Consider the following 57,272-nt stretch of genomic DNA (forward strand, 5'->3'; position numbering starts at 1 on the left):
AAATAAAATACCAATATGGGTATTTAGCCGTAATTAAATAGTAAGTTAGGGTGTTGTTTTGACATTGCGACTAAGTTCTTCCGCTATTTTCAAACAGCACCTTCTAGAATATCAATATTGCTATATTGGGTTAGTTTTGGTAGTGGTCTCTTTGATCTCTCATTTATACAAATTAGTCCTCTTTGCTAAATTGAAGGGTCCTCTAGAGAAGAAATTATAAAAATTACAAACCGTATAGGCAGACGATATAGATTCCACCCACAAAAGCCATAATTTGGTTGTGCATCGACTATGTCCACCGTACCTGAACGGTCAGATAATTATAATCGATAATAACATCACCGTTCATATCGCTATTTTAAAACCGTACGTGAAACGTCATGAGACACTGGCTTCATATGGCACCTCGATGGCCAAAAATAAATGCAAGGACTTGGTCGATATTATTAAATATCTAAATATTGTTGAAGCTTTTAAAAAGTCTAACAGGGAAAGGTGGATCTAATAAAAATATTAATTAGATAATTTAACCGATTATTTTGAGTGCCAAATGTAATGATTATTTTGAGTGCCAAATGTAATGAAAGGAGTCTTTCCAAGAGACTAGCGTGCACCCCGTGCAAAGCGTGACCCTTTTTTTTAGTACTGTATTTTTAGCTTGTCTCTCTCTAACTTTTAATACATTTTATTTAATTATTACATGCTTAAATTTAGAAATCATATCTACTCCTTTGTACTTAAAGAATGATCAAAATTTTAATACATTTAATTTAAAAATCATATCTACTATTCTATAATTAAAGAATGATCCAAGTTTTAATACATTTGATTTGTTTTACCATTTATGTTATAGTAAATTACTATAGAATGAATAGTATTTTTTATTTACTGTTCATGCTACAACATTTACTGTGGTATCTACTACAACATGAACAGTAATCCTTCAGATTCTCCTTTCAAGTATACTAGTTTGCACCATGTGCAAAGCACTGTACCCTTTTTTTTAGCATCGTATTTTGAACTTGTCTTTCTCTAAGTTTCAACATATTTAATTTAATTATTGCACGCTTAAAATAGAAATCATATCTACTCCTATGTACTTAAAGAATGATCTAAGTTTTAACAATACATTTGATTTAGAAATCATATATACTCCTCTATACTTGAAAGAGAATCCACGTTTTAATACATTTAATTTGCTTTATTGTTTATAACACAGTAAATTATTGTAGAATGAATAGTAGCCTCAAGAGTGAAGGCTCAGGTCTGATTTACTATTTATATTGTAGTATGAACAGTTACTTGGATTGCAGGGGCAGAGCTGATTTGCTATTTATATACTACAGTGTTTTATTGTAGTATTTACTGTAGTATGAACAGTATTTCTTTGATCCTCCTAAGTATAGAAGAGTATATAGGAGTAGATGTGCAGAGCAATCCGCTAGAAAGCTAAGGCCCGTTTGGATCAGATATTTTGAAGGGGAAAGGAGGGAGAAAGCTGCCAATTTGTTAACTTTTTGACAGCTTTCCCCCTCCTTTCCCCTTAAAAATACCCGATCCAAACAGCCCCTAAAACAAAGAAACCCAAAAATCTACGATGCAACCAGCATGAGTTATTTTCCTTTATTTATTTATTTATTTATTTAAGTTAACAATGAGAGTTTTAAAAACCCATTAACAATGAGAGTTTAAAAAAAACAAACCTCGTAAGCACGTCAGTATTCGCTTGTAGGCATTTCCTATTGCGTGTGTAAGCCGATTAACCTCACCAATGTCAGCTGATAGTATCCAATGAACTATGCCGATTAACCTCACCAATGTCAGCTGATAGTATCCAATGAACTATAAGCTACATCTGTTAGATAATTTTTTTTTATCAAGTGGGCCCCACCGTGGTGGGGCCCACAACAAAAGTTTTCCTCATGGTTGGCACCGTCCTGCAGCCAAAGTTGAAGAAAAAATGAAAACGCGAAAATAATTTGGGTGTGGGGCCCACATGAATAGTAACTAATAATATTTTATTAGTACATAGTATTTTTCCAAACGATATAAATAGACCTCAAATCCTTAAGGAAAATTAATTCCAAAAACAACAATCAATATATACAGATATATATTGTAGAATAGCTAGTGCTAGTAGGAACAGTGCCCAGACCGAGAATGTCTTATAGATCGAGGAGATCTTTGCCTGAGGAGATCGAGGAGATCTTTGCATGAGGAGATCGAGGAGATCTTTGCCTGATAGATCGAGGAGATCTTTGCTTGATAGATCGAGGAGATCTTTGCCTTATAGATCGAGGAGATCTTGACAGTACTGGGTTGGTGCACACCAGAGTACTGGACTGCTGTTCCTGGAAGCAATTTGGCCTTGGGATCCTTGCACCGGAGTAGGCCAAATAATGCTTTAAGCACAGCGTTTTACAAACGCACAGCAGCTGAGTTGGAAAATTTTAAATTACTGTACTTTAATTTTCTGTTCAATTTTTACTATTTTATATCTGTATTATGCCAGAATTAACCACAGGCGCCAACAATCTTAAAGCATTATTTTGATCTACCATGGATCCTGTGAGGACTCTTGGAGTGGACTGTCTTAAGTTAGAGAATTTTGACGGTTCCAACTTCAACGCATGGCATCGGAAAGTAATCTTCGGGATGCAACTCCTGAAAATCTACTATGTGGTTTCTGAGGAAAAACCCGACTCTGAAGAAGACTCTAAAGCTGAAGCCTCTTGGGCTAAAGATGATCACTTCTGCAGGAGTTATCTCCTTAATTGCCTGGCTGATCATCTAGCAGATGCTTACACCAACAAGCCCTCTGCAAAGGAAATCTGGAATGCTCTGGAGGACCAATACAAGGATGAGGAGAAGCTGTCCAAATCTCACCTTATTGACAAGTTTCTAGACTTGAAGTTTGAAGATGACACTGAGGTCTTGCCTCAAGTTAAAGAGCTTGAAAAGCTTGTTATGAAGCTGAAGGATGAAAAGATCAATCTTTGTCAAACATTCGTCTCTGGTGCAATTGTCAACAAGCTTCCTCCATCTTGGATGTCATTCTCCACTGACATTCGGAGAAGGAAAAGACAGGTGACTCTGTCTGATTTGAAGAGGTTCATTCGGATCGAGGACAAGACTCGGACTCGCACGAAGACTGAGCTCCTTACTAAGCAGAAGGCGTCTAACATGGTGGCGGCTAACTCTGAAAAGGGTAATTATTCATCTTTCAAGAAGAAGAAGTCTTTTAATAGAAGGAAGAACCAAAATCCGAAGAACCTGAACGTTCAAAAGAAGGAGTTCAAGAAGAGCGGCAAATGCTTCAACTGTGGGAAGCAAGGACATTTTGCCAAAGACTGCAAAGGACCAAAGAAGAAAATAACACACAATGTCAATCAAGTTGATGATTGTGTGGCTATGCTCTTCCAGGTAACAACTCCAAGCAACATCTCTAGTTGGTGGTTAGATACGGGTGCTACTTGTCATGTATGCTCCAATAGAGATATGTTCTCTTCTTATGTTGCTACTACAGAGAACGTATCAATGGCTGATCGTTCTGTGGTTCCTGTTCTTGGAACTGGGACTATGGTACTGACTCTTTCTTCGGGAAAGACTCTCACATTGAAGGATATGAAACATGTTCCCTCAATTGCTAAAAACTTAGTCTCTGGAAGCATGTTGTGTGATGCAGGCATGAGGCTGGATTTCCAAGGAGGAAAGGCTGTATTATCCATCAAGAAAATGTATTTTGGTAATGCATATCGTACTGATGGCATGTATAAAATCAGTACGAGTGCACTCAACCCCATTGTAAATGAAGTATCCTCCTCTGCTTACTCTTCTGTGTTATGGCACAATAGGCTGGGACATGTAAATTATAGAAAACTGTCCAGCATGGAGAAGTTAGGATTACTTCCAAAATGTGGGGGTAACAAACCTGAGAAGTGTGAAGTTTGCGCGCAAGCAAAGCTGACAAGGAAGCCATTTTCAAGTGTCATGAGGAGCACCAACCTGTTGGATCTGATTCATTCAGATACTTGTGATTTCAAAAACTTCGTCACTCGTGGCGGCAAGAAGTACTTCATCACCTTCATCGACGACCATTCTCGCTTCTGCCACGTTTACCTGCTAAAATCTAAAGATGAAGCCTTCAACAAATTTGTCGAGTTTCGGACTCGAGTGGAGAAGCAACTTGGACTGCAGGTGAAAAGACTCAGGAGCGACAGAGGAGGAGAGTACCGATCTAAGGAGTCGGAAGTATACTTCAAGGAGCATGGAATCATTGCTGAAACTACTGCTCCGTATTCTCCACAATCTAATGGGATTGCAGAAAGAAAGAATCGTACATTGACCGAGATGGTGAATTCGATGCTGATCACATCTGGTCTACCTACCTGCTATTGGGGAGAGGCTTTACTAATGGCAAACTGGATTCTGAACAGAGTACCCTACTCCAAAACTGATAATACTCCTCATCAGTTATGGTTGGGATATCCAGATTCTTTGGATAATCTCAAAGTGTGGGGGTGTCTCGCATACGTTCGAATACCAGATATCAGAAGGCCTAAGCTCGGACCAAAGGCAAACAAATGTGTATTTCTTGGCTTTGCTGGAGATAGCAATGCGTGCAGGTTCCTGGACCTTGGAACCAACTCCATCATTGAAGCTCGGGATGCAAAATTCTTTGAGGATAAGTATATCAAACATACAGGCTTATTGCTCAAAGATGTAGCAGAGAATGCTAGTACATCAGATGCACAAGAGGAGCCAGTCAATAATGAAGGAGTTGTCGAACCATCTTCCAAGCGCGTCAGAAGACAGAAAGATTTTGGAGATGACTTTATCACCTATAATGTGGAAGGAGATCCACAGACTTTTTAAGAAGCAATGCAGTCAACAGACGTTCTTCTGTGGAAAGAAGCTATAGATGATGAGATGGATTCATTGATCCAAAATCACACTTGGGAGCTGGTGGACGTACCTGAAGGTGCAAGGCCTATCAGTTGCAAATGGATCTTCAAGAAGAAGCTCCGTCCTGATGGTACTATTGAAAAGTACAAAGCAAGACTGGTGGCAAAAGGATTCTCTCAGAAAGAAGGTATATACTTCTTTGATATTTATGCACCAGTTTGCAGGATCGCTACCATCAGAGTACTTATCGCATGAGCGGCGATTAAAAGATTAGTCATACATCAGATGGATGTGAAGACTGCCTTTCTCAATGGAGATCTCACAGAAGAGATCTACATGGAGAAACCAGAAGGACTTGATGCTCCAGCTGGTAAGGTTTGTAAACTTGTTAAGTCATTATATGGACTTAAGCAGACACCAAAACTCTGGCATGAGAAATTTGATGGGGTTGTTCGCAACAATGGGTATCAAGTCAGTGAATCTGACAAGTGCCTATACATCAAAGTCGCTGAAGGAAAGGTGGTGGTCATCTGCCTCTATGTGGATGATATGCTCATCATCGGGAGTGATTTGGAGATAGTAACATCTACCAAGAAATTTCTCTCGGCACAGTTCAGCATGAAGGACCTTGGAACTGCGGACGTGATTCTCGGAATCAAAATCATATACTCTAAAAAGGGTATTGGATTGTCCCAATCTCATTATGTCGAGAGCATGCTAAGGAAGTATGGCTACTACGACCTGCCAGAACTGTCAGTGCCGTATGATTACAACAAGAAGCTTCGATCGAACACTGGAAGACCAGTAGAGCAGCTAAGGTACTCAAAGATCATTGGGAGTCTTATGTACGCGATGAGCTGCACAAGGCCAGATATAGCATTCGCTGTAGGAATGCTTAGTAGGTTCACAAGTAATCCTGGAAAGCTTCATTGGGATGCTGTCCAGAGATTGATGAGATACCTGAAAGGAACTACAAGTCTGGGCCTATTCTACACTGGATATCCAGGTGTAATCGAAGGCTATTCAGATGCAAGCTGGTGCTCAGAACTAGATGAGTGCAGATCTACTGGAGGATTTGTCTTCACCGTGAGTGGAGCTGTCGTTTCATGGAAGTCTAAGAAGCAGACCATGATTGCACAGTCATCGATGGAATCTGAATTCTTCGCACTCTGTGTTGCAGGAGATGAAGCTGAGTGGCTCAGTTGTATTCTCTGAGACCTTCCATTGAAGGAATTGCAAGGCGCAATTACTATCTATTGTGATAATCAAGCGACGAGTGCTGTGGCAGCGAACTCGTTGATCAATGGAAAGAAGCGGACCATTCGTCTGAAGCATGGCTATTTGAGAGAGCTCATTTGTTAAGGAGTCATCTCGGTGATTGACGTCCGATCTTCACAGAATGTGGCTAATCCTTTGACTAAGGGTCTGAAAAAGGACATAGTCAAAAGGACGTCTGCTGGAATGAGCCTCAAAGTTTTGTAAGTCTTACAAATACTTACCATGTTTATTAAGTTATTAGTTCAAAGCTTATGCTACTAATAATAAAATAATTGGTTCAAAAGTCAAGTAAGATTTGCAAAGTTTGGTGAGTCTTACAAATACTTACCATTTACATCTAGTTATTAGTTCAAAGCTTATGCTACTAATGACAAGATAAATGGTTCAAAAGTCAAGTAAGATTTACAAGTGAAAGGGCTTGAGTTTTCTTAGATTAGTCGGTGTCTAAGGCAAGGTTTAGGGGTTGCGTAACGCGCTCCACAAGGAACGAGGTACTTAATTGATCTTTGATCAACCTCTAATACTATCCTTACCTGGCTGAACTACCCGAGTAAAACTTTGATCTTTTCACTAGAATCCTATCATGTAAAAGGGATGGCTGTTAAGCCTTAATGAGTCCAAAGTATTTCGGATGTGGGGTGTTAGATAGGAAACACACCTAAAGGACTCAACTAGAATCCTATCATGAGAGAGGGTGGCTCTTAAGCCTTAATGAGTTCAAAGCATTTCGGATACGGGATATTTGATAGGAAACATGCCTAAAGAACTCACCTATGCATGGGTAGAGATTTGGCCGTCTCCTATGGTGTCTTGTGGAAAGATACCTAGAGCCCTAGCAAAAACCAGGACATGCATAGGGCCATAAATGTGCAAAGATAAAGGCAAGGCCAAGGCAAAGGCAAAGGCAAGTGTGGTTCAAAGTGAAAACTACCACAGATGAGTTTGATCTTATGTGATCGCTGGATTTTTAGACATGTGCTGGTTCAAGTCTCTGCGACACCATGCACCTATCTTTTATTCAGTTGGTCTAAGGGGGATTCAAGTCATTGCGACATCTACCTTATGCATAACGATTGAAACGACGGCACCAATACACGACACTAGTTTTAAAAAAAATTATGGGGGATTGTTAGATTTTTTTTTTATCAAGTGGACCCCACCGTGGTGGGGCCCACAACAAAAGTTTTCCTCATGGTTGGCACCGTCCTGCAGCCAAAGTTGAAGAAAAAATGAAAACGTGAAAATAATTTGGGTGTGGGGCCCACATGATAGTAACTAATAATATTTTATTAGTGCATAGTGTTTTTCCAAACGCTATAAATAGACCTCAAATCCTTAAGGAAAATTGATTCCAAAAACAACAATCAATATATACAGATATATATTGTAGAATAGCTAGTGCTAGTAGGAACAGTGCCCAGACCGAGAAGGTCTTATAGATCGAGGAGATCTTTGCCTGATAGATCGAGGAGATCTTTGCCTTATAGATCGAGGAGATCTTTACCTTATAGATCGAGGAGATCTTGACAGTACTAGGTTGGTACACACCAGAGTACTGGACTGCTGTTCCTGAAAGCAATTTGGCCTTGGAATCCTTGCACCGGAGTAGGCCAAATAATGCTTTAAGCACAGCGTTTTATAAACGCACAGCAGCTGAGTTGAAAATTTTTAAATTACTGTACTTTAATTTTCTGTTCAATTTTTATTATTTTATATCTGTATTATGCCAGAATTAACCACAGGCGCCAACAACATCGTCCATCAGATTTTTAAAAACCTTTCTTTTTTTCTTTTTTTTTCTTTTTTTTTTTTTGCAAATAATGTGGTCGGCTAACACCACCAGAGTAATTGATGTCCGTGTTATCAAAACAGGAATTACAATACACATAATATTCTAATGAGAGAAAGTAAAGAATAATTGCAGGTAATCAATTTCTCCCTCCAGTATTTTCTTGTGCTGGATCACCGAGCAGTTAGTATCCATAAGCTCCTTTCCCTGGCTTGGTCAGGTGTTCAGTCTACAAATTGATGCGTCATACTTCTGAATGAAGGCAAGCACTATTTAAAATTTCTGCAGTCCTGAAAAAATACATACTAGTTTTAAATAGTCGAAAGACTCGAAACCGAATTTGAACGAGAAACAATTGCTAGTAAATGGAATAAACGACCTTTGTGTTTCAAAAGAGAAATATATTAGTTTTGCTTTGACTCTTAGCGTCTTCCTTGAACATGGAGAAACCGACGGGGAGAATTTTCAGACACTCCCACTAATGAATGTGAAGTTTTGTTCAAACAATGAATTAACGAGGAGTTACATCACATGCAAAATACACCATACATTTTGAGTTCTTGACCTTTAAATGAAAAGTATGAGCGGAAGTTCATATTTTGGAAAATGAATGTATAAAGAAAAAAAATTCCGGAATTTGAAAATAAATTTGTCATTATCACAGAAGAAATACTGAAATCATCAACTTTTTTCCTTTCGATCCTTTAAAATATTACAAGGGGAAGGTCTTGAAAATGGATAACTTCTTTAAGTTCATAAAATAAAAAAAGGAACTGGAGATACAACCGTTGCCAAGTTATGTTGCCACTTTCAAGCAAGTAACCTCTGACACTAAGAACCTTACTAATTCATCGAGCTTAAACAAGCGGCAAAGATGTTGTCAGGGGCCAAAATTGTAATGTATTTCCATAATAAAATATGTTTATTAACCAAAAAAAAACAAATGTAGATGATTAGCTATTATCCTATGTGTAAGATAAGGAAAAGCAATTTTCTTTCTTTCTTTAGGAAAAAAAACAATTTTGTTTTTCTTTAGAAACTATCTTACTTCTATCATCTGCATCGTTAACTACGTCCTAACAACTAGCGATTAGAAACAACTAATTTATGAAGTTTGAGATATGCACATCCAGAACCATAAACACAGAAACAGCAATTAATACTTTGTACCCACATATAATGCAGGCAGCATAAAGTTCACAATGACTGTGTTTTCATGACAAGGCAGCAGAAGTATTTTCAGAGTGCTTACTTACAATTCGAAGGTCAGCTTCTCAGTCTCCATCCTTACATTGGTCGATGGTTTGTTTCATGCCATCCAGCTGCTCAATGATGTACTCTAACTTCATGCAACAAATCTCATTAGAAATTCTGGCACTATAATCACACTTCTCGAATGGACGATATTCACAAGCACTTTTGATTTCCTCTCGCAGTGTCATTTGTATCTCCTGTTTCCATCACAATCTTATATCATTCTCTTATTCAGAAAAGGGAAGAGATAATTACTAATACAGCAAGACATATCCTTTCGAATTACTAATTATCATATATTACTATATGGTCCTTTTGGACGACTGCCCTCCGGAAGAAATTCCAGTCTCCACCATAAGCTACTGGCACTCTGAATCAGTTGTTTATTTAAAGTGTATAGCACTAAAAGCCCTTTTTCAGTTAACAGCATTGAGATTTGACAGCGTAGATAGATCACTAATTTGAAGCATAGTTGCGCAATTCGCTGGACCCACCCTCAAGCCGTCATGCAGTCCTTGCAAACTGATTCCCGATACATTTGAGAACCGATTCCCTTTGAGACATGAATTGTTTCTGGTGTATTACTTACAAGTATGTGGGCCGCAAAGACCCTTTTAAGTGCACATGCGCAAGACGCAATTCTATGTCGCAATCAAGTGAAGGGAGGCACGCATTAGAATATATGAGCCAATGACATTATTGTAACTAAATACTTACGTTAATAAAACGTGAAATGAAACCAGATCCCAATACAAACTATGTGTTAAGAACAGAACAAAGAAACGAACTCCATAAAAGGAAGCATTCAAGTATTTTGTATGAAAAAAATATTGAAATGCATAATTAGCTTTCTAGTTTCTAGTTTGCTATTATATACTTTGGAAAACTTTAAGCGCACCCAAAAAAAAAAGTTACAACGTACTACTAACCGAATTTGCATACTGAAGCAAGTCACCCCATGTCGAATCTAAATTTTCCAAGTGGCAAATTGCATACCACCCGCTATGTACCATGTACCGTGTAACTATGATTTGAAGCATTATGCAAGTCATGAGAAAGGGTCGTCTTCAGCTAGATTAACGTTGAAGGAATGATACTGGCATTAAAAGAATATGCAAAATAACTGCTTGAACGCTGTCAAACTTATGCTCTATATAAGCCTATTCAATGATGGTCTTACACGATCATTTTAAACTCAACTAGGCTGTTAGTTGAAGAAGTTTTAAATGGGCATATCATGGGACCTAGATGCATTAGCAGCTGTTGTGATATACTACGAAATCTTCGCCTTCTCTTAAAATTTTGCATCTGCATACTCATCCAGTGTCCTTATTCCAATCGTCAGCTAGACAAACAAAGGCAAAAGAAAACTTAGGACATGACCAAGTTGAGCCATGTTCACTTGTTTAGCACTATTATCTATGAAATCCTCACACATTTAAGACTTTAACAGTATATGTTTTGATATATGAGTTCATAGAAGAGGGTATTTCTTCATAATATCAACAATTGTTAGGAAAAGATGTAAAATGGGTGATTGATATTATATTTAAGCATGTAGAAATAATTATTGTTGAGTATTAGTCCGTGGTGCAAGTTTTTTTTAATTCTCAACACCTATTCTCTTTATCTATTTATTAGCCTACAATGAGGATATATAGTTCCAAAAATTTAGTGGAATTCATTCACATATCAACTATACATCTGTGAAGCCTAGTCGATTATCTTTTCATTATAGTTCATTGGTGGATGCTTCTCATGTCAGAAGCTAATGGTAAATAAGAACTTGCAATTCCCAAAACACATGGTTTTAGTTTTGGAGATGTTTGATGCTTATGTTTACATCAAGCCTATATACAAACACTAAAGCAACATCATCCCAAACTTATGGTTTCCACCAAAACAAAGTTTTTGGCAAATTTAGTTAGCAATATTTCACTTCCATTCTTCTAATCAAGTTAGAGGTTCATTACAAATGAATATATTAAATCAAACTTTTTCTTGCCTGCAATTTCCCGATTTTTATATGCCTTAACCGTGAATATGACCTGAGTCCAACTGTTGTTCCCCTCCAGAATATTCAACAAATTTTGGATCAGAATAATGTTAATTGCACATTCTATGTGTCCAAAATCAAAGAAGGAAACAACAGTCGTTGAGATCTAAATAATTTATCAGGAATTTCTATAGCGATCAAAGTTTTGGTCTCAAGAGGTCAAATTATGGAAAGTTTCAAGTGGGTTCACAATGGAAACTTCAATGCATTCTCCCATTTGCAAAGATTCAACGATTGTTGTAAAAAGCCTGCTAAAACCCTCAACTTGCTGCATTAGTTTTGCAATTTCTTTAACTTTAAAACAAATTTCTTAATTCCTTTTTGTTATATTCCCAAAAAAAAACCAACTTTTTCTGCTGAAGAAAATTCAAACCCTAATTTACTCATTTTTTTTAAAGGAAAGCAATTGAATACCTTGATGGATTGCATGAACTCTCTGCAGTGATTAGCGACGGCCTCGTTCCTTGGGCCCGTGGAGTTGGCGAGCTCGTCCATCACGGATCCTGCCAGCTCCACAACTCTCACTATTCTCTGGAGTTAAAATAAAACAGAGAAAAAATAAGACAGAAATTTCTCCATTAATTTGAGAGGGGGGATGTGGGCTATTATCGATTGATTACCTTTTCAACGTGTTGAAGGCGCTGCAAGGAAATGGGTTGATTTTGGGTACCCATATCTTTCTTCTTGATTTTTTGACTCGATGTGAGATTTTTTATTTAATTTTGATTTAGGCGTCTGAGCTCTCTGGGTTTTGAGGCGGAAGGAGAGGATGAGATGCGAGATTTTGGCAAATTTTAGAATACCCCCTTAACTTGGGCGATTATTAGGGAACCACCATAAATCTCAAATATCCGAACCCCCCCCCCCCCCCCCCCCCCCTCCTCCTCCTCCCTCCTCCTCCTCCTCTCTCGTTTAGTTGTTATGAGGAATACCCCCTTCAACTTTCAAGGTTTTGTCAAAATATCCCTAACGACGTAAGGTGTAATTTCGCACATTGGGCGGGTAAAATTATACAGGGGTATGTTTTATATTACATTTAGGCATGAACCGTTATTTTACTGGAAAAATATAGCGTGTGTAATTGATCGTCCAATGAAAAATTGCAGCTAAAATCGTTAGAGGGTTTTACGAAAAAAAAATCATAAAGTTGGTTTTTTTTTTTTTTTTTTGGGGGGGGGGGGGGTTGAGGGGGTGGTGGGGGTTGTTGGGTTTTTGGGGTTTACAAACTTTATTTTCAATCATGTGGACACTTGAGATTAGGGGTGCTAAACCGTATTTATATCCGAGGAAATATCTGTAATTGTATCCATTAGGATACAAATATAGTTACTCAAATTTATAAACGATAGGATATGGTTATAGATATGATTTTATAGTGAAATATAGGGCTGGGCGTATTCGGTTCGGTTCGGTTTTAAGCCCAATCCGCATCCAATCCGAATTTTTCGAATTCTCAAAACTCTCATCCAGATCCAGATTTTTTCCCCTTCATCCGAATATTCGGCCCAACCGAAATTCGGTTCGGTTTCGGTTTTGAACCAAATTAACTTCGGTTCGGTTCGGTTCGGTTTCGGTTTTGAACCGAATTAACTCCATTTCACAAAAATCTGGGTAAGTTTTAGTTATATCCAAAACTGAAAAGAAGCAATCAAAACTGAAAAGAAACAATCAAAACTGTACTAAGCCACTTAATCAAATTGTATGATCTGAATATAACTAGCTTAATACACTAGGAGGACCATGTAATTATGTAGCCTTTTTTAGAGAAAGAACAATGTTTGGCAGGCACACACACCTTTTGATGATTTTCGTTAATTTTTAGCTGCCTTTTTCTCATCAAAAATTATCTTATATCCTTGACAGCCTATACTATAGGTTAATTTGATATCCAGCACCAGCCAACTGTATTCATGTTATCACTGAAATTTGACCAAAACACTAAATTTATCATTCAACCTCAACATCTTGTATTGATTTACGGAAATCTCACTTAACTATATCAGCGTACTCAAATATATGTTAGTATAAACTCCACCCCACAATTCTTAAATGCTAAACATTCAGCCATAAATTTTCTTCACACACAAGGCTCGCAGCTACTTTTTGTTTAAGAATTCGGTTCGGTTTTTTTTGGGCGGTTCAAGGGTTCAAACCGGATCCAGACCGGTTTAATTCGGTTCAGGCGGTTTAGAGACTTCTTCTCATCCATTTAATTCGGTTCGGTTAACCGATCCGTTTTTTCGGGCGGTTTTTTCGGTTGAACCGGTTTGTTTCGGTTTTTTCCCACCCCTAGTGAAATATCTGTATCCGTATCTGAAATATCCAATTACATATTAGTCATACTCTTACGATAGTTTCGATTCTTAGATTATGGATTTGTGGTTAATTTTAATCATCAAGATGTTAAATCTTAACTTTTTAGTTATAATGAACATATTAACGAACTTTTCTGTATCGTATGAAGTATGTTTTTCTCAATACTATCTAGTTTCATATCCGTTTTGTATCCTCATGCGTATCCGCTTATATATCCGCATGTTTAACCGTAACCATGTCCGATTTTAGCAGATATGGATGTGCATTTTTCTTACCGAGGTATATCCATATCTGTATCCGTATCCGAGATGAGTAAGTGGAAATGAATATGGTAAGAATTATATCCGAGCTGTATTCGGACCGAATGCACCCCTACTTGGGGTTGAAAACTAGTCGAATTTGAAAAAAATGTTGTCTTAGGAATTTAAGAGATTGTCAATCCATGTAATTAGCATTTTTTTTGTAATTATTCAGGATTAATAATCTGATATAGTGTGTTTCTTCATGTATTTTGACTAATATTGCAATTAAGTCAGGGGCGCCGCTGAGGCGGAACATCCGGTTCCGCAGAACAGGGCCCCCAACTTGGGGGGTCCCAAATCGCGCAGCCGCCCCTTCGCCATCCCAGCCGCCCCCAAATCGCGCAAAAAAAGATCAAGCCATCGTCGGCGGCGGAGCTTCCGATCTTCCCCCTCCCTTTGGTTCTTTTCCCTGGCGCGATCCTCCCTCTTCAGATCTTCGAGTTCCGCTACCGGATCAGGATGCACACCCTCCTCTACTCCGACCCTCGTCGTCGGAATCCTCCTCCGTCGCCGCCGTCAGCTGCATCGCCGAGATTGTGAAGAACGAGAAGCTCACCGACGACCGCTTCTTCCTCATCGCCAAGGGGCAGGAACGCTTCCGCATCAACAAGACCCCAGCCCCTTGGTCTTCTCACCTCTCTGTGACTCTGACCTCTCAAGGTAACCTTCTATGACTGCCATGTGTTTGATGAATTGCCTTGGTTTTGTATGTCTTTCATTTTCTTGCATGTCTTTCATTTTCCTTAGTAAAAAGTTACCTCTTTTGATAGCAGTTTTGTAAACTTTGTGATAAGTTCCATTACCAGAAAACATGACTAAATACTTTTTGATTGTTGATTTGCTGAGTTCACTAGGATGTGTCTTTGTGGGCATATAAAAAAAGTAGAATTGGTTGGCTGAGGGGGAAAACATAATTTGTGAAGAATTTAGAAAATAGCAATGCTAATTTGGTGAAAGTAAATAACTTAATGGATGAAATTTTTATGTATTTTCCTTTGTAATTATTATGTTTTTTTTTAATTTGTGGTGACTGAAAGATTACCTTGTGGCTGAAAGATTACCTTAATGGATGAAAGATTTTGTTTCGAACTGTGTGGTCGATTAGGTCATTGAGGGAAACGTCGAAGAGTGATGGGAAGGCAGCTAAAAATCTCAGTAAGCTTGTCGGACATGTCAAGATTATTAGTAAGATGTTGATTTTGTGTATCTTTTTTTTACTATCAATATTTTGCACGTAATATGTTTTGCATAGAACCATTGTTATGTCTTAATGTTTATTTTAATTCTAGATATAAAAAATTCTTTCCATGGTTAGTACTACGTATAAAAATAATCATTAGTTTCTTCTGAAGATTGATTAAGAGGCCCCGATTAAAATTTAGAACCGGGCCCCCAAATTGTCAGCCACGCCTCTGAATTAAGTCAAGTGGTCTCCGTCTACTTCTTTAAGCTTCTCTTTGAAATTGCATTTGTCAAACATTAATATATATAATTCTTTTCTCTCTCCCCCCCCCCCCCCCCCCCACNCTGAATACACATGATTTGCAGTCCCTTTGTGAAGATTTGATAGACGTTAGATTTGAATCCAAGTCTATTTAAAACAAAACTCAAGTCTATACCACCTTAAACCACTTGACCAAACAATGGTATCTGTAGAAGAATTTACGTCTCATTTGGTATGCGAGAATCAAGTAATGTGAGAATTGAATGGACTAAGAAATGTGAGGAAACTAAGACATGAATAAAATGATCATTTCCATTCTTTATGCTTGGGTGTAATGAGAATGAGGTGATAACAGACAAATTTAAAAATTATCTATTTTATTGATTTTCACTTAAGTGGGAATGCCCGTTCCCTATCATCTCAATGGTCATTTCGATACAAAGTAAGAATAAACATTATACTTTCCAAGAAGAGGTTATGTTTAGTATAAAAAATGAGAAATGTGAATTGATATTCTATTTTCGCTCATTCTCGCATACTAAAGAAGACCTTAAAGAATTATCATATATGATATCCTCAATCTCTTATAATTAGTAAAAATTGTTAAGTACACGAGATTACATTGACTAACTTGCTAAAAATTAATACATTTTGATAAATAAAAATTAGATTTGGGAAAATTGCTTCCAGGCCCTAAAATTTTAAAGGCAGTGTCACCCAGCCCCTTATATTTTTACCTATACGCTGCAGCCCCCAACTTTTGAAAATTTTGTGCCCCAGCCCCTCCAATTCAGCTCCGCCCAAGTTTCAATGCATAACATGTTAAAATCTCAACTTTACCCTCAACATGCTTCTTTCTTTCTTCCTCCTCTAGTCCTCCTCCTCCACTCCCCCCTCTGCCCCCTCCTTCAACTCTCTCATCCTCTCCTCCTCCCCCTCCTCCTCTCCGATCCCGCGGTGGCGCCGGCTCCCTCTTCTGCGTCGAGATCCGCCGCTTGTTGGGGGTTTTCTAATGGCCGACAACCACATCGCCGACGACTCCGCCACTGTTCTTAGCGACGTCGATGACGAAGACGCCTCCCCTGTACAATTTTTATTTTATTTTTTGAGGAAAAGATGTAATTTTTATCTCTATTTTTGCTTTCTAGGAACGAATTTTCCCCCTTTTTTGCTGATGGTTTTTTGTTTTGGTTTTCTGTGAATAAGGGAAAGGGCGAACCTAGTGCTTGACGAAATGCTTCGGTGGAGAAAAAGTTTGTGTTTTGGGTAATTATGTTAATGTGGGAAGTTGTCTTGTGTAAATATGTGTATGGGTGGCTATATGTTTGATGAAATGGCTCAAAAAACTCAACTTTCTACTGTAATATGAAGTTTGGACATGTACTGTGGCTCAAAAAATCGACCTTTTGCTTGATGACATTGCCGACGACTCCATCGTCGTTCTCAGTGACGTCAACAAAGGTTAATTTCAGGTTGGGGCTCACGATTGCCGACCAGAGAAAGCGTTGAAACGCTTGGCGCGTAGTGACGTGTCAGTGGAGATTGTGTTTATTACTAATATATAAATAAGTTTTATTAGAATAAATTAAGAAATTAAAAGTGAAGAGTTTATTAGTTTCTCCTCCTCTGGACTATGTGAAATGTTTATGAACGTGCAAAGTGTAGATTTGCTTAATGTATGTTTAATATTTGTACTGATTGGATCAGTCATCATTGTACACATATATAAAGAAGATATGTTATTTGTTATGTCATCAGTGATACGGGTGTATCTTCTCTTTGGAACTTAGCGATCCTCATGATAGCATGAGAATAGAGGTGTCAAACAGTATAAGGAAACGCAGGAGGAAGCGTGGAACGAGACGACGAGCAGAAGAATCGAAGTATCTAGTTTTTAGCCTGTGAGTCGACTCATAACAGTCATGAGTCGACTCATCAGGTTGAGTCGACTCATGACTGTCATGAGTCGACTTATCGCTGATTTTTTGAGTTTTGTCTAGTTTCTGACGAGTCGACTCATCTCAGTCATGAGTCGACTCATCGATGGTTTCCTGGTTCGTTTGGGTTTCTGTTCACACGAATTCCTGTTGGTTTTGGGTCTGGTTATTGTTTACGTCAAAAGTTGGTTTTGTCATGGAATTCATTATATCTTCAGTCGATTACAATAAATTCAAAAAGAGATAGCCTTTTTATAAGACTTTTTTTACACAACAAAATGAAAATTACAACTCTTGGGAAACAAACGCAGGATCGTTGTTTGGATCACTGCTTGCGTGGGATCTTTGCCTGTGCCGGGGGTGCGTTAGCCCGTGGACCACCAAATCACAGATTCTGATTGAATCGTGAGGGGTTTATGATTCTGACTTCGTTTATCGAAGTGAGAACTTGAAACGATATCTTATCAAGGTAAGATAGTCGTTCTTCTTGAAATCAAGTCAAAGCCTGAATATCAAGGAGTTACAGAAGCTCGAGTACTTTGCCCTCTCTGCTCTGAAATCAGCCTGTGGATGCTCTCTGATCAGCCTCTTCCAAAAAAAATCGATCTCGAGGGGTATTTATAGCCTCTGGGATGAACAGTGCTTCCGAGACAGTGTTTACTGTCTCGGGAACAGTAACTGTCTGGCAGTCTCGGGTTCCGAGACAGTAAAGACTGTCTCGGGAACAGTAACTGTCTGGCAGTTTTTCGTTGTAACTGTCTTCCCACGTTTTCAAACTCTATTATTTTGGTAGTTATTCACGTGATTCTCGCCCACGACATTCCCCATGTTCTTTGACAGTTAATGGCCACGTGTCGGCGGTTTATAAAACAGTTTCTGAACCTTCGAGAACTGTCTCGCACGGAGAGACAGTAAACACTGTCTCGCGCGGAGAGACAGTAAAGACTGTCTCGCGCGGAGAGACAATAAAGACTGTCTCGCGTGCGAGACAGTAAAGACTGTCTTTTTTTCTTTGATTTTTCGATGATCTCCTCTTGAGCTGTATTTGGATATCTATTAGCATTTTTTGACGCCTACAGATACCCCCTCCAAAGTGTTCCAGACTTATTCTTTTATAGAGGAGTCTGGGACATTTTGGATAAGACAGGTCTTATTTGCAATCTTTTCAATACTTGATTGAGTAGATCGTGTAGAAAAATGGCTCCAGCCCTTGATCTCTTCATTCATTAGTCTATTTCAGTTCTTTGTAGAATAGCTAATGCTTCTCCGGCCCTGCGTTTATCGCTTGACCGTTGTTGAGACCTTGAATCGAGGCTGGTATTTCCAGATTGATATTTGTATGTCCATTGAAAGTTCGTCAGGTTATCCTTAACAATATTCAGATTAATATCCTCCAGAAACTGCCTGTCGAGTGTAGGAAACAGTTTAGACTCGTGTACCTATTAGAGTAGTATGGTCTCTTTTTTGTTGGTAGAGATGAACCCGCTGATGGAGAGGAAGAATTTTATATTCTATCTCCTGGTCTCTTTTTTGTTGGTAGAGATGAACCCGATGATGGAGAGGAAGAATTTTATATTCTATCTCCTGGTCTCTTGTTTGTTGGTAGAGATGAACCCGATGATGGAGAGGAAGAATTTTATATTCTATCTCCTGGTCTCTTTTTTGTTGGTAGAGATGAACCCGATGATGGAGAGGAAGAATTTTATATTCTATCTCCTGGTCTCTTTTTTGTTGGTAGAGATGAACCCGATGATGGAGAGGAAGAATTTTATATTCTATCTCCTGGTCTCTTTTTTGTTGGTAGAGATGAACCCGATGATGGAGAGGAAGAATTTTATATTCTATCTCCTGGACTCTTTTTTATTGGTAGAGATGAACCCGATGATGGAGAGGAAGAATTTTATATTCTATATCCTGGTCTCTTTTTTTGTTGGTAGAGATGAACCCGATGATGGAGAGGAAGAATTTTATATTCTATCTCCAGGTGCAAAGGAAACTCAAAGTGGGATCTCCACTTAGAGAATCTGGACGGGTTTGAATAATCCTAACTGTCATAAGGTTTGATTATTCAACTGAAAGTGGACCTCTCGTTCATGGAAGGAATCGAAAGGGGATTTTGGTTTTGGTCCTAACTATAGTAAGGTTTGACCAAGTGGGAGTTTTGAGACGATCCTAACTGTTTAAAGGTTTGATCGTTCAATTTGTGGACCTCTCGTTCATGGAAGGAATCGAGAGGGGATTTTGGCTTTGGTCCTAACTGTTTAAAGGTTTGACCAAATAGGAATTTGATACGATCCTAACTGTTTAAAGGTTTGATCGTTCAATTTGTGGACCTTTCGTTCATGGAAGGAATCGAAAGGGGATTTTGGTTTTGGTCCTAACTGTAGTAAGGTTTGACCAAGTGGGAGTTCTGAGACGATCCTAACTGTTTAAAGGTTTGATCGTTCAATTTGTGGACCTTTCGTTCATGGTGAAACGAATCGAGAGGGGATTTTGGCTTTGGTATTAACTGTTTAAAGGTTTGACCAACATGGGGATTTGAGACGATCCTAACTGTTTAAAGGTTTGATCGTTCAATTTGTGGACCTCTCGTTCATGGAACGAATCGAGAGGGGATTTTGGCTTTGGTCCTAACTGTTTAAAGGTTTGACCAAAGGAGGGTTTGAGAGGGAAGATTGATCCAACGAAGTGATCGAATCTCATCTCAGCAAAAGAATATTCGGAAATCACCGTGGGGATGTAGTATTTAACACTTTGTTTGTAATGATCGGGTTATTCCTAAGAAAATTACATATAGCATTCTTTCGGGAACTTCCGTTACATGAACCATCCACCCCCAGCTTTTTCTTGCGAAACTGAGTTTATCATTATGTTTAGCTATATGATCGGGTTATCCTTAAAAGTACCATGCATGGCATTCTCCAGGAACTTCCCGTGAAAGAAAGGAAATAGTTTAGACTCATATACCTGTTGGAGTATTAAGGAGCAGTTTATACTCGTATACTTTTCGGAGTGAGATGGAGAAGCAGTTTATACTCGTATACTCATCGGAGTCAGGGAAAACAGTTTATACTCGTGTACCCAATGGAGTTGGGGAAATAGTTTATACTCGTGTATCCAATGGAGTAAATGGTCGTCTTTATTTGGCTTGTTTCGCCATTATGACGCCGGAGTCAATTAATGCTTGGATCTTATTTTTGAGTCCAAAGCAAATATTGGTGGGATGAAGAACCCTTCTGTGGTATGCACAGTAGTTTGGATCTGTAATCATCTTAGCACCCTCCTGATCTTTAATAGGCGGTAGCTCGATTTTATCATTGGCGAGAAGATATTCCAATATGGCTGGAGCTTCATCATCTTCGAAAGAATACTCCTTTTGGAACCTCGGATCGAGAGTTGCGTCCACAGAAATTGCGGATGTCGTCGGTTGACTTCTCTCAACTTTCTTCCTTTTAAGAAAGTATTCAGCTTGTTCGCCACGTAACTTTAACTCTTTCCAAGTTTTGGATGGTACGACCCCCAGAGCTTCCAGGACATCGATGGAGAGGTTATTGTGGCATGTTTGCAGGATGAACTCCTCTGTAATAGGATCTCTGCAATTCATTGCTTTGTTACGGAAGCGCTTGACAAAATTGTCGACTGACTCCCCGTCTTTTTGTTTTTCATCCAGAAGGGTTCCGATTGACACTTCGGTGTCATCATCGAAGAAGTTGCTGAGGAACAAACTCTCTATGTCATCCCAGTAATTGATGCTCCCTGGCTTGAGCCGTCGGTACCAATCGAAGGCCGACCCGCGAAGGGTGCCAACGAATGACCGGACCATTAAAGCCTCATTTCCGGAGATCATACTCAAATGAGACTTGAAATAAATCAAGTGCTGAATAGGCGAGCTCTTCCCATCAAACGGTGTGAAGTTGATCAGATTGAATTTTATCGGGTACGGTATTGAATCTCATTCTCTTGGATAGGGACATGGAATACTCGTCTTCTCTTTCATTTTCTCGTCATCGTCTATGTCTTCATTCGAAGGACGTTGAGGAGAATGAGTTAGACCACCCCCTGTAAGAGGTGCCATTGAACCACCCCCAATATCGTTATTGGGAGGATGTGTTAAACCACCCCCAGCGTTATTGCTATTGGGAGGTGTATCAGCAAAGATGACTTCATCCACTTCTGGATCACTATCATCTGCCACATTCTGAGTGTGGTGGCTGGATTCAGCTCGCTGACTGGACTCAGGAGGTTGAGGTTGTTGAGTTAGCAACTCTCTCATTTGTTGAATAGCTAACTCCATCTCTGTCTTCATCTCAGCTCTAATTTCTTCACGTTGCTTCTTTAGAGCTTCTTGAAGCATTTGAGCAAATTGATCAGAGGTGATTGTGAGTACTTCTCTGGTTTGTCCCGTGCTAGACATTGTACCATCAGATCATCAGAAGCGATTGCAGAATAAGTGTCTGAAAGTTCATCCTCCGAGGACATTCTTTCATGCATTCTCTTATAATCCCTACGTCTGATGGCTCCTAATTGGAGTCGAGACATCCGTTGAGCAATTCTTGGATTGACTTTTTCTCTCGGGGAAAAATCGGGATTTGAGTCACTTGAATGCCGCTTAGACTTTCTTTTATCAGCCACGTTGATGGTGACTTCAGGGAATTCAATCATCTTGGGAAAGCTGATCTTATAACGTCGTGCACAGGAACAATGAGAGCGAATAATTTTTTTCGAATTTATTCACAACCCCAACTTGATTATACAGATTCATCGGTATGAGAGTTGCTGAGACAACAAAGTCGTATCGATTTGTTGGGCATGACGCTCCCGGTATGACGATGTCTTTTGTGAATGCGTCTTCTTATCCTGAGGGTGTAAAACTTATTGGCATTCTCAGGACAATTTATTATTTGCCTTTGAACGATCCAAAGGTTATTCGTGGAGTCCCGACCGTTATAGAACCACACCCGTTTGTGGTATGGAGTCTTAAACGGGCTCCGAATGCTGATTTTGCACAAATCCAGTTTTTGGAATCCAAACTTGGCAGAATTTCGGTGGTTCTTTGTCACGCGGTTTCCTTCTCGCCTTTCTGCGGTCTTTGTTGTGAGAGAGGCACGGGCAAGAGCAGCGTTTGCAGATGTTTTTTGTATGGCGTTCTTTGAGGGTCGAACGAGTCGCTCTTTTGACATAAGTCGCATTCATCTTGTCGTGAGTTTGGCAGAGATATGAAGTGATTGGTTGTTGAGACAAACTGAACCACTCGATGTCTATACTCGACTCTAAGTCGCATGATAACGACCGCCTGTCGGTTTGTTCAACATGCCTTAGCCAATTGAACAGACGCGACGGGTTGCAGTCGTCTCTAGACCGAGTTTCTTTTCGATCAGTCGCAGGGGCGGCTTTGATTTAATGACTCTTAATTGAAGAAGAGGATCATTATGAAGCAGAGGGTTTGCGAGTGGAATCGCTCAGCAAACAATCAGCGAGGAGTCTGTCATCTGTAGGCGTCGACGGAGTCGAAAACTTGCAAAGCCTTCTAGAAGATAAATCCTTTCTGCATTTGTGAGGCGAGGAAGACTTGAGGATGAGGATGACAAAACCCCTCAACTTCGCTTGTGCTCGAATTCGTACTCGACCGTTGATTCATCGGATCTTGATGATGGTTACGACATCGAAGCGGTCTCGGCAGCGAGACAGTTGCCGCGCCCCCCGTCCCGACTGTGGTCGCCCAGCTTGTTTGCGTCAAAAGTTGGTTTTGTTCATGGAATTCATTATGAATCGTTCAGTCGACTACAATAAATTTTAAAAGAGATAGCCTTTATTTTTTTTTTTTTTTTTTTTTTTTTTTTTTTTTTTTTTTTATAAGACTTCTTTACACAAGCAAAATGAAAATTACAGACTCTTGGGAACAAAACGCAGGATCGTTGTTTGGATCACTGCTTGCGTGGCGATCTTTTGCCTTTGCGCGCGGGGTGCGTTAGCCCGTGGACCACCAAATCCACAGATTCTGATTTGAATCGTGAGGGGGTTTATGATTCTGACTTCGTTTATGCGAAGTGAGACTTGAAACGATATCTTAATCAAAGGTAGTAGATAGTCATTCTATCTTGAAATCAGTCTAAAGCCTGAATATCAAGAGTTACAAACGCTGAGTACTTTGCCCTCTGCTGCTCTGAAATCAGCCCGTGGATGCTCTCTGATCATCCCCTCGGTTGCCAAAAAAAAATCGATCTCGGGGGGTATTTTATAGCCTGCTGGAATGAACAGTGCTTCCGAGACATGTGTTTTAACTGTCTCGGGACAGGTAACTGTCTGGCAGTCTCGGGTCCGAGACAGTAAGACTGTCTCGGCCGCGCGAGCACAGTAAATACTGTCTCGGAACAGTAACTATCTGGCAGTTTTCGTTGTAACTGTCTTCCACGTTTCAAACTCCGTTATTTTGGTAGTTTTCACAGGTGATTCTCGCGCACACGACGTTCTGTAGGCTGTCTAAAAATCACAATAGATAGTTGATCCCCCATCAAATACCGATGATGGAAGTTATAATCTGACGACTTCCAGAAGGCTACAATTTGAGGACTTTCACCTAGAAGGTTACAATCTGACGACCTTCACAACAACTAATGAAAGCCCCAATTCAACAGCCTTCACAATCAACATCGGGAGTTACAATCTGACGACTCTCATATTTTCAAGGAGCCAGGAAGAAGATTACAAGAGGACGATCTGTTCAAAGCTCTAGCAAAAGAGACTACAAATTGACGGTCTCTTCATATTAGAATGCAGATATCTCTCAAACCGTAAGGAATTTGGCGAAACGGAGGATGTGCAAAGCTCTGGCAAAAGAGACTACAAATTGACGGTCTCTTCATATTAGAATGCAGATATCTCTCAAACCGTAAGGAATTTGGCCAAACGGAGGAAGCGAACCGAAGCCTTTGGCTCGGTTCAGATGGCTCCGTCTCGTCGAGATAGCCGATTTTCATATATAATTCGTCCAATTCCGACGTACGGTTTGAAAGTTATGACATGTTCTTCGTAACAAGTTATGTTCTGAAGTCCGTCTGCAAGACTGGACTTCATCAGAACATTGGACTTAGCCTGAAGCCCGCCAAGCCCGCCTAAGGTTCGCCTCTGCATTACAGAGTCAAAGCGCACATGCTCAGCTCTGCGTTTGTTCGCCTCTGCATTACAGAGTCAAAACGCACAGGTCGAACCAGCGTTATAACCTCAAAACGCAGAGGTTATCCTTGTGATATAACATCAAAACGCAGAGTTACGGCCCAACTCTGCGTTTTCAGCCTAAAACGCAAAGTTAATCTCTAAAACAGCACGAACTATACGTTTTCAGCCTAAAACAGGCTTAACTCTGCGTTTTCCAGCAGACATCTAACTCTGTGACGCAGAGTTAAAGCACAAACGCACACATAACGTGCGTCCCAAACTCATGATGCAGAGTTGAATTTCAACTCACAAGCTACCTGTGCGTCTCCAATAACGCACACATAATGTGCGTTCTTCAACAAATTCAACCATGCGTCCCAAACCCTTGATGCAGAGTTGAATTTCAACGCACAAGCAACCTGTGCGTTTCCAATTCCAGAACGCATGCGGCCTGTGCGTTTCAAACCTTTGACAAAGGTTTAACTCTGCGTCTCAGGCCTTAGACGCAGAGTTAAGGCCCAGAACGCCGTTTTTAGCGTTTGACTCGTTCAAGCACGCAATGAACAGTTCCAGGAACTGTTTTTCCCCACGATTTGAGGGATTTTTGCCCCACTTAAGAGCGGATTAAGGGGGTAGTTACCACCCTAAATCCCCTATAAATAGTGGAAAACTCAACTGAGTTCAGATCCTTCTTTTTGGGCAGCAAAGAAGAGATCTTCGGCTAGCTTCTGATCGGATTTTATCTCATCAACAGAGGGAGATTCGGTTAAGGGCTTTTGGGATCTGAGACTTGGCAGCAAAGGGGGAATTTCTTGGAGATCGGATCATTCTCCAACAGAGATCATCTTCAAGATCGGTAGCAGGAGCATTCCCTTGGCTTATAACCGACTTTCGGTTCAAATCAACTCTTTTTCAAGAGTTCAAACTCGTTCAGAGTTATCAACTCGATCAGAGTTCAAAACTTGCTCTGCAAGTTCTTCTAAAACTCGTTCAGAGTTATCAACTCACTCGTCCAGAGTTTCAAACTTGCTTTGCAAGTTCTCCACAGCGTCAAATCGTGAGGAGAAGACCACGTTCCAGTGAATCAAGACGTTCGGATCGTCAACGAGAAGCAAACTCGACGCGAGCATTCGAGGGAGGCATCTCATCGCCACCGTGAAGAACCCAGAATTAAACAAAGGGGAGAATCAAATTCATCCTCCTCTCTTTTGTAATCGGAATCCAAATTGTAATTGATTTTGAGAGGAATACAAGTCAAATTTTCTTTCATTGTCTTTTTACTACAAATTTCCAACAAACATCGACACCCGCAATTACATACTTTTACTGCAAATTTCCATCAAACAAAAGATGGCGACTCTGCTGGGGACTAGCTTCTCTGACGAAGAAGTGGTGGCGCAATCCGACGTTCATCTCACTGGAACGACCGTTGAAACTCTGATTATCGAGTTTGATCAAGCCAAGTACGAGGAGGCCATCTCCTCCGGATCCCTTAGCCCCAAGGCTATGCGCAAGATCCACAAAGTTTCCGAGGAGACTAAAGCTCCAGTTGTAGCCAACTCATCTAAAGACTATCTCCCATGGGGGTTGCACTGTTCATACAGTCCCCTCCCTAAAGGAGAAGTCTCGACTTTGGCACGCCAAAAAAGCCGATCCTCCAATCAACGCGAACTCCGCGTTTGCGAGCCTCAACATGAGCTCTGCATAAGCCAAGCTAAACGCAACCCTCAGGTGTGCGTTTCCCAGATAGAACACAGCTTTCAGAGGCGTGTTCTAACATCAAAACGCAGACCTCAAAACTGCGTTGATTTGGTAGAACGCAACTCTCAGGAGTGCGTTTCAAAACTCAAACGCAACTCTCAGGAGTACGTTCTATCATTTAAATGCAGACATCAAACCTGCGTTGATCTGGCTGAACGCAACTCTCAAGAGTGCGTCCCAGAACCAAAACGCAACTCTCAGGAGTACGTTTCAGAACTCAAACGCAACTCTTAAGAGTACGTTCTATCATTTAAACGCAGACATCAAACCTGCGTTGATCTGGCTGAACGCAACTCTCAAGAGTGCGTCCCAGAACCAAAACGCAACTCTCAGGAGTGCGTTTCACAGACTGAACGCAACTCTAAGGAGTGCGTTTCAGAATCCGAACGCAGATCGCAGGACTGCGTTTCACTAGCAAAACGCAGACTTTGGTCTTGCGTTAATCAAGCTAAACATGACCCTCGTGTTCCTTCTTTGGAACACGATGTGATTCGTTGTGTTCAAAATGATCAACATGGATTTAAAATTCATGTTTACCAAGAATCAGTCCCATCCTTTAACGGACAGGGGGTTCCATCTTTACCCTCACGCTCCGTGAGAGGTTCATCCCAAGTCTCTGACTTGCGAAAATTGCTGTCGATACCGACGAATGTCGTTTTGCTCAATAATCGACGACATCCTCACAGGAAAAAGACTTTAGAGGATGAATACCTTGGAGTCACTTCTAACATGGTTGGTAGAGGGAGATCATCAACCTTTAGTTCTGACGAGTCAAAGACAGATCATTCTCCAAGCGTCAGAGAAATCACTAACGAGTTTGAAGGAATCTACCAACATACCCGGACTCGAACAGGAGCCATTCCCCCTGTCAACTATCGGAGTTTAGCCAGAAGAACTAATTCCGATGACGAACACTCAGCCATTGCGGAGTCCCAATCATCAAGCTCTTTCGTTGGGCATGAGAGCTTCGCCCACATGGCAGAACATTCTGAAGACCTTTCAAAGAGACTTGATGAACAGGAGGCCATGCTCAAATCTCAGCAGGAGGCCATCAATGAACTCATGGCTATGCTGACTCAAATTGTCGCAGACAAGGCCCAATCTCAGGAGACAGATTCGCCGCTTAGGCAAGAATCTTCCCGGAGAGGAAAAGCATCTTCATCCCGACCTCACACAAGCAAAGGGAAGGGAAAAGTGATTGATGATGCGGCTTCTGACCAAGAAGCCCACAACCTGGAATCTTCCTCTGAGGAAGGAAGAGATACTGAGAACGAGCAGAATCTTCAGTCTGCCAAAATGGAAGAATTAGAAGCCCGCCTCAAAGCCATCGCTAATAGAAGCGAGCTCCAAGATGAGGGAGTTATCAGGCCCTATCCTGCCGAATGGGATGCAGTCCCATATCCTCCAAAGTTCGAGGTCCCGACGCTACAAATTTTTGACGGCACGGGATCACCGAACCAACATATTTATCATTTCAAGTCACAGACTGGAAATGTAATATCAAACGATGCCATAATGGTTCGATTGTTCATTGGCACCCTCAAGGGAATTGCATTTGAATGGTTCAGGAAACTGCCCGCGGGCTGTATCCAAAAGTGGGCGGATCTAGAGAGACTCTTCCTGTCAAGATTCTTTGAAGAGGATACAGAAGTCTCCATCCATACCCTTCTTGCTACTAAGCAGAAGAAGAGGGAGTCCGTCAAAGCCTATGTCAAAAGGTTCCGATCCATGGCTCTCCGGTGTTCGTCAGGTATGACACAATCTACCTTAGTAGAGACCTGTCGACACAACTTGCAAACCGACCTCCTAGCCCGAATAGGAGTTGCAGAATGCCGTTCTTGGAGACAACTAATCTCTCAAGGCGAACAGGCTCAAAAAATCATTGCCAGGATCAAAGCTGAAGAACAAAGTAGGCAGGATCAACCTGAGCAATCGGATTAAGCCCAACCTTCTCCAGAGCAATCGGACCAAGTCCAATCTCCTCAGTCAGAAGGGGAAGATACTACGGCCACTGAAGCTAATCCTCTTCAGTAGGATGGCGGGTCCAACAACTATCACGTTAACAGTTACCTCTGATAGTCAAACTCATCAGATAATGGCCCACTAGGTGATGTGCCTTGTCTACCTCTTTTTTATTCCCCTGCTAAGTCTTAATCAAGACTGGGGGTTGATTACTTGGAATCCACTGGATTAAGAGTAACGAATCTTTCATATCGTCGAGTTAACATTACACTTCTGACGATCATCATCCCCACAGAGTATGCATTCAATTTGCATCACTCCCAATTTGTCACGTTAACACTACACCTCTGACAAAATCAACTTATCGACTCTCTCCAATAGAGCGATAAGTCCTCAAAATTGCTTCCATAGCAATATTTTTCTTGTCACGTTAACAATACACCTCTGACAAAACCCACTTATCAATCCTCGTCAATAGGATGATAAGTCCCCAAAGTTGCTCCAATCGCAACACAAATTCTTGTCACGTTAACAATACACCTCTGACAACCCACTTATCAATCCTCATCAATAGGATGATAAGTCCCCAAAGTTGCTCCAATCGCAACACAAATCTTGTCACGTTAACAATACACCTCTGACAACCCACTTATCAATCCTCATCAATAGGATGATAAATCCTCAAAGTTGCACCAATCGCAACATAAATCTTGTCACGTTAACAATACACCTCTGACAAAATCCGCTTATCAACTCTCTTCAATGGAGCGATAGGTCCACAAACTCGTCAAGTTAACACCACACCTCTGACGACCAAATCAACTTATCGACTCTCTTCAATAGAGCGATAGGTCCATAAAATACTATTAGGTTAACATCACACCTTGTTAATCCCTTTTTTCAACAAGAATAACAAGTTTTCATTAGAAAATCCCCAGCGGATTAAAGATTTTCTAGAATTATCCTAGTGATAATAAAGAAAATTTTTGAATTTCACTTTAGGTGAAAATTCGTGCCAAGTTAACACTATACGTCTGGCACTTCCAACTTTCTTTTGGTGTTTCAAGCCACACAGGAAGAAACGACACCAAAAATCCATGTCTTCACGCATGGGGGACTTTATCTCGATCCCTAATTAGAGATAAGTCTACGCCTAACACGCGTTGCCGGTTAATCTTTCGCCGTGAAAAAGACACCAGGACTCATGCCTGGGGGAATTTATCTCGATCCCTAATTTGAGATAAGTCTGCATCTGACACACATTGCCGGTTAGTCTTTTACCGTGAAAAGGACATCAAAATCCATGCCTCACACGCATGGGGGACTTTGTCTCGATCCCTAATTAGAGATAAGCCTACGCCTAACACGCGTTGCCGGTTAGTCTTTTCCCGTCAAAATGACAAAGTCTATGTATTCAAAATCATAGCATCAAGACTAAGAGAGTTCATTCTCTTAGCACAACGTTACATGTGGAACGGACCTAGATAATTCACATGCTAGCCCGACTCAAACGGTAATCGGTAAAGGCTTATCAAATCCGTTGATGGCTGAGGGTTTGCCAAAAATCCTACGCACATTTGCAGGCCCATCAGCTTAATAGATGTGAGTCGAGACTTAAAACAGATGCGCCAAAGACAAGTCTCAAAGACTTAGTCAAAAATGCACGGAAGCCACTTCCATATCTTAAGTCAAAACGTTGAGGTCACACCCGTGTTCCAAATTCAACATGCAAGGATGAGACCCGCATCTCAAGTTCAAAATGCAGGGTCCACCCCCACATTCCAGAAGCAGGATTATGGCACATACCTTCACACAGGTCCTGCATGGAAAATCCGTTCAACCAAGCTGCCTTCGAAGTGAGTGCAGAGAACAACTCCTTTGTGATAAGGAATCAACAGCTCCAAGATCAGAGTTGAGATCCAAAGTATTCCGAAAATTCGTCCCAGTCAACCGCGAACTTTCGAAAACTTTGGAGGGGGTTCTGTAGGCTGTCTAAAAATCACAATAGATAGCTGATCCCCATCAAAACACCGATGATGGAAGTTACAATCTGACGACTTCCAGAAGGCTACAATTTGAGGACTTTCACGTAGAAGGTTACAATCTGACGACCTTCACAACAACTAATGAAAGCCCCAATTCAACAGCCTTCACAATCAACATCGGGAGTTACAATCTGACGACTCTCATATTTACAAGAAGCCAAGACGAAGATCACAAGAGGACGATCTGTGCAAAGTTCTAGCAAAAGAGACTACAAATTGACGGTCTCTTCATATTAGAATGCAGATATCTCTCAAACCGTAAGGAATTTGGCAAAACGGAGGAAGCGAACCAAAGCCTTTGGCTTGGTTCGTTATAACCTCAAAACGCAGAGGTTATCCTCGTGATATAACATCAAAACGCAGAGTTTTCAGGCCAACTGTGCGTTTTCAGGCCAACTGTGCATTTACAGGCTCAACTGTGCGTTTACAGGCTCAACTGTGCGTTTTCAGGCCAACTGTGCGTTTTCAGGCCAACTGTGCATTTGTGCGTTTTCAGCCTCTAAAACAGCACAAACTGTGCGTTTTCAGGCCAACTGTGCGTTTATGGGCTCAACTGTGCGTTTTTAGCCTGAAACAGGCCAACTGTGCGTTTACGGCCCAACTGTGCGTTTACAGCACGAATTGTGCGTTTTCAGCCTAAAACATTCCAACTCTGCGTCTCAGAGTTCATCACGCTGCGCGGCCTGTGCGTTCAGCCACCAAAATAGGCCCAACTCTGCGTTTTTAGTCTAAAAACGCAGAGTTCGGGCCCTGAACGCTATTTTTTAGCGTTTGACTCGTTCAAAGCACGCAATGAACAGTTCCAGGAACTGTTTTTCCCCACGATTTGAGGGATTTTAGCCTCACTTAAGAGCGGATTAAGGGGATAGTTACAAATCTTTGGCTTGGCAGCAAGGGGGAGATCGACGTTCATCCTCAACAACGATCGACCACAGGAGCATTCCCTTGGCTTATAACCGACTTTCGATTCAAATCAACTCTTTTTCAAGAGTTCAAACTCGTTCAGAGTTATCAACTCGATCAGAGTTCAAAACTTGCTCTGCAAGTTCTTCTAAAACTCACTCTGAGTTATCAACTCGTTAAGAGTTATTTTTAAGACTCTTTTTCAAGAGTTTCGAACTCGATCAGAGTTATCAACTCGATCAGAGTTCAAAACTTGCTCTGCAAGTTCTTCTAAAACTCGTCAGAGTTATCAACTCGATCAGAGTTCACGTGCGGATCGTCAACGAGAAGCAAACTCGACGCGAGCATTCGAGGGAGGCATCTCATCGCCACCGTGAAGAACCCAGAATTAAACAAAGGGGAGAATCAAATTCATTCTCCTCTCTTTTGTAATCGGAATCTAAATTGTAATTGATTTTAAGAGAATACAAGTTAAATTTTCTTTCATTGTCTTTTTACTGCAAATTTCCAACAAACAGTTCCCCATGTTCTTTGACAGTTAATGGCCACGTGTCGGCGGTTTATAAAACAGTTTCTGAACCTTCGAGAACTGTCTCGCACGGAGAGACAGTAAAGACTGTCTCGCACGGAGAGACAGTAAAGACTGTCTCGCACGAAGAGACAGTAAACGCTGTCTCGCACGGAGAGACAGTAAACGCTGTCTCGCACGGAGAGACAGTAAACGCTGTCTCGCACGGAGAGACAGTAAAGACTGTTTCACGCGGAGAGACAGTAAACACTGTCTCGCGCGGAGAGACAGTAAAGTCTGTCTCGCGTGCGAGACAGTAAAGACTGTCTTTTTTTCTTTGATTTTTCGATGATCTCCTCTTGAGCTGTATTTGGATATCTATTAGCATTTTTTGACGCCTACAGTTATTTACCAAGTTGCCATCCACATTTGTACACCTATATAAAGGATTGTTTTAGGGTTTCTAAACAATCAGATAGAATCAGAGAGGAATCAGATAGATTCAGAGAGAGATTCTAATCTTTGTATTAGGGTTTAATGAGAATTGAGAGTTTGTTCTCGATTCTAGTAAGATTGTGAGAGAGGGATTGTAATCTTTTCATACTCATAATCTAGAGAAGGTATTTTTCTTCGCCATAAATTGAATTGTGCTTGTGTTTCTGTCATCCTCTTCTCAACCCACCTTTGATAATTCTGCGATCAAAGGTGCTCGCACGGCAACTCGTATCAAGTTGGTATCAGAGCATCAAATCCGGTGAAGGGGCATCATGTGTATGGTCCTTACTCGATCCCAATACAAGAAGCTTGGCGAGATCCTTATTTTATTGGAAGGAATCTAGGTTTTAAGGAAGAAGAAGATGGCTGAAGGAGACAATTCAGCGAGGATTGATGCATTGGAGAAGCAGATCGAGACGATAGGTTCGACTCTCACACAACTCGTCAGTCTTATCCATGGAGGTGGCAAACAAGGTGAATCTTTTTCGAAGAAAATTGTTGAGTCCGATGTGGAGAGAGTAGATTCAGATTCTGACGAGGAGGAGGAGACCGTTAAGACTACATTACATCAATGGGGTAAGAATTCTTATCAGAACCTGAAGATTAACTTCAAGGTGGAGATTCATGTTTATGATGGGAGTGTTGACATCGATAGGCTTGATGACTGGATCGAGCGGATGGAGACGTATTTTACTCTTTATGGCTATTCGTCGAAAGAGAAGATTGTGTTCGCGACTTTGAAGCTTTCATGGCACGCATTGACGTGGTGGAAATCCTACTGCAAGCAGGAGAAGAAGGCGGCGTCGTGGAACAAGTTCAATGAGTTACTGAGAAAGCAGTTCTACCCAGTAGGATTCCTTGAAGAGCGTTGGTACAAGTGGTACGGCTTGCGCCAAAGATTCAATCAGACCGTTCAAGAGTATGTGGTACGGCTTGCGCCAAAGATTCAATCAGACCGTTCAAGAGTATACGACGGAGTTCCAGCAGCAGGCAATGGTTCTAAACATCGCAACGGAGGAATACTTCATCTTCATGAAATACATGATGGGTCTGAATGATTACATCCGGAAGGAGATGAAGTTGTTCACGGTCGAGACGATTGCAGAGGTGAGCGTGAAGACAATTTCCATTGAGGGCAAACAGAAGAAGGGCAACGAAACGAAGGGTGATTCCAAACAGACGGGAGACAAGTCTAGTGGTTCTCAATCTAAGGAGGAGAAGAAGAAGGGTGATCCAGGGAAAGCAGGGCTGGTTTGTAGTCACTGCGAGAAGACAGGGCATACAGCTGATCGGTGCTGGGAGAAGTATCCTCATCTCAAGCCAAGGGGGTTGAAGAAGAAGGAGGAGAAAAAGACATACATGATAGCTCAAGGTCCGAAAGAAGTCCCAGGGATGACAGAGCCCAACAACAGTCTCAACCTTATGACGGAAAAGCAGACCACGAAAGAGGACGACGACCCGAGAGAGCAACTCTTTGTTCTTAAGTTGCAAGTGAAGACCAGTTTGGTTGATGCCATTGTTGATTCGGGCAGCGAGAATAATTTAATATCTGAGGCATTGGTGCAGAAGTTGGGTCTGAAAACAGTCAAGCATCTGAAGCCCTATCCATTGGGGTGGATTCAGAAGGAGGAGAAACTGAGTGTAGTTGATCAATGCACTGTCAGATTTACGCTCCACGAGTCGTATATTGACGAGGTTACGTGCGACATCGTTCCATTGGATGTTTGTCAGATTATACTGGGCAATCCGTACTTATGGGATAGATATGCGATCTACGAGAGGCGGGCTCAGAAGTACACCTTCACTAAGGATGGTGTAAAGTTCATATTTCGTTCGGCATCTCTTCTGAAGGAGACAAGCTTGGGGACGGTGACGTGAGCGAAGAGACTAGTGAATGCAAACAAGAAGTTTGTCTCGCTGTGCATTAGACTTCCAGAAAATCCATCGACAAAGTATTGCAACTTAGAGCGAACGGTGACTATGACGAGACGCGGAACGTATGAGTTGTTTCCGATCGAACGTCGAGACCGGATTCCTAGCAAGGCCAGGTGGTGCAGAAAAGATGGAGGAGCTCGAGAGTTTCCTCAGCAAAGGTTCTAACTTGAATGGGACTTCAAGTTCTTAAAGAAGGGACCCATGATACAGGTGTATCTTCTCTTCGGAACTTAGCGATCCTCATGGGAGCTTGAGGATAGATGATTCTCATACTAGCATGAGAATAGGGGGTGTCAAACAGTATAAGGGAACACAGGAGGAAGCGTGGAACAAGACGACGAGCAGAAGAATCGAAGTACCCATGAGTCGACTCATAACAGTCATGAGTCGACTCATCAGGTCGAGTCGACTCATAACTGTCATGAGTCAACTCATTGCTGGTTTTTGAGTTTTGTCTAGTTTCTGACGAGTTGACTCATCTCAGTCATGAGTCGACTCATCGATGGTTTCCTGGTTCGTTTGGGTTTCTGTTCACACGAATTCCTGTTGGTTTTGGGTCTGGTTATTTACCAAATTGTCATCCACGTTTGTACACCTATATAAAGGATTGTTTTAGGGTTTCTAAACAATCGGATAGAATCAGAGAGGAATCAGATAGATTCAGAGAGAGATTCTAATCTCTGTATTAGGGTTTAGTGAGAATTGAGAGTTTGTTCTCGATTCTAGTGAGATTATGAGAGAGGGATTGTAATCTTTTTATACTCATAATCTAGAGAAGATATTTTCCTTCGCCATATACTGAATTGTGCTTGTGTTTCTATCGTCCTCTTCTCAACCCACCTTTGATAATTCCGCGATCAAGGTGCTCGCACGACAACTCGTATCAATCGGAAACATGTTAACTTTCACAGTTTGTTTGTTAAGTTACACTGATAACATGTTAACTTTCACAGTTCGCTTGTTAAGTTACATTGATAACATGTTAACTTTCGTAGTTCGCTTGTTAAGTTACACTGATAACATGTTAACTTTCACAATTCGCTTGTTAAGTTACACTGATAACACGTTAACTTTCACAATTCGCTTGTTAAGTTACACTGATAACATGTTAACTTTGGATGGTAAATTGATAACTATATTTAGTAAATTGTTAACTATAATCCATTATATGTTAACTATTATTTGTAATATGTTAATTAACACCCTTATCCTGATAACATGTTATTTTTTACATTTAACATACGTTCATATTATAGTTAACATGTAAACTGTGATAGTTATCAGTTTATATATAATAGTTAACATGTTAACTATCACAACTTACATTTTAACTATGTTAACATTTTAATTTAATATGTTTATATATAAACTGATAACTATCATAGCTTACATGTTAACTATTATATATAAACAGATCGAGCAACATGTTAACATAATCCGTTATATTTCACATGTATAGCATAAAACTTAACATTTAAAAGAATAAAGATAACAATTACTCAATTATACTTATATGAAACACCTCCTAATTAACAGTTAATAGGCTATAGTTCACATGTACTAGGTAAAACTTAACAATTAATTAACAAAACTTAACATTTTAAAGAAAAAAGTTAACAGTCTACGTACTAAACTTAACATTTAAAAGAAAAAATTAACAGTTATGTAATTATGCTTTACATTGAACGCTAAAGGTTAACATCTAATCAGCTATAGTTCACACGTTTTAGGTAAAACTTAACAGCTACAAGTTAACAAGAAGCAAGAATAAAGCGCTAGCTTCCAAACATAAAGAGAGAACAAGTTTTTGATCTTCTTGTGATTCAACCATCATACACACAAAAGCTATTTATAGTTAACTATAACACGTAAATGAACTATATTCATGAAATACAGTATTTATAACACGTAAATGAATTATATTAACATGTTAACTATAATACGTATTTAAATGAGTTAAAGGTTAAATGAGAACACGTAAATGAATTATGTTAACATGCTACGTATTATAGTTAACATGTTAAATGAGAACTATATTAACGTGTATATGACCAGAAATAATGGATAATAGTTATCAATTTACCATCCAAAGTTAACATGTTATCAGTGTAACTTAACAAGCGAACTGTGAAAGTTAACATGTTATCAGTATAACTTAACACGCGAACTACGAAAGTTAACATGTTATCAGTGTAACTTAACAAGCGAACTGTGAAAGTTAACATGTTATCAGTGTAACTTAACAAGCAAACTGCGAAAGTTAACATGTTTCCGATAACATAACAGATAACATATCTTCTTTATATATTTGTACAATGATGACTGATCCAATCAGTACAAATACTAAACATACATTAAGCAAATCTACACTTTGCACATTCATAAACATTTCACATAGCCCAGAGGAGGAGAAACTAATAAACTCTTCACTCTCAATTTCTTAATTTATTCTAATAAAACTTATTTACATATCAGTAATAAACACAATCTCCACTGACACGTCACCACGCGCCAAGCGCTTCAACGCTCTCTCTGGTAAGCAACCGTGACCCCCAACCTGAAATTAACATTTGTTGACGTCGTTGAGAACGACGGCTGAGTCGTCGGCAATATCGTCAAGCAAAAAATTGAGTTTTTTGAGCTACAATACATGTCCAAAAGCTCATCAAAGAGTTTTTTTAGCAAACAAAGAGTTCAATAGCTCATCAGATTCCAAAAGCTTAACACTACATAAAAACAAAGCCACAATACATGTACAAACTCCTTATTACAACAGAAAGTTAAGTTTTTTGAGCCATTTCATCAAACATATAGCCACCCATACTCATATTTACATAAGACAACTTCCCACCTTAACATAATTACCCAAAACACAAACTTTTTCTCCACCGAAGCATTTCGTCAAGCACCAGGTTCGCCCTTTCCCTTATTCACAGAAAACCAAAACAAAAAAATCATCAGCAAAAAAGGGGGAAAATTCGTTCCTAGAATGCAAAAAAAGAGATAAAAATTGCATCTTTTCCTCAAAAAATAAATAAAAATTGTACCAGGGAGGCGTATTCGTCGTCGACGTCGCTAAGAACGGCGACGGAGTCGTCCGCGATGTGGTCGTCGGCCATTAGAAAAACCCCAACAAACGGCGGATCTCGGCAGAGGGAGCCAGCGCCACCACAGGATCGGAGAGGAGGAGGGGAGGAGAGAGTTGAGGGAGGGGGCAGAGGGGGGGAGTGGAGGAGGAGGACTGGAGGAGGAAGAAAGAAGGAAGCTTATTGAGGGTAAAATTTGGATTTTAACAAGTTATGCATTGAAACTTGGGGAGAGGTGAGCTGGAGGGGCTGAGGCACAAAATTTTCAAAAGTTGGGGGCTGCAGGGCATAGGTAAAAGTATGAAGAGCTGGGTGACATTGCATTTTAAATTTTGGGGCCAGGAAGCAATTTTCCCTTGATTTATTTCCAAAATTTCTCACTGAACTTCGCTATTTCAAAATAAGTTGATTTGATTAAAAAAGGAAGAAAAAAAAATTCCCGTATTTTCCCTTATCCCCTCTTCCTGCTATTCCGGTCCAGCATAAAAAACCCCCAACAGTCCTTCAACAGGCATAAGGCCGAATCTCAAACCATGGGCGCTTCTTACAATCTCCTTCCACCTCCCTTTCCCCAAAACCCTAACCCTAACCCCCATCCCCTCCCCACCCGCCCCCTCTCCCTCTGCCGCCCGCCGCCCTCCGACCGCATCCGCCGCCGCCTCCGTGGGCTCCGATCGACGGCCGGTTCGACCAACCAGCCCTGGCCAGGCGCCACAATCCTCTACTTTAGGTCCGGATACAACGTCCAGACTCGTCGTCGACGAGGACGAGCGGAGGAGGTTCTCTGAGGAGGTTCCGGCGGGAGGTGTCGAAGCGGGGGTGATCCATGAGTGCCGCCGGCGGAGGTTCTTTGAGAACTCTCAGGAGGAGAAGAAGCGGAAGCAGAGGGAAGCTGGGCGCAGGAATCGGAGGAGGTGATTTCATTCCCTTATCTACTAATTTCCCCCTCTTCTCGTTTGTCCTAGTTTGAAGTACTAAGTTTTGGAAAAGAGAGAAATTTGGTATCTAGGGTTTTCATTACATCAACGTGAGCTCAGAGCGCTGTAATGTGATTAGAAGGATTGATAGGGTTTATTCGGAATTATGTAAAAAAGATAGAGGCAGCAAAAGAGAACGCGATGCTTGATTATTTATTGACGGATGATTATCTCTGCACCAAATATATAAGGGTTGAAGTTTTGCGGCCATTGTTGTTGTTGTTGTGTTGTGGAATATGGAGATTTCAGTGGGTGTTATGGCTTAAAATTTTGGTCTTGGTCTCAGTTTTTCGTTATACGTTGTTGGTTATAATTAATTTTTTCAATTTAGGAAATAGGGTTTATATTACCTCAATTTTAGGAAATAGGGTTTGCTGATGAACTGTCATATCCGAGATTAGGAGGGTTCTTACAATTGAAATGGACAGAATAACAACAATGTGGTCAGCAAAAGAGGATAATCTACTCGATAATTTACTGAAGAGGATTGCCCTCTGTCGAGCTGAATAAAGGATGTAAACTTTTACAAATATTGGGTTAAAGTATTTTTTGTCATCATTGTTGTTGTTTTCTCACAGAGAATAGGATTTTCGCCCTCTGATAAGTGGATTAAGACTGTTCTCTAATTTGGGTAATAGTTAATTTATTACAGTGCTGGGTGATTAAGGAAGATGTCTTTGGAATCACACTTGTAGTATGAACCCTGGTAGCGTTGAACACTAATCTTGAGTGCTAGACTTCTTGTCATGTCATTGTTGTTTCATATTTACAGTTTCCTGTGTCATGTCTGTTGCTATCTCTGAGCTTACTTGATAACTGGTAATATGCTAAATGATAGGACGAGAAATTAAGTTATGTTACTAAGTTAGTGCTAAATGAAGGAGCAAAAATTATGTTACGAAGTTAGTGCTAAATGAAGGAGCAGAAATTAAGTTATGCTACGAAGTTACTGCGGTGTTGAAGCTTCAATTAAGGAGTAATTAGTTGAGTTATTTGGGCAGAGGTATTTGGGCTCCTTGCTAGTGAGAGTAATAACTGTGCAGGTTAGGAGGAATGAGAGGATGGAAGGAAATACAATTGAGAGAGCTATGAAGAGCAAAGGTAAATCTAGCTGAATATGGATTGATGCATTTATAAAGGATACAATAGTTGACAGGTCATAAGAGGAGATGAAGTTTAATAGAGCTAAAATGTGAAAGTGCATTCATATAGCTGATCTGAACCCACGATAGGAAATTGTTTTATCCTTTTCCGTATATCTTCCCTTCTCAAGGAGGATTACTTGATGATACAAGAATTCCTCATAATCCACCAAACCTTGACTAAATGAAGAATTTAAGTACAGTAAATTCTTCCCCAGGTGATATGCAAAAAAATATTTTTAGGACTATTCACATTTAGTATGCTCTAGAGACATGCGACATAGAAAGAGTTTCAATGCTTGCAGATGAGAAGACATAATAACGAAGCAAAGTAAAGATGGGACCTAATACCTCATTTGCATACCCAAAAGATTATGTAAAAAACACGGCACCCTTTTATATTGTGCACTTGACCACTTTTATATTGCACAAACAGCTTAACTCAAGGTGATAGGGCCTTTATATTGCGTACCTGCCATTCAGTGTATCATGTTGTATTCACACCTGGAAGGTTGATAAGGTGAAGGCTTGTTTTCCAGCAAGAGCTATATGAAGAGTTTTTTGAGATAGATACTAGAATACCTTATATGTTCCAAACTGATGTTTTATGAGAGCTCACATCATGGGTCGGTTGTTTTGGGAAACACTCAAAAGTATCCAGGCGAAAAAGGCCACCCATGATATAAAATAGGGCATCTGAGAGTGATTTGATAAGTTTAGTGAGAATGTGATCTCTTTCAGATTTTTGACTTGTCTAGATTTCTCTTTGCAGGGTACGTCTATTATAATGATAATGATTTTGAAAATTGATTATATTATGGTCACTTGATGATTGGAAATATTATAAAATTGTAGCAGGATCTTAGGGTAGATGTTTCTATAGATATAGTTTTTGTATAAACTTGATAAGAATTAAAGTAGCAAACAAGAAAAAGTCATCATCAACGAACCTTGGTGAAAATTGATGATTGATAAGTAATAAATTTTCCTGGTTAATAGATTATCAACGAGCATTTAGGATGAAGTTTGTTGCTCTGAAGGAGTTTATGCATACTCCAAAGATTCCATTGGGATTGTTCTACATGCCCCAAACGGTGAGCCTTCTAAAGAATCTGTTAGAATATTGTTGATCTATAACTGGGCTGACAAAGTTGGAACTACTTCAATGCTCATAGAGTACTCTTTAACGGAGGTGCACCTGAGATGATTTCTTGTACAAGCACACTACCCTTGAGGCAATATAGCTACATGATGAAACATGAAGTTTCAATTTGTAGATGCATCCTGTGTTGGGACCCAAGAAACATAGTATAGACCATTGATAAAAGGTATGTGGTATAGAGTCAGTGGTAAAATGTGTATGTCCGTTGGAAACAATTAGCATTAAAAAGTACGAAGTTGCACGTAGCTGATGTTTGTATTTATACGTAAGGAGGAATCTTATTTTCGTCTCAAATAGCTTGTACTGACTTACTTGGGGTCCAATGTGGTTCCCTCTGGTCAATGGAACTATTGGTTGGTTGGTTAAAAGGCTTCAACCTTTAACCTGCTTTGTTGGTGTCTACCTTAAGTCATAACGTTTGTGGTCCTTTACAGTCACTTCCTTGGCTCAATTTCTTCCCAGGAACTTATTTTTCAAGGAGGCATTTTCTTCTTTTGGTATTATTATGTCATAAAAGTAAACGACCCACTAGTCCAACATAAACATTAAAAACTGAAAATGTTCTGCTTATTGACCAGCATGTCCACTCCTGACATAATGGTTAACCCATTAGCCCAACATAATGTTAGAAGAAACATAAGTGCAAATGTGCTTCATATTAACCCACATGTGTCTGATCCAAGCAAGTTGTTGGGCTGGCAGACATGAATTTTGTGAATGTGACACAGATGTCTCAGACTTTTCAAGCACTGAATGCATCCTAAGTATATGCTTGCTCAATGCTCCTATTTCTGGACCCTTGCCCTAGAGGCTGGTTCTCAAGTTTGGGAGCAGATGTCATGATTCTTTCAGGACAGAGGATTAAACATGCAACTCTTGTGGAGCTTGAATGGAAAGTTGGACACACTTGTTGTACAGTAATAACCAAGTATATGCTTGCTCAATGCTCCTATTTCTGGACCCTTGCCCAAGAGGCTGGTTCTCAAGTTTGGGAGCAGATGTCATGATTCTTTCAGGACAGAGGATTAAACATGCAACTCTTGTAGAGCTTGAATGGAAAGTTGGACACGCTTGTTGTACAGTAATAACCATGTTAACATTGCATAATATATTACTATTGAGAATTTTCTGACTCTTTTCTGATTGTAATACCTCCCCTTGCCTTTGTCACTAGCTAGATAAAACTAAATGAGGTCTCCTCATCATTCATTCCATGTGTCTTAACATCTCTGATAAAACAAAGTATATGGTGCTTGCTGAAAGTGAAACTGACTAGACCATACTTGCATCCTCTTGTCTTATATTATGATTCACCTCGACTCTTATAATCAATAATTATTTGTGTAGCCTTTTCTGCGATTGATTCCAAAGATATTTGCATTATACCTTAATTATAGTATAGATTGTATATATACACACACACAAATATACCTTAATTATTTGTGTAGCCTTTTCTGCGATTGATTCCAAAGATATTTGCATTATACCTTAATTATAGTATAGATTGTATATATACACACACACAAATATACCTTAATTATTTGTGTAGCCTTTTCTGCGATTGATTCCAAAGATATTTGCATTATACCTTAATTATAGTATAGATTGTATATATACACACACACAAATATACAGAACTTGGTACCAAGGTTCTCCATTTTTCTCATATATATATGAGAAATATGGAGAACCTTGGTACCAAGTTGCTTAAAACAACTTGGTAGTGATGTGGCCTAATCTTGACCCTACATCACACCTCAAAGATAGAGAGCCTCAACCACCCTTCACCAACTCCTATGTAGATGTAGGATCAAGATTAGGCTTGGTACCAAGCATAATTTTTGTGTTTGGTAGTGAGGTGACACAATTCCCTCCATTCATTCAAATGGGGGACCACATTCAACATGAGTTGAGGAGTACATGGGGATATACAACCATTTGAATGAGTGGAGACTAGAGAGGATTATGCCACCTCACTACCAAACATAATTTTTTGTACTTGGTACCAAGCGTACCCATTTTTCTCATATATATATTATATGAGAATTTTCTGTTTCAGCAATATTTTCTCTTCCATAATAATATATATATATACTATATATATATATATATATATATATATATATATATATATATATCATATATATATATATATATATGAGAATCAATCTAAGTCACACGATATATAAGATCAATATTTTATGTTTTTCAGCATAAATCAATTCTGTCGTTTCAGCTGAACAAGGTCTAGTTTTCCAATCTATGCCACATAATTATCTCAAAAAGGGAAAAAAAGGATAAGAAATTCTGCGCTCATGTATTGTTGGGATGAAGCCTAGTCTTTGGTGCTTAGAAAAGTTAACTGAATGTTCAGCAAAAAGGACCCACCCCCCCCCCAAAATTGTAGTATTTGTGCGCATAATTATGGATACTAATATCAAGCAGCTATTCTGCTCTTTCATAATTACAATAGTAAATGATGAAAGAGGCTGCATTATTATTGTACAATTACAATTAAGTATTGTTGAATCTCTTTTCCACTATTCTAAGTTTACAAGAAAATGCGGTTTCATTTATCATTTAATGCTAAGAACTCTGTTTCATCATCTTTCATCAAATATACATCTATCAACAGTGAAACAAATACATGCTTTCAGAATCCTCCAGTCTGTAGAGGATTGCATATTCAAATATGGTTTCAGAAAACGTTATCACATTAATGTGACCCATACATAGGATAACAAGTTTCTCATACTGGTATCGTCAATAGCATGGAAATGAAAGCTTACTATTAATTTCACGCTTTTGCAGACGGTTAGGACCAAGATTTAATGCATCTTCTGCTCAAGCCGATGCAGATGCGGCTAAGAAATCCAAGGCGGATGATGATGATAACTGGGACTTACCAGAGGGCAATCTTCCTTTTTAAAAACTTCAAGCATGATGCCCAATTTTTTTCAGAAGTGTTCTTGTATGAATGTTAAGGGTTCAAAATGTATAGGGGCATATTGCAATTTCCTTGTATGTTTTCTGTTTCCATGAGTAAAAAAAAAAAGTAGGTGTCAGCCTATGAAATCATGTTTTGGATTCTTTATTATGAGGCTCAACCAGCAGAGGCCTTGTATATCTTTCATTTTGTATGTCTGTAACTTGTATATTTCCTCAGGAGCACAATCTTCAGAGGTTTTTTCCATTAATCTTTATTTTCTCATGCGTCCAGGATTTCCTGGCGCTCAATATGCGTTGCCTATCAAAGGATAAACAGCTGTTCATACAATTGTCTGGTGGTTGTATTTATGAATGTCAGCTACCAATCTGTAATTCAATTCAATATTTTCTACTTTGTATTATCAAGCTATTGTCAGGCATTGCGTATAATATGTGACTTGAAATAATGTGACATACTGATAAGATATAACAAAGCAACAGAGGTTAGAGTTGAGTGCAAAGAATATCAGATTACAATTCCAAGCAATAAAATAGACTTCTAAGTGTAACTTTAATTTTCATGATATTCAAACTTTCCTAATTTCAGGAATACTAGAAACTAAGTGTCAAACATATTAAACATGTTACTAACTACTAACTAAGTAAATAGTGAATATATATAAGCCAGAATTGGACATATTAATCCATTTTCTTGTAGTACATGAGGCATTTGTTAAAGTTGAGATGATAAAAGTCATAGATATGATTTATTTTGAAGAAAGAGCAAAAAAATAAAAAAAATAAAAATAAAAAGAGAGAACGTAGAATTGGTTGAAAGAAAGGTCCCAAAATTTGCATATGCTCAAAATCCTAAGCCAACCCAGGAGCAAATTCTGACCCTGTTCATTTCAACTATATATCTCATAAAAAAAACTTTTTCAGTCATAACCATCTGTTGTTTAATGGATAGTTATGATTTGTCATAAATAAGAAATGAAATTATGCATTATTCATAGAGATGACCGTTGATTTTGTGAGATGGGCTACCAAGAGATGGACACGTCGTGAAGCTAATCATGTTAGTCACATAAGAAGGGTGGTCGCATCATCTTTATTTATTGATAGCTCATTTAACAAAATGAGCTGCTAATCTCCTAACCATGAGAATCCACCTACCTTGTAGCACCATCATCAAACTTAACTTTTTCTATAATTACATCCTCCAGTTCCCTTGAGACCCGTTCGCAAACTGTACTCATCAAACCCCAACCTCCAGTTCAAAACAACCTCTCCCTCTCTTCACCATTTAAATTCACCTCCCTCAACACAAATTAACAAAATAAACACTCATCAAATCTCAAGCACATCATCATCATCATCATCATAAAAAAGATGGCCTCAACCCGCACCTTGATCCTTCTCGCTCTCATCTCATGCGCCCTTCTCATGTCGAAAACCACCGAAGCTGCCGACGCCCCCAAGAAGGCGGCCGGAGGCCCACCCGGACCCGCAAAGGGAAAAGCTACTGCTTCTCCGGCCAAGGATCCAGTTCCCGATGACGAGTACATGGATTCTGATGACGTATATGATACTCCGTCCGGGATAACTATTTTAGGACACTAATTAAGAGAGCGTATATATATACTGCGTACGTTCTTTCTTTAATAAATAATGTTTTTGTTGTGGTTTGATTTTTTAATGTAATAAGTAACTGATCATGGTTTTCTTCTTTTAGAGGAGATTTTGTGGTTGGTTACATCCCTTTGTTATGTACCGTACGTGTCTAATTGATTAATGCATTGTTGGACGTACGTACGGTTGTGTTAGAAACTGCAGAGACGTTATAATATATATGATGCAGTGGTATATGGTTTTTGTTTCTTCAATTAGTAGTATTTTATGTGCAAATTATTATTTTTTTTGGAGGACGAGGGAACTATTTTATGGGAATTAAAGAGCATTTAAATAAAAATCTCTAGCATTTTACAAGAATCAGCTTCATCGGTAGACGAAAGTAATACTGCAAGAATACTAACTAATCCATGTTCACTGAGATTTCTCATGTTAAATTATAAACCACACATTCCGTTAAAAGAATAAATAAATTAATTAATTATACACTACACTTGAAGCATGCACAATTGAACACTTCATGTTTTTACCGGGAATGGATTATAATGTTGTTAATAAATGATAATCGATTATTAAAATTTCTAGAAAAAAGTTCAGGTAAGGACTTTGTATCCTATCAGCAATGCATTTCAAAGCATTTCATGCTATATCTATATCTCCATTTTAATTTATTGATAAACCTAATTCATTTTTATTATTTATTTATTGTTTACTTTTTTATTTTTTTATTTTTATTTTTTGGCCTTCAACTCGTTGGTATGTCTTCTCTTCAAATGGCTAAACATAACTTATGTATTCTTTTTCTAAGGTCCTAACTAAAGTTTGGTATAAACTTATCTCCATGAGTATCATCAGCTTTGACCCTCAGAACCTATAAAGAATTGGCATAGGAATCAAGCGCAATAATACTTAAGACTAAGCCATGGAAAGATCATGAACGGGAAATACTAATTAGTATATGGATATAGCTTGCTTAATTATCTGTAAATACTGCTTTTGTGTTATAATACATATTATGATAGGGTAGCTTGGGCTATTTTTACCTCAAAAAAAAAAAAAAAAGAAAGAAAGATATAGCTAGCTTTTTTGAAACTCTAAGTCGACCTTGTGGAGAAATTTGGAAAATTCAGGTTTTTGCAGATTCTGTGTCATAAGTCGACTCATGCACAGGCATAAGTCGACTTATGGTAAGTCGACTTATACAGACTGTTAAGTCGACTTACGCTCTGCTCTGGATTGTTGGTTTTTTGCTCTGCCAAGTCGACTTATCAGGTCTGATAAGTCGACTTACGATCTGTTCTCCAGTTGTTGTTTTTCGCTCTGCCAAGTCGACTTATGCAGACTGTTAAGTCGACTTATGACGGGTTTTTTGGAAAGTTAGAGTTCCTATTTGCAGTCTGTTTGAGTTTCTGTTTTGGTATAAATACCAATACGATTTGAGGGTTTTGTAGGAGCGTTTTGGGGGAAGAAATTTGGAAAATTCAGGTTTTTGCAGATTCTGTGTCATAAGTCGACTCATGCACAGGCATAAGTCGACTTATGGTAAGTCGACTTATACAGACTGTTAAGTCGACTTACGTTCTGCTCTGGATTGTTGGTTTTTTGCTCTGCCAAGTCGACTTATCAGGTCTGATAAGTCGACTTACGATCTGTTCTCCAGTTGTTGTTTTTCGCTCTGCCAAGTCGACTTATGCAGACTGTTAAGTCGACTTATGACGGGTTTTTTGGAAAGTTAGAGTTCCTATTTGCAGTCTGTTTGGGTTTCTGTTTTGGTATAAATACCAATACGATTTGAGGGTTTTGTAGGAGCGTTTTGGGGGATTTTGGAGCACAGAAAAGAGAGATCTTTCTGAGCTATTTGTTAGGGTTATTAGTTGAGAGGTTGAGAGATTTGTTGGTGAGATTAGTTGGTGAGATTAGTTGGTTCGTTTGAGCGATTTGTAATCTCAATTTGTACTCTCCTTCTCTATTAGTGGAAACCCTCCCCCTTCTTGCCCCGTGGACGTAGGCAATTGCCGAACCACGTAAAACTTTGGTGTTTGTGTTTTGTTTGGTCTTTCTCTCGGCGTTTGTTGGTTTGGTTTCTCAAAGCATCATAGTTGGTTGTTTGTTTGGCTTCCGCGCCGCTCACAACAGACCTAACTTATGCAAAAACTAAACAGCCAAATAAACCGGGCATTAATGAGCGGAGAGTACATATGTTAAGAAATATTGGAAAATGTATTTGGTGTATATCCTTCACTTTTACTACATGCAGATTATTTCTTGTAATCTAAAATTTTCAGTCAACATTCCTATACACGTTCAGTAATTGCATTATTTTTCTTTTTATAACTATATATATTTTATGAAAAATTTCAACTATTCATGGTAAAATTAACGTTGCGTTATCATGCAGTACAAAAAATGATAGCATATATTTACCACTCTCAAATATAGATATCTGAAGATGATGTATATAGAAACATATCATCAACATTTTCAAAAGTAAAATAAGTGAAAAAAAAATACAGTAGAGCTCATACATAGATGATAACATTCACCGAAGCACTATGCTTCATAAACACAACAGTATATAGATCACACGAGTTTGATCATAGAAGTTCTAGATCACATGAGTTCTGATCATATTATCAATATTAAGTTTTAGATCACACGAGTTCTGATCATATTATCAATATTTTTGAAAGTAAAATAAGTGACGAAAATGCAGTGGATCTCATACATAAATGATGACTTTCACCTAATCAAACACTAGATCTGCTTCATAAACACGAAAATACGTATACAGGTTACACACGAGTTTCATCATAGTGTAGTTTTAGAAAGATGTGACTGTATATAGTTACCAGAGATATGAAATGTTTTCTGTAATATTCGCTCGAAATAAAATATAATTCATTTGTATCAACAATTCAGTTGATTAAAGAGGTTATCATTCACAGATCAGAGTTTTGAGAAGCTAATCTGAAGGGATAAAAAAAAGCAAATTAAGGAGAAACACATGCTTAATTACAAGCTAGGAGTCAAGCAGAAATAATTAGGCGGAGACATATTAGTATCGCTAGGCCTTTCAAATCTGTTTACGTTTTCTAATATTCCGAGATAAATGAGCTAAAAAAAACTAAAATTTTCCAATACTTTAGGGTTTGCGCTTAATCATGCATGCCAAGGGTTTCAGTTTTACTTTCACAAATAATTAAAGCGGTATGCCTGTCGTAGTGAAGTGCTGGTAATTGACATAAACATAATCAAGCATATCAATAATAAAAAGTAAAGAAAGGAAAGAAGTACCATCATATGTCTGGAATTAATTTGCAAGAAAATGGAGGGAAGTGATATTGGCGCGGCTCAATCTGAGACAGTTCTACCATCGTCGTGTAAATTCAATCATCGGATTGAACCTCACCAATATCGCTTCTTTTAATCATCCACCGCGAGATATATCGCGATGCAAGCTCTAATCGATCATCATCATCATCATCATCATTGATATCGCCCTGCATCATGACCGCAGGTTGGGACATCATTATCATAGCTAGGTATTGCTCAAGAAGACAACATGAATTGCTTGTGCATAACTTTGGCCAACATAAAGAGTGATGGTGTTGGAGACTATCTAAAGTTAAATGCATAGGCCATCATACGCCCTTGAATCAAAGCACAATGAGTTTGAAGCTACACAAGTGCAAGAAAATGGGGACTGATCGAGACTGGGCCTGTTCAGGGCCCTCTACACAACCTAACAGTGTTAGACTTGATCGTAAAAACCGCATGCTCAAATTAATGAAGGTGCTAATACGGCCTACAAAACCCTAGCTAGGTATAGCTAGATATGAATCAATATTTGATTAATTTCTCCAAGGTTTCCTCAAATGAAACTAAAAGCCAAGAGGACGTACACATGTAGCTAGCTAGGGTTAGCCAGAATTAGAAGGAAAGTTGAGAGATCGAAGAATGAAACAAAGGAGATCGAGAGAGGGAAGGGGGATGTAAACTAAAGATGAGGTAGATAGAGAGAGATCGAAGGGTTGCTTGCGATTAAAAGCAAGTGGAGGAGGAGAAGAAGAGGTGAGGTGAATGATGGGGGTTGAACTTTGAAGGATCAAAGGCTTACTTTAGTGGGTGACCCATGCTTACCTTGTTCTTGCAATCCATAACAAAACCATAAATAAAAGAGACAATTGGCTCAACTCGAACTCAAGCTCAAGTGAGTGAGTTCCTTTTTTTTTTTATAAGTACTCTCAACTCATCATCTAGCTCCTTGCGCATGCATCACTCCAATAACACCAAACCTCTCCTTTTGAACGTAGCCCCTTTAACCTTTTTCATAACACAAGCTCGATCGATCATCATAGGGTAAATATATATATTTATACTATCCTATTAAGCATTATTAATTTGTATGTTAATTATAGGAAATTTTGGCGCGTCCCCCTTATCCGACTTTGATTTTTAACTAAATCCTATTGTAAAAGAGTTCACCTTTTCAAACACCACATACATCTGAATATTTTTAATACATTACGGCTTACGTACTGTATATTATATATAATGTTAGCTATATAAAAGTTGACATTTTAAAAAGAAGAAACTAGTATCATAAACATGCTACTTGTGAGGGGCACGTAGATTGGGGCCGGAAAAGGGCAAGAGATTCAATTGAAGTCACCTTTTATTAATGAAACACCGACATGGTCATGGTAAAAGAGGGTAAAAAAAAAACTATCGTGAACATCTTTGTCCAACATAGCTACAAAATTCATGACGTTCTTTTTGTAAAATTAAGATGATTTTTGCTAGAAAATGTTTGTTAATTCATGATATATGATACTAATTATGTAATAAATAGTTTATGATAGTAATTAGATGATAGTAATATAGAATTTATGATAGTTTCTTAAGCTTAGTAATAGATCTTCATACGAGAGTAACGGACTGGTTAATTAAAAAGGTTTTGAACATGAACAGTTGTCTGACTAAAGTAGGTTTAACTGGAAATCAAATCTAAGCAAAGGGTTAGAACTAGAAATTTACCCATATTATATAAAATTTTTCGAGAAGGAAGCAAAAAAAAAAGGGGAAAAAAAAGGTAAAAAGAGGGAGAGGGAGAGAATCTTTTTGATTATGGCATTGGGAGCAGGATCGCAGAATGTGTGTGCCTAGAAAGAAGTTTCGGAAATATATACGTCCAAAGAGAGGGTGACTTCTAATTAATTAACTAATCTTCTCTCTAATTCCTTCCATTAATTAATTAATTACGTTCTTCACCCAACCGTTGAGCGGGGACAGCGGCGTTAAAGTTGTTCTGCCATGACACCACAAACGGGGGACAAGCCCAACCTTGGGCTTGCTTCCTCTCTTTTGTAGTTAATTTGCTTCTCCCCTTTTCCATTATTCCCTCTCCTTTTTATCTTTTGGCAGTACTTGTTCCACCCCTGAAACACCCACTAATGGATATCCTTTGTTTCCCACTTCTTCGCAACTGAGGAAAAGATATAGTACATACATATGCCCCTCTAATCAAATGCAAATCTTATTAGATATATACGAGCCTAATATGTTCTGAACCATATAATTAAGTAGTTCGAAAATTTCAGGTTATATATGTTTCTAACCTCTCTTATTCGTGTTCGCATTCTAAAAAACGGATACAAATACGAATATGGTTTTCCTTCTGTACGAAAGAGTCATAACTATATCCGCAAAAAAGGAAACGGATGTGGTTTGGATATTGGAGAGACGGGTGCGGTAAGGTTGAGGATATGCATCGGATATAAAAGAAGATACATATATTTATTGCACCAATTTGCACGAAAGAGATAAAACATGACCTAAAAGTTACAGTATATTGTCCATCTAAATAATTGCAATATATTGTTCGCTATCAATTTTAAAAGCAACGTATAATATCTAATACAATCAAGATAATTCTATTATCTTTCTTAAATGGTCACAATCCAAGTGTATTACTCAAAGGCAATATTTTTTAATCGTCACTAATAAAAAAAATCAAATTATAGTATGTAATAAATTTGACCATAAATAGTCCAAAACATACACTTGATTACCTCAATAAAGCACGCTCCGATAACCCAAAAATATATGATCACATCCCAAAGCATATGCATTTGTCATCAAGCAAACCACAAGTTTAGTAATATTAATATCTGTATTTGTATTTGAGTCCATATCCGAATTCATATCCGAAACCATATTTGAATTCGTATATCCAAATCGTATTTGAAATTTTGAACCAATATTCATATATGAAATTGTATCCTTATTTGACTAGTTTGAAATTTTGACTATCATATATATCCTCATCATTTGATCAGATACGGTTACGAATTGAATCTAATATATCTAGACCATTTTGCACCCCTACTCAAAACACCTTACTAGCGCATGGAGTCTGATAAAATTTATACTACTAATGGGTTTAATTAGTATGGAAAAGGATAGAAATGCCTATGGATATAATTATATTCGTATGTGATGAGATGAACATATGGATATTATGTATCTAATTTTATAGGATATGAATGTAACCTGCGACCAACTCTGCTCATCCAGAGAATGATGTGGAGAATACATATGTATTGGTTAGAGATTAAATAGCTATTACAATTATTTGGAAAGCAAAATTAAAGATACATAAAATTTGAAGGGTATTGTATGAAAAAGTCCGTAATATATACAAAATGGGTCCCTGTAATATGGTGAGTTGTCCTGCATTGGGGTGTCCACAAGTTGTTCAAGCAACATTTGGATAGGTTTTTTTGGATGGTAAAAAAGAAGAAAGCTACCAAAAATGTCAGTTTTTTGACAGCTTTCCCTCAAAATCACCTTTTTAAGAGGTGATTTTGGGGGAAAGCTGTCAAAAAGCTGACATTTTTGATAGTTTTCCTCACTTTTACCACCCAAAAAACAGGAACCAAACAGCCCCTTAGCCGCATAGGGAATTTTTTTTAAACATTATAAAGGCTATTGACAATAAACCCATGTAATACCACTCAATTGCGTATAGACTTCATACAGTTTTATTCGTGCAAATAAAATTCCTGAGTGAATTTTTTTGTCTTAAATCATAAAAAATTCTTTGAGGAGGCTCGCTACAGTTTTATTCATGAAGATAGATTCCCAATCGCTAATTTTTTTGACTTATAAAAAAGAACAAATTTTCACTGTAGCCTGATTTTAATTTTTTATTATCAAAATCGACTGTGTATCCTTTTATTTACTGAAATCGACCGGTTTTCTCGCCACGTCAGCGTCGTGGCGAGAAAGCTGGTCGATTAATTTTTAATCGTCTTCGTAAACAGTCGGGGTTGGCAACCCCGACTGTTTAGTCCATCGCCTGTTAAGAGGTTAACTAAATGGTCGGGGTTGGGAACCCCGACCATTTCGTAAGAGACCTATTTCGAAATGGTGAACCACGGACAAAATGGTCGGGGTGGACCATTTAGCAGAGCCCAGCGATAGTTGGGCTGAACCACGGACAAAATGGTCGGGGTTGGGAACCCCGACCATTTAGCAGAGCCCAGCAAGCATCAGGACGAAATGGTCGGGGTTGCCAACCCCGACCATTTAGCAGAGCCCAGGCACGATGCCAGTGTGGGTGCACAAAATGGTCGGGGTTCCCAACCCCGACCATTTTGCAGACCCCATTCCAGCCCACATTTACTTGGAAAACTCATACTTCCTGTAGTACAAAATGTAATCACAAATAACACATGCTAAAATGCAATCATACTCCTGTTATCAATTCACAATACAATCACAAACACAAATATAATACGTACAATTCATATTCGCAAACTTAACATTATATCAAATCCATCGCAACACAAACAACATATCAAGTCCAAATTGCAACTCAAACGCAAACATCCTATCAAGTGCATCGAAACTTAACAAATTTCAACAATGCCCTTTCCCCTCCCTCTTCCTCTCCCTCTCCCTCTCCCTCTCCCTCTTCTCCCCCTTCCTCTACCACTTCCGCCGTCACCTTCGATAAGTTCCTCGTCCGGTTGTGAAGTTGGGAGTGCATGTTATCCGCGTCGTCTCGAACCTCCTGTGAACATTCGGCCTGAGTCTGCTGTGAGCCGCCAGCTTCATCATGCGCATAGCTTGATCCCGCCCCCGTGTGTCCTCGTCGACGTCGCCGCCCGAACTCAATTGGTCGCTCCTCCCGTCCATCACGGCGTGCGTGACGCGTCCTCTGAAGAGCCGACCGTATCTTTTTTATCATTCGAAGGAACATGTTCCTCGGCTCCTGCTCGGTAGTCGTACGCAATGCGTCATGTGCCATAGTAGAAATCTGATTTTACTATAAGCATTGATTTACAAATGTATAAAATTGTACCCATTAATTGCTATCTATTTGGATTGGTCGGGCAATGAGATCTTCTATGCCCGGCTTGTCTGCAATATCCACATCTATTTTTTTTCGGAGCTCCTTCCCGGCCTTCATCCATAGTACCTTTTAAGCGTACTGATCGTGGGCGTCCGGCTTGTCTCTTATAGCTTGGAGGCACCACATGCGGCCCGTTATAGTGTGGCCAATAACGACTATCATGTACGGGGTGGAAACACTGCTTATATGCCTCTCTATAGTTGCTTGATTGATACCACTCAGAAGCGTATGTGTAATACGAAATATTTGCACCCCCCGATTGCTTGGACGTAACCGCTATGACATGTGGACAAGGCAATTTTTGCAATTCTGGTATGTTACAGGTGCATGTGCAATGTGCACCTCCCAAATTGACGGTGTAATTGTGACCATGTTTGTCTGTAACCTCCCATTCATCTACAGCAAATCTAACAATCTTCGTGCCTCTCGCCTGCTTAACTCGAGCCTCTAAAATCGCCTCATTTTTTGGTGTCAAGAACGAGGCCCACATTGCTCCATCCTCTCGCCGCTTGACAAAATAGTAATTGAGCCTATAAAATGTCCTCGCAACCAACGCCTGTATGGGCATTGCCCGAGCCCCCTTAAGTACCCCGTTGAAGCTTTCAGAACAATTGGTTGTCATCATGCAGAACCGATTCCCTCCATCTTTACTGAGTGCCCACCGGTCGACGTAATCACTGCCCAGACTTCTCTCAATCCAATCATGTGCAGCTTGAGATGTTGCCTTGATTTGATCGCGTATCCGATCATACACATATGTTTCCGGCGTACAACCCGCTTGCCACAGAAGGTTTTGTAAATGAATCTGACTAAAGCTCTTTTTGAAGTTAGCTCTAATGTGTCGTAAGCAATAGCGATGATGGTGATGAGAGCCAAATCTCCTCCACAATGCTTTTGGAATACCTTTCATCCTATCAGATATGAAAGTAATTTTTCTAGGAGGCAACACATTAAAAATATATAATTGAATGCAAGAAAAAAACCACTCCCAATTTTCACTGTTCTCGACCTCCACAACGGCGAAGGCCAAAGGAAATAAGCCACCATCTGCATCAACTCCTGTAGCAACAAGCAGTACACCCTTGTATTTACCGTATAAGTGTGTGCCATCAATGCTAAGAATAGGCCGACAAAATTTAAACCCCTCAATAGAAGGCCCAAATACCCAAAAAACGGAGGTGAATTGATGAACTCCCGGATCGATCTCTTTGGTTATGAGTTTGTATTCAGATCCAGGATTACTTCTTTTGATCGCATCAAGATATTGAGCTAGTGTCGCGTAAGACTTGTCCCAATCACCAAATATTTTTGTCATCGCAATTCTTCTTGCATTCCATGCTTTAATATACGAGATTTTAATGAACTTGGTATCAAGCACTTTCTCAATTATATTATCGGGCGTTAGATCAAGCTTCTTCCTTAATTTTGGCATAATCAACCGCGCTATGTAAGAGGCAGATGCACCACTGTGATCTTGCTCTAATATTGGATTGACACATGTGTGAACACCGCAGTATTCACTGATCCTAAATTGAAAATTGTGTTTCTTTCCTGCAAATGCATATAACTTCCAAGGACATGAGTAATCAGCTTCATTTCCCTCGGTCAGACCTGTTCTTTGTGTGTTCATAAAACATATTGCATCATAACTTGTGCGATTGCTTTTAACTTGCTTGAACTTGAAATTCTTTTCGAAAGAGTATTCACGAATAGCATCAACCAATTGGTCTTTAGTCTCGAATAAATCACCAACTTTAAAGGGGGCGTCATCATCTCCTCTACGAGTTGAACTTTCACCGATGCACATATCTTTTACTGTGGAAGAACGAATCCACTCATCATCTTCAAACTCGTCGGGGGGTGGTTCTTCATACTCAACGTAGTCATTATTAACGTAAGCCTCATCAGGCCATTCCGGATTATCTTCGACATCTTGGGTAACAAATTGCATACTATCAACTGGTGCACTATATTGTTCTTCACCTCCCGAGTCATTGCTTCTTTCATCCTCTTCGATTGATGCCCTACTTAACGGCCCCATATTTCCATAAGAGACTTCGTTATTCATGACATTTGACGTTCCACCGAATTGAGCCCGCTCCATTTCATTCGAAGAAGAAAGAAACCCATCGGAATTAACTCTCATATCTAACATGCGTGAGAATTCTCCTGGAGGTTTGAATATTTGGCACGGATTATGTGGTAACTTTTCAATAAACAATTCTACCGTTTGTTGCGACTTGCCCAATTTAAACATAATACTCATATGATAATCGTTCGAGATCTCCACTGCGGATGTTCTATCAATAGCTATGGGCCAATTGCATATAATTTTCAGTCGGTATTCTCGTGGGTCAATTTCCGTAACTCGGTGTAATTCCATAACCAAGTCGTAGTAACTATATGATTCCGAGATCATTAATGGCGTCGTTACCCCTCCGACGTACATTGGCATATTATTCATCCCATAATTAATTTGCCCACCATAAGAACAAACAATAAACATCATATTGTTCAACCTATTCAAAAGAAAATTATATCATTTAAATATAAAAAATTAAATTAATATGCAAATAATCTCACATAATTTCAACCAAAAACCCTAATTCCCAAATTGTAAATCCTAAACCCTAAAATTGAACAATTGAACATTATATGCCCTAAAAGTTAATTACATCGATAATAATCATCATACAAACGAATTTCACAGATAAATCTAGCCCACGAAATTCATTTATGAATGAAAACCCTAGCAAATTATTTTTAAGAAAAAAATCCTACATTTCTACAAGTTAAAAGAGGAGAGGAGTAGAAGAAATTACCAATATACGTTTAAGATAACTTTTGATTTGAAGTTCCGCCGAAGAAACGAGCTCAAAATTGAGATCTGAAGCTGGTTTTGGGAGAACAGACGGAAGAGAGAGAAGAGAGAGGCGGAGAAATGAGATGGGATCGGGGAAAGGGGGTTGCGGTGGCTTTTATACGGAGGTGGGGACCCAGAATAAGTAGTCGGTTTCCCAAACCCGACTACTTTCGGGGTTGGCCCCCGACCAATTAAAAATGAGCTTCGAAATGGTCGGGGTTGAGGCGGAGAAATGAGATGGGATCGGGGAAAGGGGGTTGCGGTGGCTTTTATACGGTGGTGGGGACCCAGAATAAGTAGTCGGGTTTCCCAAACCCGACTACTTTCGGGGTTGGCCCCCGACCAGTAAGAGACCTATTTCGAAATGGTCGGGGTTCCCAACCCCGACCATTTTGTCCGTCGTTCAGCCCAGCTATCGCTGGGCTCTGCTAAATGGTCGGGGTTGGGAACGTAAGAGACCTATTTCGAAATGGTCGGGGCCCCCAACCCCGACCATTTTGTCCGTCGTTCAGCCCAGCTATCGCTGGGCTCTGCTAAATGGTCGGGGTTGGGAACCCCGACTTTCGAAATAAACCCCGACCATTTAGTTAACCTCTTAACAGGCGATGGACTAAACAGTCGGGGTTGCCAACCCCGACTGTTTAAGAAGACGATTAAAAATTAATCGACCAGCTTTCTCGCCACGACGCTGACGTGGCGAGAAAACCGGTCGATTTCAGTAAATAAAAGGATACACAGTCGATTTTGATAATAAAAAATTAAAATCAGGCTACAGTGAAAATTTGTTCTATAAAAAAGGGTCGAGAAAGTTTACTAAAGAATGTATTCTCACTTAAACCAAAACTACAGGGGTCTATTCATACAAGTACAATTGCAAGGAGTTTTATTCACAATTGGAAGAAGGGATCTATCTGCAATTTACACATTTATAAATTATCACATTTATGTGTGTGTATATAAGAGGGAGAAAGTGAAAGAAAGGGAAAAGCTCTTAAGACCCCCCCCCCCCCCCCCCCCC

The 57,272-nt window shown here is 39.5% G+C and overlaps 3 protein-coding genes across 4 annotated transcripts; 1 reads left to right on the forward strand and 2 right to left on the reverse strand.

Annotated features, from left to right (window-relative positions):
• Window positions 7,986-12,132, reverse strand: LOC109841086 (mediator of RNA polymerase II transcription subunit 11). Of its 2 annotated transcripts, none has more exons than XM_020409952.1 (4): window positions 11,903-12,132; window positions 11,697-11,813; window positions 9,225-9,423; window positions 7,986-8,262 (listed from the first exon to the last, which is right to left on the reverse strand). In XM_020409952.1, exons 1-3 carry the CDS (start codon window positions 11,954-11,956, stop codon window positions 9,247-9,249), a joined length of 348 nt encoding a protein of 115 aa, XP_020265541.1. In that variant the 5' UTR covers window positions 11,957-12,132; the 3' UTR covers window positions 7,986-8,262; window positions 9,225-9,246. The 2 variants fall into 2 exon arrangements, with proteins under 2 accessions (XP_020265541.1, XP_020265540.1); XM_020409951.1 differs by having other exon boundaries at window positions 9,229-9,423; window positions 11,903-12,131.
• Window positions 37,432-43,651, forward strand: LOC109842542 (translation initiation factor IF-2-like). Its single transcript, XM_020411408.1, has 3 exons — window positions 37,432-37,468; window positions 37,643-38,045; window positions 43,224-43,651. Exons 1-3 carry the CDS (start codon window positions 37,432-37,434, stop codon window positions 43,339-43,341), a joined length of 558 nt encoding a protein of 185 aa, XP_020266997.1. The 3' UTR covers window positions 43,342-43,651.
• LOC109842543 lies at window positions 52,526-55,495 on the reverse strand. Its single transcript, XM_020411409.1, has 3 exons — window positions 54,375-55,495; window positions 53,458-54,302; window positions 52,526-52,677 (listed from the first exon to the last, which is right to left on the reverse strand). The coding sequence occupies exons 1-3, from the start codon at window positions 55,493-55,495 to the stop codon at window positions 52,526-52,528; spliced, it is 2,118 nt and encodes a 705-aa protein (XP_020266998.1).

Source organism: Asparagus officinalis, chromosome 5, assembly GCF_001876935.1.
Source record: "Asparagus officinalis chromosome 5, Aspof.V1, whole genome shotgun sequence".
Lineage (NCBI taxonomy): Eukaryota > Viridiplantae > Streptophyta > Magnoliopsida > Asparagales > Asparagaceae > Asparagus > Asparagus officinalis.

Bases quoted from the DNA above. Each gene is read 5' to 3' on its own strand.
- LOC109842542 (XM_020411408.1), top strand. From the start codon at position 37,432: ATGAAGAGCTGGGTGACATTGCATTTTAAATTTTGGG. The intron at 37,469-37,642 runs GCCAGGAAGCAA...GTCCTTCAACAG, and splicing joins ATTGCATTTTAAATTTTGGG to GCATAAGGCCGAATCTCAAA. The intron at 38,046-43,223 runs GTGATTTCATTC...ACGCTTTTGCAG, and splicing joins GGGCGCAGGAATCGGAGGAG to ACGGTTAGGACCAAGATTTA.
- LOC109842543 (XM_020411409.1), bottom strand. From the start codon at position 55,495: ATGGAGCGGGCTCAATTCGGTGGAACGTCAAATGTCATGAATAACGAA. The intron at 54,303-54,374 runs GTTTTTTTCTTG...CATATCTGATAG, and splicing joins AACAGTGAAAATTGGGAGTG to GATGAAAGGTATTCCAAAAG. The intron at 52,678-53,457 runs GTACTATGGATG...TTTGTACTACAG, and splicing joins ACGATCAGTACGCTTAAAAG to GAAGTATGAGTTTTCCAAGT.
- LOC109841086 (XM_020409952.1), bottom strand. From the start codon at position 11,956: ATGGGTACCCAAAATCAACCCATTTCCTTGCAGCGCCTTCAACACGTT. The intron at 11,814-11,902 runs GTAATCAATCGA...TTTTAACTCCAG, and splicing joins GCCTTCAACACGTTGAAAAG to AGAATAGTGAGAGTTGTGGA. The intron at 9,424-11,696 runs GTATTCAATTGC...TGATGGAAACAG, and splicing joins AGTTCATGCAATCCATCAAG to GAGATACAAATGACACTGCG.